General features: G+C 39.0%; 3 protein-coding genes and 1 pseudogene across 4 annotated transcripts; 1 reads left to right on the top strand and 3 right to left on the bottom strand.

Moving 5' to 3' along the window:
- The first annotated feature begins 300 nt into the window (after positions 1–300).
- Positions 301–3,168, top strand: psmg2 (proteasome (prosome, macropain) assembly chaperone 2). Its single transcript, XM_042775946.1, has 7 exons — positions 301–482; positions 577–748; positions 832–890; positions 1,871–1,989; positions 2,334–2,507; positions 2,602–2,722; positions 2,920–3,168. Exons 1-7 carry the CDS (start codon positions 426–428, stop codon positions 2,998–3,000), a joined length of 783 nt encoding a protein of 260 aa, XP_042631880.1. The 5' UTR covers positions 301–425; the 3' UTR covers positions 3,001–3,168.
- Positions 3,169–4,611: 1,443 nt separating this feature from the next.
- Positions 4,612–25,503, bottom strand: LOC109085638 (tyrosine-protein phosphatase non-receptor type 2-like). 2 transcript variants are annotated; one of them, XM_042775944.1, is made up of 10 exons: positions 25,261–25,499; positions 24,117–24,207; positions 23,918–24,018; positions 21,165–21,263; positions 19,318–19,455; positions 18,930–19,139; positions 15,672–15,833; positions 15,374–15,570; positions 14,104–14,205; positions 4,612–5,286 (listed from the first exon to the last, which is right to left on the bottom strand). In XM_042775944.1, exons 1-10 carry the CDS (start codon positions 25,315–25,317, stop codon positions 5,262–5,264), a joined length of 1,182 nt encoding a protein of 393 aa, XP_042631878.1. In that variant the 5' UTR covers positions 25,318–25,499; the 3' UTR covers positions 4,612–5,261. The 2 variants fall into 2 exon arrangements, with proteins under 2 accessions (XP_042631878.1, XP_042631879.1); XM_042775945.1 differs by lacking the exon at positions 4,612–5,286 and adding an exon at positions 8,689–8,826 and having other exon boundaries at positions 25,261–25,503.
- Positions 25,504–35,663: 10,160 nt separating this feature from the next.
- On the bottom strand, positions 35,664–36,801 carry LOC109082091 (calcium homeostasis modulator protein 4-like). The gene is made up of 2 exons (XM_019097011.2): positions 36,222–36,801; positions 35,664–36,104 (listed from the first exon to the last, which is right to left on the bottom strand). Exons 1-2 carry the CDS (start codon positions 36,672–36,674, stop codon positions 35,898–35,900), a joined length of 660 nt encoding a protein of 219 aa, XP_018952556.1. The 5' UTR covers positions 36,675–36,801; the 3' UTR covers positions 35,664–35,897.
- Positions 36,802–42,885: 6,084 nt separating this feature from the next.
- LOC109082090 lies at positions 42,886–47,607 on the bottom strand (annotated as a pseudogene).
- Between the last annotated feature and the right edge of the window lie 17,059 nt (positions 47,608–64,666).

A 64,666-nucleotide genomic window follows, 5' to 3' on the forward strand; every position in this document is an offset into this window, starting at 1 on the left:
ATTTATTATTATTATTATTATTATTATTATTATTATTATTATTATTATTATTATTATTATTATTATTATTATCATCTTTAAACGTTCTTAAATTTGCTGGCGAAAGGGCTTTTATTGTGACACCTGTCTATCGCAATTACTTACTCCTTATAACGGACAAATTAAGGTTTGATAAAGATCACGTTATCTTTAAATATGCTACTATTTTATTATTATTATTTTTTGCTTTTAAAAACTGATTAATTGCGTCACATATTAGTGGTTTTGGTTGTTTTCGGTCAGGCATTAGGGTGTCCCGGTGAGGCGTGACGCATTACCGTCAGGTCCTTCTTCCACAGCGCAGGAAATTGAAAGTAAAAATCACTACAGATCCACTGCAAATCGTCTACGTTAAGTTTGTAAATCAGTTATAAACCGCCTTAAGAATGTTCATTGCGTCGGGGGACGTTGTTCCTTCTTTTAAAGGCTTCACTCTGATAATGGTAAGTGAAATATTTGTCTCCGTTAGTATTTCAGCTTCATCATGATGACACACACACATGCTGCGCCGCGGCTGATTGTTTGTCTCGTGCGCAGCCTGCAGTCTCTGTTGGGAATGTGGGGCAGCTGGCCGTGGATCTCCTCATCTCAACACTGAACATGGCCCGAGTGGGACACTTCCACACGGACTGCCTCATCCCCATGGCCGGAAACAACCCCTACGCCACATGTGCTGAGGAAGCCGGCCAGCTCAGCACGAGCGCGGAGGGTAAGGCTCTCACCCGAACACCCGTTAGGACGAGCTTCTCATGAATGCGCTGCAGCTGATGTTGTGAATGTGTGTTTGTGCAGTGTACTGTCACAGTGACTCCAAGCTGGCTGTGCTGCAGATAAGGACCCCCATTATCCAGGTGAGAGATCTGCATGTATACAAGCAGTGTACACTTGATTAGGAGAATACAGTTTAGTGGTCGATGGAGTTTTTGACATCTTAGAGAAGATGCCATGAACCCTCAGATAGGACCATCCTAGTGCATGGGCCCCCATCCTAAAATTTAAAAGGCAGCTGTATATTTTCATGTATAAAGACTACATTAATATTGTGAAAAGTTAATATTATGAGCATGTGTAAAATATTATTTGTTAAGTATTTAGTGTCTGTTGTTACTTTTTTTTACTCACTATAATACTTTACTGTTAGATGTGTTATTAAAGTCAAATTTCAGTTGTTAATTTATTTAAATCATATCAATTTATTCAAATCAAATTCTATTTATTCATTATTTTAATCAGTTATTTGTTTGAATAAAATTTACATAATTTATTTAAATCATTTTAATTGAATTTAGTATAATCTTATTTTTTTATTGTTAATTTATTTTTGATTATTTCTAAAAAAAAATTCCCACTGACTCTTTAGCATTCCCTTGAGGCCCCTAGAAACATTTTATAACAATATAAAAGTGATAAACATCAGACAATTTAACTTAAAGATAGTAATTGACACATACTGCAATGCAATGAATTTTACATAAAATGTATTGAAATTAATATTAATTAAATTCTGAAAGTGAAATGAAACATACCTGTACTTGATAAAACAATACTTGCAATACTTTTTCCATATACTATTTACTTTATTTGCTTAATATTTCTTTCTAATACTGTGTGTGCTCAGAAATTAAAAAAAATAAAAGTCCTGCTGCTGTCAAAATAAAAGCTGCTTCTGATGCTTATCGGTCTGTGCTGATAATATATATATATATATATATATATATATATATAATATAGTATATATATATATATATATATATATATAATATAGGTGGCCCACTAATACAGTTTCTTTATTTCAGTTGCATGACTCTTTTCTGTTTACTGTTGTTCTTAGACAAAGGTCAGATCATTCCGAAAGCTGATGGTTTCTTGGATCAAGAGCAGCGGGTTCCTCAGAAGTGTGCTGCTGTCCAGCAGTCAAGCGTATCACAGAGATGACCAGCAGCTTCATGGGTAATCAAATACTGAGGACAGAGGTGATAGAATATAAAAGGAAATAAAAATGCCAGTATTTGTTATCAAAAAAATCATTTAAAAACATTAAAAGTAAATTATAAAAACCATTGGGTAGCACACTTTTCAGGTAATACGTTTACTGTAAATGTTTTAAACCGTAAAACAATGAAAATAAAATCAAAAAGTATTGTGCCACTTTCAAACCTTAGTGGATGTTGATATATTTTAGTGGATATAACTCCATTAAAAATCACCATAACACTCAATGATTTAAATATTTTTGTGTGTTGCTAGTATTCATATGTTAATGTTTCTGATTTCTGCATGGTTTGTTTGCGCAGCACTCCTCTGCGGTACCTGCTGACCCCGTCTCTGCAGAAGGAGGAGGCTCCGAGGGTGGAGGAGCTGGGCTGGAGGGAGATGGAGAGGATCAGTGCGTTTCCCGGGGTCTCCGACTCAGAGCAGCGGCTCTACATTCCCGGAGGAGGAGTGACCAAAGCCCTTTACACAGACTGGTAAACCCCGGTGTGAAATCGAACGATTCTGTCAAATCTATAATTGTGAATCTGGCCAATGTGAGTGTTTTTTTTGTTTGTTTGTCTGGTCCAGCTGCACAGAAGGCATCTCTATGGCAGTAGTGCTGATCTTCTGCTCAGAAGGAGACAACATCCCTGACGCGTTTGCTCTTGTTAACCATCTCAACGACTGGCTCCATCTGCTGGAAAAACCTGTACGTGTGAGGAAATGCGGTGAATCTGAACCATGAATTGACATTTTTAGCTATTATGAAACAAAATCTTGTTGCTATCCTGGAGAGCCATTGGATAGAATTGAGCTTCGACGCATTACCTGAATCTGTTTAGAATTTCAGAAGTGAAGGATTGAATGTTGTTGTTGTTGTCTGTTAATGGTGATGTTTTCTCTCAGGCGCAGGGTTCGGTGCAGTGGCGGGTTCCTCCCTCTTGGAGGCTGCTGTTCGGCAGCGGTATCCCTCCTCTTCTCTTCTGAAGCGTCACGCTTGCATATGGATCTTGCAGGGGTGACTGTTTTAAACACGAGCCACAGAAATCACTGATGGTTGAGCGGTCAAACTGCACAAAGCGCTGAATACACATTTTGCTTGTAAATAAGTGAAATAGTACAGAAATAATAAGCTGTAGGATTATTTTTGCCAAAGCATGTGTCCAGTGTCGTTTTTTCTTCATAACGCTAGTCATGCTGTTTAGTTTTCATCTCTCTCTCCGCCCAGCGGTGGATGACCGGATGTCTCTGGCTCTCTGCCACCTGAGTTTCCCAGCAGAGTAGCACTTCTTGTAATGTGACGCAGCTCTGAACCTGCTGGGACCAGTTGAGTGTGACATTCTTGTGGGAAGAAAGTGAAAACATTTAAAGCCCCTTCTGCATAGTTTGCCCATTTTTTCTTTGTTGGTGCACCAAAAATGACCACGTTAGCAGTGTTAAGTCATGTCCCATCATCATGGCTGTCTGAAACAACAGCACAGCGTGACGCAAACGAAATATCATGGGCTGAATCTAACAGAAACAACCACCTTTAGGTGTTAGTAAGATTTATACTTATTTATTTTTAATTAATACCCCTATTCAACAAAGACGTATTAAATTGATCAAAAGTGATAGTAATTACTTATTTCTTTCACTTTTTCTATTATAAACAAATGCTGTTTGAACTTTCCATTCATCAAAAAATCCTTAAAAAATGTATCATGGTTTGCACAAAAAATATTGAGGAACAAAAACTCTTTTCAACAATGATAATAATTAGAAATGTTTCTGTAACACTTTATTAGGGAACACTTATTCACGATTAACTGACTTTTCCCCTCAATAAATGCCTAATTTGCTTATTATTAGTTAGTAAGGTAGTTAAGTTTAGGTATTGGGTAAAGTAAGGTCATGTAGAATAAGGCATTAATATGTGCTCAACTACTATTAATAAATGGCTATTATCAAGTAATATGCATGCCAATAAGCAACTAGTTAATAGACCCTAAAATAAAGTGTTACCAATGTTTCTTGAGCAGCAAATCATCATATTATACTGATTTCTGAAGGATCATGTGACACTGAAGACTGGAGTAATGATACTGAAAATTCAGCTTTGATCACAGGAATAAATTACAGTTTAAATGATGTAAAATATGACATTTAATGTGCTTTTGATCAAATAAATGCAGCATTGCTGAGCAGAAGCAACTTCTTCTTCTACAAATCTTACCCCAAAATGTTTGAATGATAATGTATTTCACTCCTGTTTTTCGTGATAAAATCAATTTACAAAAGTATGTTTTACATAATTTCTAGGTTTTATATATATAAAAATCTGTGCATGTATTATAGTAACCATTTTTTTAAAGCACAAAGGATTTCAGGGGACGTGCTGAACTGTAATGAAAATAGTCAAAAAAGCTTAAAGCTCTCAAACATGGTCTTATTTTGTGGTGAATTATGAAGTGGACACATCTTATGAGTTTTACCCTCACTCCAAACACAAAGTCACAAACAGCAAGAGAAACTAGGAATATGGTCCAGTACAGCTACAGCAGTTAAGTCTGCAGGAAGGTGTGACTGTTTAAAAAAAGTGAATGAAACAACACATTGTTACAGAAACTAAATGATAGCAGTTTTATTCATTGATCCTACTCTTGGATAAAGAAAAGTAAGACTCTTCAACATGAGACACTGCTGGTTTGTTCTGTGTGTCGTAACCAAATGCAATGTCTGTTCATCATTTTGTACAATCAGGTTTTTTTTTTTTTTTTACACCTCATAAGGTACACTATGTACACGATGTGAGCACTCTTCAGCTTAAGACATCATTGACCAATCTCACAAACTGGATTTGAGCATACAGCCCTGTAGATATGATAGGAAATTTCAAGTAATTCCTTTATAAAAAATAGAGCATTTCATTTTGCCTCTGAAAAAAAGTTGTCTAAAAATACAATGTGTGAACAGCATTAGAAATGCATAGAGCTACTTCAGATCCTGCTGCTTTTTCCAAAAAAAAAAAAAAAAAAAAGACTAAATAGGTCCAACGAAATTAAAACCAATCCAAACCATGGCGATGCGCTGTCCTGGTGATATTACGGAGTTTCATCCACAGATATAGTGCTGGTGTGTGCTGTTGTTCGGAGTGGAGAAACGTTCATGTTCAATGAAGAGTTCATGCTGTAAACGACTTCTGAAAACACAGGGGTGGATGGGAGAGCATTATGGGATGGAGATCTCTTGCTGAAGTTGCCATGGAGTTAGGAGTCACTGGTTGTTCTCGCTCTGTCAATACAATCACAAATCACAGTCAAATATGTAATATTTCAATCACAATTTTAAAGGGTTACTTCACCCAAAAATTAAACATTCACTTGCCATGACCATAACATTTGGTTATAAACCTGCATGACTGACTTTCTTCTATGAACACAAAACAGAATTTAGCAGAAATACTCAGAAGGACTTGGGCTTCTGAGCTCCAAAAGACAAGTGGGAACTGAAGCAATTCTTACTGGTGTCTCATGAACGACTGTGTTAAATATAACTGAGGCTGAAGACATTTTTGCAGGAATCAGGACTGGGAATTAGGCTGAATATCGCCAACACCTCATGATTCAAAACTGCACAGTGCAATTCAAAAACAATTCTCTGAGAATCTCCATATTTCAGTAATGCCACTCCAAAGCTGTACTAAAATACCCGGACTCGCCAATAGTTTAATAACCCAGTATTAGAGGTAACTCTGCATTCACATTTGCATGCATGCAACTTTAAACATGTTCATTGATATTGCATCCTAGGCAAACACATTAGGAATAATAGGTAGTTAATGTCCCGCCATGCAGCAGGGACATTAAAGGTGGGGTATGTATTTTTTCAAAAACGTTTTAGAAAACTGATTCGGGCCGGGTAACAAAACAAACTTGTAGCCAATCAGCAGTAAGGGGCGTGTCTACTCATGATGTGGAGGAGAAATCACTTACCCCACCTTTAACGGTCAATAAGGACCAAGCTCTTATGACTACTGTGAAAAAATGGCATTTGTATTGGTAGACTGTTCTCTACTCCTCATTCACCCCTTTGCCTTCAAATGTTTCTGCATGTTATGAGTTTAGACCAGTGGTTCTTAACCTTTCTGATTCCAAGGTCTCACTTTTGTCTGAAAGACTTTCCTTTCTGAGCTGATATATACTTCTGTTGTAATAAAATAAAAACTGTGATTTCAGTTATGTTGTACTTTTTTGTACGTGTATGTGTTTTTAAGCATTTTAATTAAGACTATAATGATATGACTATATTTTAAACATTTTAAGAAATGCACATTTATCATGGGAGGTTGCTTTAGTTGAGAAGCACTGGTTTAGACTATGTCATCCATCTTTATCCACCTGCCTGATCTAAATACAGTGCCCTCCATAAGTATTGGAACAATAAAGACACAATTGTTCTGTTTGCTGTGGAGTCAAGAAATCTGTAAATATGATTAAAAGATGAATATGAGACAAAACTACAGAATGTCACATTTTATTATCGGGTGATTCAACACAAAGATGTTTTACCAGCTAAGAAGATCAGCACTTTTAGAGTTTCATCTCCCCATCTGATGTGAGCATAAGTATTGGAACAGTTGCCTCACAGGTCTTTCTAAGTGTTCAGCTGTGTCCTGATGCATTAATTCTTCAGTTATTAAAAGCAGGAAATGTGTCTTATCAGTTATATCCACTGCTTCTACATTCTAAGTCTTGCATTCGATGATGACACACATAAACCAGGATGAAGACGAGGAAGCCGACTCTGAAAGAAGAGCAAGCAATTTGAATGCTAAAAGAAAAGAGAAAGTCAATTAGAACTATAGGAAAAACAAAGGGCATGGAGAAAGCAAGAGTTTGGAAACTACCAGTGACATCAGCAAACAACAACGACCTGATCGGCTGAGAAAAACAACAGCAGTTGATGGCAGACAAATCATAAAAGCTGTGAAAATGAACCCTAAAATACATGTCTGTAAAATCACCAACACACTCCAGAAAGCTGAGGTGATGCTCTGACAATCTACAGTCCGCAGGAGAATCTGACACAGAATTACAGAAGCTACACAGCAAGATGCTAACCTCTGATCAGCACCAAACATAGAAAGGCAAGATTCTTCACAAATGTGAGCCAGTAGAGTTGATGGACCGATGAGACAAAGATTAACCTTTATCTAAGTGATTGGAAAGCAAAAGTGTGGAGAAAAAAGGGAACTGCAAATGATCCTAAGCATACAACCTCATCTGTAAAGCTTGCTGGAGGTGGTGTCACGGCATGGGCATGCATGGCTGTCTCTAGAACAGCACCTCTTAATTTTAATGATGACTTGATGGCAGTAGCAGATTGAATTTGCAAGGGTACGAAATCATCTTGGCTACCAATATTCAAGAAAATGCCAGCAAACTCATTAGAAAGCACTTCATATTGGATCAGGACAATGACCCAAAACACCCTGCCAGTTCAGTCAAGGGCTTTATCAGGGCAAAGAAATCTAAAGTCTTAGACTGGCCAAATCAATCTCCAGATTTAAATCCGATTGAACATTAATTTCACCAGTTGAAGAGGAGACTACAGAAAGAAACTCCCCAAAACAAGCAACAGTTGGAATTGGTTGCATTAAAGGCTGGGGAAAAGCATTTCAAAGCATAAGCCCAAGAGTCTGATGATGTCTATGGGTCACAGACTCACTGCTCTGATTGCATGCAAGGGATCTGCAACTAAATATTAGCATTTAATCTTTTACATCTGCCTTAAATTCAATTGTTCCAATACTTATGCTCACATCAAATAATGGGATGAACTCTAAAAGTGCTGTCCTTTTTATTTGGTAAAACATGTATGTGTCGAAAGACCTAATAATAAAATGTGACATTCTGTAGTTTTGTCACATATTCATCTTTTAACCATATTTGCAAATGTCTTGACTCCACAGCAGAGAAAGCAATTTTGTCTTTACTGTTCCAATACTTAAGGAGGGCACTGTATTTATCCACATATTTATTTATTCATTCAAGGATAAATATTTAGTGGGATCATTTCAAAGTTGCTGCAATTCTGATTATGTGAAAAAGAAAATACTGCAAACCCTGAGTGTTATTAAAAACGGGGCAGGAAGGTGAGTAAAGTTTTATGCTTAAAAATCTGGTTATACATGCATCATTTTTAGTCAGATTCAGAATGGCAGACTAAAACTAACATAAAGATGAAAAATAAAGAAATAAATCTATTTTAGTGACACGCAATTAACCAAACAAAACACACTCTTAGCTAAGTCTGCAGAAACATACCTGTCTGCACGCAAACCACACACACACACACACACACACACACACACACACACACACACACACACACAATTCAAGTCATGCCCTGAGGCTGTGCCAAGAACTCCGCCACGTATCTATCTAGAAACACCATGTCTAAACCCCTTAAAAAAAACCACACGGTTTTATTTATATTAGTCATTGTGAACACACTTTAAATCTCATTCAGTAGACAGAGCAAACCTAAAAAAACTTCTGAAAAAAAAAAAAAGCAAAAACATAACACCATGCTGAAGCTTAGTCTTAAAACGCCGACAGCCATGGCCATGAGAACAGCAGCAAGCTCCACACCAGCATATCACAGCACACAAGGCCCGAGTCTGACTCTCACGTACAGCCTGAGGGTTTTGAAGAGCCCGGACAAGCTTGTCTTTACAAAAATCCCGCAGATGTGCCATTGCTGCCTCACTGGGGAGGTTTCCCAACAGGGCAGCACTCGCTGTGTCACGTACAGCAAATACAGCCCAGACTGCAACCACAATACAAGACACAATTACACAAACCCTCAACACAAGGACCTGACTAATGTAACATGACCTGCATGTTTTCAAAATCACAGAAGGGTGAATCTCATAAAAACGGCTGGGTCATATTTCACCGCAAAGATCAAAAGATAAAAATAAATGACATATTAGCTAAAGACAATTAACATGATTTTATTTTTTTCATTTCTCCCCAAATTCTCATCAGTGTAATGTAAAAATAAAAATCAGTAATGACATATTTATGAAGGACATCTGTAAAGTACAGTTGTATGCATAGACTTGTTTTACTGAAATTAATTTTATTCAAAGAAATCCTTAATTAATTACAGTAATGAGCATTTAGGGGAAAATCTGCTTGTTATGAAAATGTCAAAATGTAAAAAATAGTCACCCTCAGTCAGATTACATCAGCATCCCACTAACCAACTCGATTTAGATCAGGGGGGTCCACACCTACTGACTGTTTTTTCTGAATTCTTGCCCTCTCTTTCTGTCACACGCACCAATTACTATCATTTATGATGGCGGATATTGTACATGTATACAAAATAAACAATACAATCCAAGATTAATGAATGCTGTAGAAATATTGTTCATTCTTAGTTCATGTTCCCTGAGGTAGTTAGCTAATGTTAACTAGAAATAAAGTGTTACTGAGATTTTTGTTTGCACAAGCAGTCTGACAGCAGCCAGTGCTGCACACAGAGATCTGATCTCAGCATCAACCAGTCCATCTGAGATTACATGAAGAAACTGAGACTAAATCCAGAAGAACTGTGACGACTCCAAGACACCTGAAGAAACCTTCCTGCAAAGCTACAGAACTGTGAAAGGTTTTAGGCACATGTGCAAAAATGCTGTAAACCGAGGATGCTGTCAAAAATAATGTCATAACTAGATTTTATTTACCAATTAACTTCTGTTAACTAAATCGAATCAACATTTGGTGCGTCCACACTTTGCGTTTAAAACAGCTTTTGTCCTCGGTGCACCTGTGCATAGTTTTTCAGGCAGCTTTGCAGGAAGGTTTCTTGAAGCGTCTTGGAGACGTCATCACAGTTCTTCTGGATTTAGTCTGTTTTAGTTTCTTCACGTAATCTCAGACGGAGCGATGATGGTGAGATCAGGTCTCTGTGTGCAGCACTGACTGCTGTCAGACTGCTTGTGCAAACAAAAATCTCAATGGATTAACAAAACAAAACAAAAAATTAATGGCAAAAGAAATGTTTGGAAATGTAAATAATATTAATGAAAATTCCTACTGACACACTACCCCAAAAGGTAGAAATAACTTAAAACTTAAAACCATTTTTTGCTGGTGAAAATACTAATGATCTAAGACTTCTGCACAGTAGTGTATATATAAAGTATATAGTAATATATAGTGCATATATTTAGCAAAATGCTCCTCTCTATGCAGGGCTCCAGATTAACATCTGAGAGCAGTGGCACCAGAAGCAGATTATGTAGCACTGCTGGGGTGGTGTGTGGGGGTATTAAAAATAAAATACATATTTTAATCATAAAATTACTATTGTTTTGAATTAATAAGTGCAGTTACTAATAATATTACATGTTTGTTTCTTGGTAATACACATTTGACAGTAAAGCACTGAACTTGAGTTGGGAAGCATATAAAATTTATTTTTATCAACAACAGTAACGTGCAAAATCTAAATTTGTATGGAAAATTTGTATATTCTACTCTTATTTAAATGTACCGTTATTTGTTATTCTTCTATAGTATTATACAGAACTGACCGACAACGTGATTATAAAAGAAGTGTTTGTTTACCACAACGTATTTTTTGGTCATCCCATTAAAAATATCATTTAAATTGGATAATTTTAGAGCTTTAAAGTGCTGGAAATACATTAAAGTCATTGAAAAGTGCTTGAATTTCTCTCTCAAAAGGCTGTACAAACCCTTAAATGAATAATGTCATAACATTGGACTATTTCTGCCACAACACCATGGTTATAGTTATGTTACTATTATGGCTTTCCTGAGATAAATGTAATGTTATGTGACATTGTTTACACATGGTTTTTTTGAATTCTTAGTTTTATTGAGATTTCAGTCTCTGTTAGAGATGCCAATTGAATTCAACACACAGACATTATAAAGTTGCAAGAAATTGACCCTCAAATAAAAAAAAAAATCTCTTTGTGGGCAGATGGCACATATTAAAGAATATAGCTGTACACTGATCCTCACTGGTGTAGCTGTACTGCTTCTGGAGGGGCTGTTAAATCATCTGCTATAACTGACCCACAATGCAACATGGATATGAAACACTAGTGTAGTGGTTGGACAAAATAATGTGAAAATCCATTATTATATGGCTAAACAAAATCATTTGTGCAGGCTACAGTGGAAAAAAAAACAAACGTAATTATCTTTCATTGTCTATATTCTCTAGGTTGTACATCAGTGTAATAAGTTGTGTGGAGGTGGTTAGTACAAGCTGTGGATGAAATGGATGACTTGTCAGATTTCCAAATGGGACAAACCATGGGAACCAGTTTAGCAAAAGTATCTGCAACTTTAACAGCCCAATTGTTTGGTATTTCAAGAACAACAGTCTTTATAGTTATGATGTTGCCCACAAAGCATGGCAAGACTTCATCAGCAAGAAGAACAGTAAAGTGATTGCAAACACTATTATTCACTTTGAAGACCCTGTTTCCACAAAAACTAATGACAGAGAACTTTGCTAAGACAACACATCCAGGAAAGAGCTGCAATTGATCAAACTTTAAACACAGGCACCAATGCTAAAATGTGAAAAAGATGGTGCCATGATCATAAAACTTGGTCTGTTAGAGCACAAAGATGAACTGCAACATCTGTCATGGCCAGACAAATTACCTGACAATCAGCTAACTTGAACTTTATTAAACCACTGTGGATATTTTTGTAGAATTAAAGGGATGCTCCACCCCAAAATGAAAATTTTGTCATTAATCACTTACTCCCATGTCGTTCCCAACACGTAAAAGCTCAGTTCGTCTTCAGAACACAATTTAAGATATTTTGGATGAAAACCTGGAGGCCTGAGACTGTCCCATAGACTGCCAAATAAATAACAGTGTCAAGGTCCATAAAAGGTATGAAAGTCATCTTCAGAATACTCCATCTGCCATCAGACGTGCAATCTGGGTTATACAGAGCGAAAGGAACACTTTTTGTAAGAAAACAAAAATAACGGCTTTATTCAACAATTCCTTTGTCAACAGTCTCCTCTGTGTCTCTCCATATCACCGTATGCTGCGTATGCTCTTCTGTATCATCTGCGACACAAGGATGCACTGTTTTATTTCAAATCAGAGCTAAATCAGGCATGAAAACAGGTCAGGGGTGAAAAAGGGGAGAAGGATATTACCCCTCTAGGGGGGTCCGGGGGCATGCTCCCCTGGAAGAACAATGTAAATATTCCATATTTTAAAGCATCAATCTGACACATTTTGAGATGCTTTTTTTGCCAACCTGGGGAGAGCTGGAGAAACTTAACTTCAGCCATGAGTCAAAAATTATTACTAATTATTATTACGATTACTGTAGCCTACTGTTCTTCAGTCAAACGGCGGGAGTGGAAGGGGGATCGAGCGGGAATCTTTATTGGTGTCTCTTTTTAATGATAGGCTTTACGCATCTGTCAATCACCCCCACTTGCTATTTAGGGGAAGAACTTAGAGCTATGATTGGTCGAACTCTTCTTCTTTTGCTGTTGCTTGATTTGAGGACTGCGCGTGCACAGAGGCGTCACCAGGTTTTTGCGTAGTTTAGAGTGACAAATCGTACCAGCGTACATTGAAGTCAAAATGCGTATCCACTACGCAAATTGTGTACAGGTTGGCAGGTCTACTTATTGATAGAACGGTGGACCACTTTACCTTCTGCCTTGTCAGTCCCCTCACCTCAAAATCTACCTCCTCAAAAACGGTAGCGTTAGCTAATAATTTTCCACCGGAGCTTTAGCTAGCTGGCTAACATTGCGTTCTCTCCTGCTGTGTTCAATGACTCAATTCATCAAGCTTTAGCTAACGTTAGCTAAGTCTATGTCAACAGAGCTCCTGGGTAACTTAACTTAGATATACCAGAAAATATTAAAATTATTGAAACCATCACTCACCAAATTCAGTCAGGTAAATCGCAGAGGCCAGGCATGCTTTCAGCTTCTGATGGTGGTCTGCACTGGTGATGCAAGGCCCTTCGCGTTAATATTTCCATGCACTTGCGCTCCCTTCTGGCACGCGCACCTGTTCGCAGTTAACTGAATATGAATACCCCCCCCCCCCCCAATTTTTTTTCTCATTGAATCTACACGATTGACGTAGGTCACCTATTTTGGTTTCAAAACGGCGAATTTAGCCGAAAGGTGAGGGATTTTCATGTATGCTAAATACACGTAGAAACAGCGCATCCTTGTGGTGTGGATGACACAGAAGAGCATACACAGCATACGGTGATATGGAGAGACACAGAGGAGACTGTTGACAAAGGAATTGTTATTAAAGTATTAAAGTCGTTAATTTTGTTCTCTTCGCTTACAAAAAGTGTTCCCGTCACTTCATATAACCCAGATTGCACGTCTGACTTTGATACCATTTTATGGACCTTGACACTTATTTATTTGGCAGTTTATGGGACAGTCACGGTCCTGGTTTTCATCCAAAATATCTTAAATTGTGTTCTGAAGATGAATGGAGCTTTTATGGGTTTGGAATGACATGGGGGTAAGTGATTAATGACAAGATTTTCATTTTGGGGTGGAGTATCCCTTTAAGTGAGAAGCCAATTCCCTCCTTCGACATCTCTAGAGTAACTGGAACACTTTTTTATAGACAAACATTGAAATGGAGACTATTCTGAAGTTGTATGAATCTATTCTAATAAGGCTGAAAGCTGTACTACATTCAATTGGTGGTAAAACACCTTAATAGAGAAGTATTGCCTAGTTCACAGGTGTTCACATTATTTTGTCCAACCCCTGTATGTATATCCTGGTGACATGAGTCTTCAAATGGCTTGATCTCTAAATGGCTCAAAGACTAAATAGTAACTTAGTCTAGTGAGGCATGAGCATCTGAGACACTAAACAATAAGTGAAATTATGAGAACTGAGTGGGTTGAGGCATCCGTGGTATTATATGACATTACTTATACATGAACAGACATGTTGAAATGATTCATTGTGTCAATGAGGAGTACAGCAAAATAAAACCACGCTCCATCCAGACAGACCAGACAGTTTCACCTTTTTCTTTTCTTATCAGGGTCAGTAATCCTGGGTTTTGTCTGCTTCTGAGTCTTCTGATTGGGGTTGGACATTTTCTCATCTCTTGGTCTTTTGCGAGCACTGCAGAAAGAGAAAACACAGTGAATATAACATGAAAATATTCAAAGGTCTCATTTCCAGTAAAAAAAACATTTTTCCTGTCTGTCATCCCTAAATGCAAAACTCTGTTCAAACAGAAACAAAAAATAAAACAAAGCAAGCGACAGAAACAAAAAAGATCTATTCATGACACAAATTGTGTGAATCTCATCGCAATACTTAACCCCAAAATCAAAAGGAAATGAGAAAAAATATCTCGCATAAAAAAAAATTAGGGTTGTTTTAGGACCATTTAGATGTTTTGCACGGTGACATTATTTTCTTTACAATTGAGCACATTTCTTCCTAAATTCTCATTATCATAATACCTCCACATATCATAGTTTTTATTCTGAAATTGTCTTATACATTCTTACAGTAAAATAAAATTATTGTAATACACACATAAATCAGCATATAAAGCCCATAATGTGTATGTGTGTGTGTGTATATATATATATATATATATATATATAATATATATATATATATATATATATATATATATATATATATATATATATATATATATATATATATATGTAATATAAAATTTGCATTATTGTAATGAAAATGAGCTTTTTGAAACCCAGTAAAGAAAGTTTGGTTAAAATGTGTACTGAAAAAACACTGAAAAATGCAAAAAGGTAATGGTCCTAAAATATACCTTTTTTCTTTTCTTTTCTAAATGATATTTCTTAGTCAAATTTATGGTGAAATGTGACACATTTTGAGATTCATCCTATTAAAGAAGCAAATCAGTAATCCAGCGGTTTTAAAACATTAAACAAATGGTACAAGAATCCTGTGACTGATTGCATGAACTCCTTAGACTAGTCTTACAAGTATGTCATATAATTTTTTTTCTAGAAGACCTGTTATAACTTTTTAAAGTCATTTACACAAAACGTAGACCGGCCTCATTTGAATCCGAAAAGAAAGACTGATCACCACTTGGTTAACTGCTAGTTGGTCAGACTAGCTCCTAAGACATAGTCTTAACATAGCGGCTATGTTTAAGCATCTGGCAGCTGGAATTCATTTGGCAACTAAATCCAGCATCTGAAATCATGCTTGATGAATGGCCCTTACTGGCCACATGCAAGTTTGGAAACAGCAAAATTAATGTACAGAGTGTCTTGCTACATACTTTGTTCCAGCATCTCTGTCTGATTCTTTATTGGGGGTCTCTAGGCCTGTTTTCTTTCCTGTCTTTGGATCCATCCCATCCTCCAGATGAGACAGCTTGCTGCCGTTGTAGCGTTCTGTGCATTTAGGAGGCTGTGGCGGTGGGGGAGACTCGGATAGGGGCTCTTGGTCCTCTCTGGAAAGTTCCCGCCACTGTTTCTGCACATACATAAATAACCAGCATAAACACAAACACAGTAAGTCTAGTCCAGGGTCCAGTTAATAATAAGTCTGTTCAAAATACTCTGGTGATGACATGCCTGCACAGATGAGTCTCCCATAATGTACTTGGCACCTTCCAGCACAGCCATGTATGAGAAACGCAGCTGGTCTGGGGTCTGAATCAAACCCATCCGATACTTCCTCATGTCTAGAAGAATCTTTTTGATGTCCACCTCCAACGTGTCTTTCCTTTTGTCCATCTGAACACATCAGTCATAGCGGAAAAGAGAAGTAGAGGTTAATTATCTTTAAGCCTGAGAGGGAGAAAAACAGGAAAGAAGAACAATATATGCGCTAAACCTCATGAGAACACAACATGTGTAATTCATGATGTGGCATCACTGTTGGGTATATGTAGTCTAATCATTTGAGACTCTAGTAAAGTCACTGTCTACTTCAAAAATGTTTGTCCCAACAGGTTTACATTTTGGAAAAACTCAATATTTAAATATAGCTGCAAGCAGAGATGACGGGCCCATGCCACCAGTGCAAACTCCACCCTGATGGCATCAGGAAAATGGGGCACAGCAGACACATGCTAACCCTCTGGCAGTCTGGTTTTAAGCATTAGAGCTATGAAAGAGTTACTCTAGAACAGAACAGGGGTTTTTCAAATGGGGGTCCGAGCCCCAAAGCCAGGGGCTCTGCAAAATAATTTGATATACCATATTGTCCGGACACTCCCATTTTTTTTAATCTTCTGAAATGTGACATTAATTATATTATAAAGTGACTTATATATTGCATTTATATGTCAAATAGCCTAAGTAAAACAAACACTTAAAAGTGGGCACTTAAAAAGAAAGTCAAACTCCCTTTACAATAAAATGTAAAACAACGATGTTGGATGATTTTGAAGTTGGAGGAAAAAATTGTTTTTCACCCTACTCGAACTTTTTGAACCGGAGTACACAGACGAAGAGCTAACCGCCCATGACCTTTCCAATGTGATAACATCATGCCTGAATGTGCGGACGTGCATCGCGGAGCTAGTGCAAAATGGGCATTTGTGGTTAAAAAGCATATAATTTTTTTAGAAAATGACAGATGGTTTTGCTAGATAAGACCCTTAATCCTCAGATGGGATCGTGTAGAGCTCTTTGAAGCTGCACTGAAACGGCAATTTGGACCTTCAGCCCATTGGTCCCCATTGATAACCATTATATTGAGAAAAATCCTGGAATGTTTCCTTAAAAACCTTAATTTCTTTGCGACTGAAGACACAAAAATCTTGGATGACATGGAGGTGAGTAAATTATCAGGAATTTTTTTTTCTGGAAGTGAACTAATCCTTTAAAGATATAAGAAAATTATGGTTTCCTTTTTTACTGTTACTTTAATAAACTGCCATGGCAACACCATTCAAGATATTCAAAATCTGTTCGCATTTTAACATCTTCAGTATCTTCACATCATGTTGTCAAAGTTTGGCGTGGATTGACTAATTCCTAGGAGGAGTATGCATTAATTCATAGCCTGATTTTTCCAAAAATCCATATTCAAACCAAAATAGCCGACTTTTTTTTTTTGTTGGTCGTAGCTAATGACTGTAAATTAGAAAGTTGTCAGGTTTGTTGAGAACAATATATGTACCGAGTTTGGTGACTGTAGGAAAAACTAACCCCCTCACTTTTGTCAAAAGGTTCAGTTTTTTCACCATCAATTCATCACCCCACCACGGCCAAACGGTTCGAGATATCAAAAATCCCTTTGCGATTTTGCCTCCCCAGTGTCTTGAGATCATGCTGACCGAGTTTGGTGGCCACTTGTATATGTGCATTTTTCATAAAACCCAGAATAGCTGACTTCCTGTTGGGCAGAGCTAATGACATGCTGGGCGAAAGTTGTTTGTCCCGATGAGCTCTCTATGTGTATTAGAGGCCTGCAAGCCCGTTGGAGTTGGAGCATGAGGAGTTATTAAAAATTCACAATGCTTCGGGAAAAGCTGCATTTTGAAAGAGTTTTGATTTGATTAACACAGCAAACAACGAGCCAATTGGCATTGTGCAGTGCTCACCATCTCCTCATTAGACGCGCCTTTAAGAAATGCATCTATACGGATTATGATTATAATGAAAGAGTTTTTGTTTTAGATATGTTTTATTTCATTAAATACTAATTTAAAGCTTTCTATACATATATTTATCATTCTCTGAGTTTCGGTTCATTTTTGTAAAGCGCTCCTGTTCAAGACGAGACGGCAGAAAGCACATTATGTTTGTTTTCTTTATTTTATAAAAGCACAACGTTTTGTTGATATTATGAGTGAACAAAATTAAAAGTAGACCCTTTACAGTTACGAATGATGAATTACTCTTACCTTATGAGCAAAAATGACGGCATATCCACGGAAAACATGCAAGTGATCGCTGGTGCCTCCATGTCCTGCAAAGCGCACTTTAGCTACCACTCTATGCACAAACTATTGGATATAGCGCACATTTATCTGGGTTTAACGTTTAAACATTGTTATATGTTTGAACTGTTTTAGTATATCTATAGATTTTATTTTAGGCAAGTCGTGATGATTTGAGAAGGCTAAATTGATCCAACATATATGATCAGCTTACTGTCTGCCGCTGGCCACTTGGTCATTACTTTAAAAAACAAAAACTTATATTTAACGAACAAAAAATGCTCCAAACATTTTTAGAAATTAACTTAATAAAAAAACTAAACAAAATATAATCACTTTGCCATTGCATACAAAACTGAATTATTTTTAATAGCTGAAACAGTAGTTTAAGCTGTTTTGGGAGAAGGGGGAAAAAAGGCAGGCTTGGGTCGGGCTCAGGCCCGTAATTCTGATAAGCTGTTGGACACGGGCCGGGCAAGGGCCTAAGCGTCAACCCCCGGTGACCCCCCCCATGTGAAACACTGTCTGGCCACAGATTTCAATGAGTGTGCCAAGTTTCCAGAGTTTTTGTGCATGCTAAGGGAAAAAGCCTCCGAAATAATAATAGTAATAATAATAATCCTGCGCCCCTAGTGGCTTGTGCCCTAATAATATTACCATCATAACTTTGAACACACTTGACTGGATTTGACTGGATGTTGATATAAAAGCTAAAATGCTTAAAATCAGACATTACAAAAAGCTTAAGAAGTATATAGTCTTATTTGTTCTCATATAACTAAGAATCAGACTTTCAGTGACCTTCAGTCCACAGCAAAACTGAAAATTGCTCTGATAGAAGAAAAATTCCTGAGTACAGGGTTTGCCATTAAGAAATAATAATAATAAAATTCTAAAAAAAAAAATACTGTAGGCTCCTAGTTTTAGAAATCCAACTCACCAAGACGAGACAAGTGTCGACAAGAGAGAACGTTCCCGATCGGCCGATTCCTGCACTGCAGTGGACAACTGCTGGGCCGTGATCCGTCCCGAGTGAGCCAGATTCCCGCACCTTAAACAGGAAATTCAGGAAGCTGGCTGGGGATTCTGGGACGCCAAAGTCAGGCCATGTGGTATAATGAAAGTGATAGATCTCTCTCGTCTCCCCCGTCTAAGTGGATAAATTAACAGTAATAATAATAAAAAACAAAAAACAGAATAGACAAGAACCGTACAGAATATCAGTATCGCTGAAGCACAGAGTTGCAATTTAAATCTGCATGAGAAGACATCAGATAGCACTATGTGAGCAAGAATGTGATTTTCAGTGGTCAATGTGTGAAACTTACATTTGCATTCTGGAGTTCCAGCACTCTGGTGGTATAATATGACTTTACGTCCTCTGACACTAGTGTTACCACAAATCGAGTATCACGGAACGACATCTCTCGTTCTTCTTGTGTCGGCCAATATTGTGCACACTTTTCCTGCATTAAGGAATGTGTAGAAATAATGAAAAGTTAAATAAAATATATTTATTTGTTTAAAACTCAGCAGTAAAAGCCAACAACTTCCTGATATGAAAATTTAGTTTTAAAACCAAAAGGCTGGTAAACAATTTAGATACAACAGTCTGCATTGACTGCTGAGGTGTAAATGTAAAATGTAAAAATGTAAAAAATGAGGTCAGTGCACAATTAACTCTTTCCCCGCCATTGACGAGTTATCTCATCTTTCAGAAGACAGCGCTTCTAAATCTTCAAAGACAAGTTTTTACGGCTTTTCGTGTTTTCACTGTTATACACTCGGGGGCGCTATTACACATCTTCTGAACGAGTACAAAATCTCCCGAACAAAAACACACGTGAACAGGACGGAGAAATGAGCGATCTCTTATGTAAACAGATGCATAATAAAAAATAATGTGATAATCAGCAATAAACAGCATATAAATGAAAACTGCATAATGTTACGGAGTAAAATGTTGATCCAGGAAGTGATATATGTCTGTGCAAGCTTTGGAGGTGTTGATGGAAGCGATTTACTGGATTTATGCTTTGATAATCATACTGAATATTATCCAGATGTAGTTTCTGATAAAAATGTGACTTTCTCACCTTTTTGCTCAAAATTATACATTTTTATGAAGCCTACCTATATTCAAGTGTTGATAAAAAAAAGAATGCTTTAAGCTAGAATAAAACAGATTTTTTTTTTTAAAAGTAGAGACTCTCATCTTTATTTTGGTGTATTGCATATTTAAATATTCATTCAGTAAAATATACAAATTTTAGCGTACAATTTTTTTTAGTAAAATTGCTGGCAGTGGCTGACTTTTTTCAAAAATGCTGGCGGGGAAAGAGTTAATGTGGAAAACTTGATGTGGCCCTCCCTGGTCTACAATGTCTCCAGTCCACAAACATTTGATGGTTATTTTAATTTAACTGTCCAAAATGTATTTTTACCAACACAGTTTCAGTTACACCCACTAATGGCATTTATCTCCCAACACGAAGTGATATTAAGTGGTTTAATGACAAATAAAGATGATCTGAGATAAAGAAAGATAATCTTAGAAACATGATCTTTGCATTCATTTCAAAAAGGTTTTCTAATTTATTTTAAAAAGGGAAAAAACCCTTGACAAATATCATACATTTATGAATTTTAAATTCAATCATTAAATCTTGTTCATCATAAAATGTATAAACTGCATTATGTATTTGTTTTCATTAATTATTTGAATGAGCTTTTATTTTTAGATTTTCTTTTCTTCACACCAGTTCACAAAGTGCTTTATTTTAAGTTTTTGTTTTTAAATATTTCTATTAAGCTTTATTTTAGCTTCAGTTTTAGTAATTTTAGCACTTTAAGTTGTATTTTCAAGTAGTTATTTTAGTAATTATATGTTTATTACTATGGAAGTTTTTCCATCTAATATTTAAATGTATTTTCATTTTTATTTCAATTAAATTAACTATTTTAATAGTTATCAAGAACGACACTGCACTTCTTACACATATATGAGTTCTTTAAGGATATGCCACTTACGTACACTCCCTAAGGCTCTGCTGAGCTGTGTAATATGAACTAAGAGACAGACTTTACATTTCATTGTCGTATGAATGAGTGTGGAGGCTGAACGCTCTTAGAGTGGTGCTTTTAAAGAGAAAAGGTTTGGATTAATTACACTTACAGAGCCTTTCTCTATTACTCTGTTGAGCATGATAACAGCTTTGGTCTCCTGCTCCCAGATCATCAGCCAAAAGTGACCACAGGTGTTTCTCAGAGGACCCTGACAATAGAGAAACACACACACACACACACACACACACACACACACACACACACACACACACACACACACAAAAGTGAACAATTAGTAGGAATGGGCCACAATGATCACAAGAATGTGTTACATGTCTTAAGTAATATAAGAAATTTGAACCCAACTCCAGACTATTTTTTCAAAACTTTCTTAAGACAAATGAATTGACTAGTCATTGATGAGTAAACACTAGCTGATTATCAGAACATGTCATGCACATCTTCAGTAGTTACCTATGCAACGATAATGTAATGCCAAAAAGTCTGGCACACCTACACATTTGTTAAAAAATATCAAACCAAAACTGCATTTCAAATGGCTGACTAACGTATTTGAAAGAGTGTGACCTTCGAAAAGCAACCCACACAGCTTGGCTATAACAGACATTTGTAAAACCTACCACCTGCCTACATCATCCTGTAGTAACATCTCTGTAAAGTAACTGCCAGAGATGGAGTAAAGGTAACTTAATGGTGTTGATAAAAGTTTAACTAAAAGCTGATAAGTTGTTTACAATCCTGTTCTGTGTGCCTGTCTATAAGGGGACAGTCCCTGAAATTAGGCCACTGAAAATAACATCAGGCAAAAAAGGCCTGCTTAAGGCATATTAGTCACACGTCAAAACAAAGCCTCTCTTGCATTGAAAATAATTGAAAATATTTACGGAAGTCCTATGACTGATTCTTTCCCTGATTCCTCATATTCATATGAGCGCTAGTGTCATATTGTTGGTGTCAAGCTGTTGGTCACACATTCTCATAAACAGCATGAAATACACTGCTCCAGGTTTTATGCAGTTTTTAAAATCAGATTTTAGACTTTTTAAAACCTATTTTAAGACCTGCACAAATTAAATGAATACCATAGAGAACAAACCCATATAATCCCAGAATAAGTCATGCATATCAGATTCTTTCACCTAAATTACATGCTTTACACAACATACGTACTGAAATATTTTATGTATTACTATATCAATACATCAATACATGGAAGTTAGAAGGCGATCGATACTGGATTTTGCTGATGCAATGATAATGTGTTTAAAGAAAGGCTATAAACAGTTTATTGTGCTAGTAAAATCTATACACTGAATGTGCTAAAAATGTTTTTAGTCTTTCCTTTATGTGATGGGAAGAGAAAAGCTACAAGAGTTGACTTTGAATTAAATGTTGAATACAGTTTATTGTGTAAACAAAATAGCAACAATATCCAAAAAAAAAAAAAAAGTATAAAAAAAAAAAAAAAGTATGCATATCGCAGAACTTTAAATTAAAAACAAGCCTTAATTTTTAAAGGTAAAATATGGGCTTAATCAAAAAGATTTTTATAGATATCTTCAAGTATGACTTTATATTGATTGTAATATCAAACCAGTATTAGAAAGTGCAGAAACAGGAATATTAAAGGTGTTCTTAACAGTAAGTTTGAATCGTGTAGTAAGATTATTTCCAAATTATATGAAGGATTTCTCCAAGCAGTGCCTGATAATACACTGGAGGGAAATCTGAATATCTCGGATGATGATTGTGGAAAAATCTGTAAGATACAATGAAACTCTACAAGCTCAGCAATGTGGAGAGAATTTTGTTGGAAGAATGTTATTAGGTTTTTTATTATGCCAACACAGAAATCTGTTGGAGATTATGTGGGCATAGGGAAGATTACCTTATTTTTGGCAAGGTCAGAAATTAACAGAGTTTTGGCAAGGGATTAAAAGAAATTTGGAAGCTGTTTTTGAGGTGATGGATTGACATATTTCACAATATATATATATATATATATATATATATATATATAATATATATATATATATATATATATATATATATATGATGGAAAAGCTTTTTGTTCAATATGGAAAAAATGGACTGATTATATAAAACCAATTAGCTTAAGACTTTTCTTGAAACATAAACAGTCTGTAAGGTAAGACTTTTAAGAATTACGAGTAGCCTCCCTTGTTCTTGTACACAGTACAATGAGGAAAATACAAAGCATCTGTATAAGCCTGAGTATTTCATTTCCATGATCATTGGCAGACATGATGGGAGGTAATGCTGTCTTTGCATTGATGTATGTTTTTCGATTTATTGTAAGGAGACATGTCTGCCTCGATAAATGCATGTATTTTCCTTCTGAATTGGAATTAAAAAGAAAATAATAATAACAATTAAAAACAAGCCTGAAATACACAAGAGTCTTATTTTGAAATGTCTCTACTGTACTACTTCCAGCCGCTCATTTAAAAAGATAAGGGAGATTAAATCTGCACTATTATAAACATCTACAACATATTACAATATAAACACCATAAAGTAAACACTGTCATGATTCACCAACAGTAGATAATTAGCAATCACTTGGCAGAAATGTGCATTATTCATTGACTGTAAACACCTCCGCAGGCCTGTGATTGTGCAACAGCCCCACATTTTTACTTTGCACATGCAATGCTCCCATTCACTTAATTCAATCACATCCTTATGAATTTTAATAAACATATTAGGCCATGTTGTGATTACTATTTTTAAATTCCTAAATTTAAGACCGCTTCAAATGACTATTTTATTGAAATGGGAAACAATGACTTTTAAGACTATGGGGTGGTGTTCTCTCACCTGGGTAAGTATGTATCTTCTCTGGGCTTCTTCCATCACCACCAGGCTGGCATTGATGTAGTCATTTTCTGTGTTTTCTAATTTCACCCGACTGTGGTCAACTGATATGTTTGGAAAAAGTTAAACCATGTCCAACGCAACATTACAGAGCAGTTGCATTACAATGACAAGAGATGAATCCTAATCTGATATTACTTACAGGGGCTCACGTCTCTGTATCGGTTCCGATTGCGATTCTCTGGATACTTGGCCACCTTGAAAGCACATTCGTGTGATTGGTTGCGTATTTCCTGGAAAAGAAACACATTCAGACACTGAGCATTTCATGGAAAAGGGCTTCAGAATAACAGTTAGATCAGGTCACTACTGATTCATTAAGTTTCATTTCAGTTAAATGCCTAAGTCTTGCAAACACAGGACAGGAAAAGCACATTTAAACGAAATTAGCTGATCATGTCAATTGCGACGGAACTGCTTCCAGAAGTAGTAACGTAATATTACTGGAAACAAATCCAGGAAGCTACATGTCATTTGTTTAGTTACAGACAAACTCATCCAGCACGCAATAAAACAATTAAATGAGGTCTATAAACATATGTTTGTTTATTTATTACTGTAAGAGTAAAATCTGAAATCCTTTTAATGGACCTTAATACTTAATTGTTTCAGTGTGTGTAAAATACTAAATGTAAAGAAGACTACATGGAAGTTATATTTAAAAGGCTTTCAGTGGTTAGGACATTTAAACAGTGATAACAGGAAAACGTAACAGTTGCTGTTTACAGTAAATAAATATGTATAAATCAGAAATAGCAAACAGCTGTTATTCATATAAACGGAGGAAATGTGTTTCACTGTCGTCATAAGATGTCTGTGTCTAAAAACCTTGTGTGCTGCCTACAAAGTAGGCATTTTGACCATTAATATCAAGTTAAAATGTTGTATATTGTAGGCAGTTAAAATACATTACGATTTCAATCTTGTTGTCCACTGTTTAAATGTCCTAACCACGGTGCTTACTGTTGTTCTGACAAAACAATTAATATAATGATTAAAAGGAAATACTTAAACCGTCTACAGTGTTCAAACATGTTGTCTATGAAGCTGGTTCACTAGATTCTGAGGTTTCACTCACAAGTTTACAATAGAAGAACAACCATAACATCCCGGCTTCACAGCTTCACTTTCATTTCATCCAGTTTCATTAACAGTCAAAAGGAGAACAGTGACAGAACAGGGAATTAAAGTTTGTGAAGACACAAGGAGATAAAAAGACATTTCTCTCACGGCTAAATGTAGATTGCGTGGCTCATTAGCATGCTAGCTGTTTTAGCTTTACTTACTAAATAAAGGTTCTGCCAGCGGCCCTCTGAGTCTATGTCCTCAAACTCCTGCTCCATGTCTCCGTCAGTTCCTTCCGCTTTAAGCTCGTATCTTTTATTGAGAATGAACGTCACAGCTGTAGAAATCACTCATTTCTCGTCCTCGCACTGAACCGCTGAGAGAGTCTGTCGGTGTTTGTCCGTGTCGCTGACATTTGCGACGAGAAGCTCAGTCTCCGCGCATGCGCAGTGAGGAGAGCAGCGCTGGTTTGCCCATGCGCAGTGAAAGAGCGCCTCCAAGAAGTCAGAGAATGTCAAACATCTCAATGATTTGCACTTTGTTGGACACGGTTCTCATATATATATATATATATATATATATATATATATATATATATATATATATATATATATATATATATATATATATATATATATAATTTTATATAAGCTATAAATTATGGCATTCTAAACCTGATTAAAAATTAGAAATAAATAGATACACAAATAAATATACAAAGAAATGTAAAAAAAGCAAAAAATAAATATATGAATAAATATACAAAGAAAATAAATGAATAAATAAATTACTACTTATACTTTGTCCTTATTTATGTATATTTTTATTTTTTCCACATTTATTTATTTTTCTTCTTTTATTTATTTATTTATTTATTTATTTATTTATTTATTTACGTATTTATTTCTATATCTAGTTATTTCCAAATTTATTATTTCTACATTTATGTATTTACGTATGTATTTTCACATTTATGTGAAAATGTATTATGTATTATGTATTATGTATATTATGTATTTTCACTACCACCATCATTCCAGTCCTGAAGAAGCCATCTCCATCCTGCTTCAATGACTACCATCCTGTTGCACTTACTCCCGTCCTCATGAAGTGCTTTGAACGGTTAGTCATGCACCATAACAAGTCTGCCCTCCACCCCTCCCTGGACCCATACCAGTTTGCATATTGGTCCAACCGCTCGACCGATGATTCCATCACTACTGCCATCCACTCAGCACTCACGCATCTAGACAAAAAGGACTCATACGTCAGAATGCTGTTCATAGACTTCAGTTCAGCATTCAACACAATCATCCCTCAACAGCTCATTCACAAACTGGTCGAGCTGGGGCTCAACACTTCGCTGTGCAACTGGCTGTTGGACTTTCTGACTGGAAGACCTCAGGCAGTACGGGTCAGCAGCAACACATCCAGCACCATCACACTAAACACTGGGGCCCCCCAAGAATGTGTGCTGAGCCCCCTCCTCTTCACTCTGCTGACCCACGACTGCACATGTCACACAATTCCAACCTCTTCATTAAGTTTGCGGATGACACGACTGTGGTGGGTCTCATTAGTAACAGAGATGACACAAACTACAGGAGCGAGGTGAGCCGCCTGGCCGGGTGGTGCAGTGACAGCAATCTCTCTCTGAACGTGGAGAAGAAGAAGGAGATTGTTGTGGACTTCAGGAGAGTGCACACTCAGCATTTTCCTCTGACCATCAATGGTGCGACTGTGGAGAGAGTGAGCAGCACCAAGTTCCTGGGTGTGCACATCACAGAGGACCTTTCTTGGACCGACAACACTGCAGCACTGGCCAAGAAATCACAACAGCGTCTCTACTTCCTCCGCAAACTGAGGAGAGCCAGAGCACCACCCCCATCATGTACAACTTCTACAGAGGCACCATCGAGAGCATCCTGACCAGCTGCATCACTGTGTGGTATGGCGCCTCCAACGCGTCCTGCCAGAAGACTCTGCAACGCATAGTGAGAGCAGCTGAGAAGATCATTGGTGTCTCTCTCCCCTCCCTCCAGGAAATTTACGGAATCCGTCTCACTCGAAAAGCCCTCTGCATCGCAGGTGACCCCACCCACCCGTCACACAGCTTCTTCAGTCTGCGGCCATCAGGGAGGAGACTGCGGAGTCTCCAAGCCACGACCAGCAGACTGAAGGACAGCTTCATCCATCAGGCTGTCAGGAAGCTGAACTCACTCCCGAACTTGCCCCCCCCCCCGGTCCCTCTTCTGCCCCAGGCACCACTGAGCTATGAACCCCCCCCCCCCCAGATCCCACATCCCCAGGTCCCCACCCTCCACTAACATACGATGACATGCACCAGTCACTTTGTGCAGCATTGGTCTGCTCATTACCTCATTCACCATGGAACTTTCATCATTCTACCACCTCATCAGTCAATTTAAAAAAAATAACTGCTCTTGAGCCCTTTTGTCACTTTAATCAGACTGAATAAGCTTTTTTTTGCACTAAAAATCTTTTTATCTGCACTGTTTGTTTGCACACTATCTGCCATGTGCCTTGCGTTGCTTTATTTAACTTTATTTTAATTTTTTTATTATATGTCTTTTTTACATTCCCTTATTGTATATTTATATCTTATATTTTATATTGATCTAGATTTTTAAGTCACCACTATTAATTTTATCTCTAAGAATAACGCAACTTAGATTAACCCAATTTACATTGTCAGTAAAAATTAACTGTACATGTGGAAGAATTGACAATAAAGCAGACTTGACTTGACTTGACATTTATTAATTTCTATATTTTCACATTTATTTATTTCTACCTTTCTTTGTCAGTAATCGAGCCAGAGTAGGCAAGTTGTATGCTTTGAAGCCACAGTGACACCCTGTGGTGCCCAAATCAAATACAGGACAGGGCCTAAATCAGTTCAGCTGTTCTGAACCCAAAAACTCAAGAGTTTCCCATCTCAGGGTATAAGTCAACTCATAGTTCAAGTTTCAACTCAAGAGTTGGTTGAACCTACTTATTGAAACGGGTCCCTGATATCCAAATAAAACTTAATTCTACATGTAAGTAGTGTTCTAATTCTAAATGTTTCAGTAGTTCAGTTCTGTCAGTAAAGATAAAGATTTGATATTTACATGCAGTACCACAGATAGCCTAACTATTTTAATCTATAAAGTAAACACAATAATAACAAACTAAACTCATAATAAAGGTGTCAGAAAAAAATAGTTAATTATATATTACATTTTTGCATCGACTTGGTACATATTTATTAAGTTTATAGGCTAATTTTGACTTACTGTGAAGTAGGCCTAATGGTGGTGCTGATACGAAAATGTCTATAAATGCATTTATAATGCTCGATAATCTATTTTATGCCAATTATTGCAAAAAGAATTACATTTGAGAAGTGAATATTTATTATGGGATTCCAAACGTGACAAAATCATTTAATATCAGCCCGTATTTATACTGTATGTACAGGTGCATCTCAATAAATTAGAATGTTGTGGAAAAGTTCATTTATTTCAGTAATTCAACTCAAATTGTGAAACTCGTGTATTAAATAAATTCAGTGCACACAGGCTGAAGTAGTTTAAGTCTTTGTTTTTTTTAATTGTGATGATTTTGGCTCACATTTAACAAAAACCCACCAATTCACTATCTCAACAAATTAGAATACTTCATAAGACCAATAAAAAAAAAATAAAAAAAAAAAACAAAATTACTTAAGCTTGCATCCTCTGGAAAGTATGTTCATTTACTGTACATACTCAATACTTGGTAGGAACTCCTTTTGCTTTAATTACTGCCTCAATCTGGCATGGCATGAAGGTGATCAGTTTGTGGCACTGCTGAGGTGGTATGGAAGCCCAGGTTTCTTTGACAGTGGCCTTCAGCTCATCTGCATTTTTTGGTCTATTGGTTCTCACTTTCCTCTTGACAATACTCCATAGATTCTCTCTGGGGTTCAGGTCTGGTGAGTTTGCTGGCCAGTCAAGCACACCAACACCATGGTCATTTAACCCAACTTTTTTGGTGCTTTTTGGCAGTGTGGGGCAGGTGCCAAATCCTGCTGGAAAATGAAATCAGCATCTTCACAAAGCTGGACAGCAGAAGGAAGCATGAAGTGCTCCAAAATTTCTTGGTAAACGGGTGCAGTGACTTTGGTTTTCAAAAAAAACAAAAAAAACACAATGGACCAACACCAGCAGATGACATTGCACCCCAAATCATCACAGACTGTGGAAACTTAACACTGGACTTCAAGCAACTTGGGCTATGAGCTTCTCCACCCTTCCTCAGACTTGGTTTCCAAATGAAATACAAAACTTGCTCTCATCTGAAAAGAGGACTTTGGGCCACTGGGCAACAGTCCAGTTCTTCTTCTCCCTTAGCCCAGGTAAGACGCCTCTGACGTTGTCTGTGGTTCAGGAGTGGCTTAACAAGAGGAATACAACAACTGTAGCCAAATTCCTTGACACGTCTGTGTGTGGTGGCTCTTGATGGCTTGACCCCAGCCTCTGTCCATTCCTTGTGAAGTTCACTCAAATTCTTGAATTGATTTTGCTTGACAATCCTCATAAGGCTGCGATTCTCTCGGTTGGTTGTGCATCTTTTTCTTCCACACTTTTTCCTTCAACTCAACTTACTGTTAGCATGCTTGGATACAGCACTCTGTAAACAGCCAGCTTCTTTGGCAATGAATGTTTGTGGCTTACCCTCCTTGTGAAGGGTGTCAATGATTGTCAGATCAGCAGTCTTCACCATCATTGTGTAGTCTAGTGAACCAAACTGAGAGACCATTTTGAAGGCTCAGGAAACCTTTGCAGGTGTTTTGAGTTGATTAGCTGATTGGCATGTCACCATATTCTAATTTGTTGAGATAGTGAATTGGTGGGTTTTTGTTAAATGTCAGCCAAAATCATCACAATTAAAAGAACCAAAGACTTAAACTACTTCAGTCTGTGTGCATTTAATTTATTTAATACACGAGTTTCACAATTTGAGTTGAATTACTGAAATAAAAGAACTTTTCCACGACATTATAATTTATTGAGATGCACCTGTATACTGTACTACAGAACCCCTAAAGAGACATGTTGGTGGAAAAACATATGGGGTGGGAGGAAAAAATATTTTTTAAATCTTTTGTGTTCCCCCCTAGAAACTTTGCGTTAGGGTGATATTACACGACGTAACCTTTATTTAGATTAAGGTTAACCCCATTAAATATTGTTGTGGACAAAGTATTAAGATCCTTTACCTAATAATGTATAAAGCACAATACCAGACTGTAAAAATACTCTGATGCAAGTAAAAGTCCTGCATTGAAAATGTTACTTAAGTAAGTATAATCAGGTATAAACATTACTTATTGTAAGTATAATCAGGAAAATTTATTTAAAGGTTTAAAAGTAAACTGGGACTATTGTACTATTATTTATTATACCATTAGATTATTATTCCTATAATGTTACTGCACATCAGCAACTCACCAGGAACACAAACAATCTCAGACACATTGGTCCACGCAACAATTTTTGTATTTATGTCCCTGTACGCAACAAGGACACGTCATAGATTATTGCAAAGCCGTCACAGCAATAATCAATCTCTCCTCCATTTTGCTTGGGAACTAATGTGGTCGGAACCAAAGTTTACAGGGCTGCTTTCTCTGGAATCCTCTCAAGCGGTGGACTTCTACGTTCCGATTGGTTGCCGTCCAACCATGTCATAGCTCATTACCATAAAGTTGCCCTGATTTCAACTCTCCTTGACGCTCTCAACGTCCAGCGGTGTGTTCCAAATGGGATATATCGCACTCAAAAGGGCACTTCGGAGTGAAAACAATCATGGCTGCCATATTGAAGGGTCGTTCCAAACCGAAGTGCTCAAAACTGTCCATTTCAAAGGGCCCTTCGGAATGAAGGATTTTGAAGGGAACAACTGATGGACACTTCGGGCTCCCATGATCCTTTGCGCAGATTGTTTGCATGATGACGGCAACTCCGTGTGGGCACGTGATGATGACGCAGAAGGGCACTTCAAGAAACAGTTGTTTGGTCCCCTACACCCTTCAACCCTTTGAAGCTCTCACTCCAGAGGGTAAACCCTTTGAAAGGATTAGGGCATAGGGATGAGCCTTTCCGAATGGAATGCAGGGCAAGTTGCCGCTGCTCGACACCGGCTCACATTGATAATGAAGGATTTCCGGCCACATTGATGCTCTTGACAGTGGCGGTGTGAATGCACGGTAACTGTTTCGTATAACTGTTTGGAGCTCCCTTGCCGAAGGGAATTACTGACCAAAAGTGTTACCTTGACAACGCTGTGCCTGTGGCGTGCTTGCAGCATGCAGCACTCCATCAGTTGTTGCAAATAAATAATTTATTTATTCAAATATTGTCTAATTGTGTCTTATTTACTGTTAAACTTTTTCAAAATAAACTTGCTTGCACTACCATCTTGTATAATTTTTCTATCACTGACGATAAATATTCTGTCATATTAAAATAGACAAATTTAATTAGCCTATTCTATTTACTTTGTATGTGAAATCAACTCGAAAATCAACTTTGCTTAAAAGAGCATCACAAGATCTACTAACTGCAGATCACATGATCAAAAATGGAGATCACTTCCGTGAAGTGACCATCGCATATTACCTTCACTAACTGACTTCTGAAAGGTTCTTTGTGAAGGGATTCAGTTGTCCACTTTCGTTCGGAATGTCCCTACAAATGGCGTCCCCTTCCCAAAGTGCCCTTTAAGGGTGCAAAAAAGCCATTTGGAATTCACCCTATATCGCCACCTGTTGACTTGGCATGCTTTGGCATGACTCTGAGTTTAGCGCGTGTGTAAACAGTTGGGAAGAGAAATATTCATTTTATTGTATTTTTTGTGATGAACTTCCCAAAACTATTTTTTTGGGGCTAAAAGACAATTGTTATGTATTAAATACCTACACAGATCATCCAACAATAATTTTTGTAAGAGCATAGACAGTAAAAAAAATGGACACAGCGACCCCATTGGAACTCAATTGAGACAAGTGAAGCCCGTTTAGAGTTGCGTCAGCCTCAAGTGAGCCCCGCGCGATTTTTAGGCACGCTGACGCGAGGCAAGTCGCTAAAGTTCAGCAACCTCATCTTCCAGTTTCTATAGCTGTGTGATGCCATCGTTAATCTTGCAGAGACGGCGAGCGTGGTGAATGTTTTTTTTGCCTGATCAAGTGTACCATTAAGTATTTTTCAGGATTTTAAATAAATAGTAGGTAATTTGAAGCAGTCCCTGCTGTCCTCCTGATGTGAATTATCTTATGTGCAGATCAGGAAAATGCTACACGTGCTGGCTGCTTTGTGTTCAGAATGTTACCGAAGGTAATGGAAACAGTTATATTTCGTGTATCTTTAGAAATAAAAATGGCAAATCCACCTCAGATGCTGGCAGAGAATGAATGAGCATTTTCAGTAAGGCTGTTGTTTTGTTCATGGCGGCACGTTCAGAAACAATGTCGAAAATCGACCCAGGTTTTTGCACCCTGTGCGTCACACACAGAGCTTTAAATGTGAATTGTTGTTTTACCAATTTACAATATGATAATATAAGTATAACAAAAAAAAAAAAATAAAAACAAAGTGCATATCGTAATTGTTGTTTTAGCAATGTGCGATTTGATATTATGAGTATCTCGCGAAAAGCAAACACAAAACATACCTACAGAGTGCACGCTTACATTAGGTGATGAAGTCTAGTAGGTTAGACTAGTGCGCGTGCGTGAGCATTTAAAGTGTGTTCTTTCACTGCGTGAATCAGTCTATTAAAATGGCTTTAGAATTATCACATAATTTATGATATGAGGCAGTAAATTTCATATAGTAAATATCACACGAAGAGTGACGTTTTTTTTCTCCAAAAGCAAGCATGGTTACAAATGTGATATTGATTATATAGAACAGTGAACAATAAACAAGTAATTAATATTAAAGACTTACGTTTAAGACACCATATTTCCTGTTTTTGCTCTATTTCTCCAACAAAAATCACTTCACAGCCACAGCGCTGTTTTGCGTCTCTGAGCAACAGGACGTTGTTTTGTTCCTGAATGAATCACCCGTTTAAATGATTCATTTCATACATTATTAAACATTATTTATGCATTTGTAACTGCAGGTAAAAGTATTAAATGTCTCTTGGAGCTGCATTAAATGTGTAAATGCATCTAAATGGCACTTCAGATGCAGCGTCTGTGTTTCCTCTGCATTGCAAAGATACATTTTATTGATACTGATTTAATTTGCTTGGTAACCACCGAATGCAAGAATTTGACTCAAAAGATGGTTCACACGGAAAAAAAATGGCTTAAAAGGTAAAAGGTAAAATTGCCCATAAAACTTGTTGAAAATGAATAATTTCTATTACTGCTGTGAACTGACCACGATACAGAATGTCAGCTCTCAGCTCTCCACGGAGCTCTCCACGGTCACGGTAGTCAGATATCAGCACAATAACACACTCAGCAAAATATTGTCTAATTATCGTTAATCCCAGAATATCATCGAGATATAATTTTTTTGTCAATATAGCACACCCCTAATTTTTTTATTTTTATTTAATTGATATAATAATTTATTGATAATAGTTTTAATTAGTACATAATAATTAATACTTATGAGTCATCCATTTTCTTAAAAATGGTTTAAAGGCTGAAATATAAAGTTTATCATTTTATAAAACTTTTTTTTTGTGAAAACTTGTATCTGAACTGTAAATTTAGTTTTTTACAGTAATTTTACAGTTTAATATGATAATATAGGCATTGTCCTACCCTGGTCATATGGTATTAATTAACAGCTAAACATTAAAAAACGTAATTCAATCAAGCTTTAAACATAAAATGTTCATGAGTGTAGGCTATATATGACTTAACAAGCATTTGATATATTAAATAAATATCATTCAGTGTATATTTCAGTGCACAGCAGCTTTTTCCATACAGTTTAATGCTCTTTTCATATAATTAAATGTTCTCTTATCCAAACTGTTGCATTTCTTAATTAGACTAATGAAATTAAAAATGTATTACTTCTCAGCCAACAGCAAGAAGGAAAAATAATGAACAGATGAAGAGGAGATGACCACAATAGCAAGTATTGGAAGAATGTTAAAATCCAACAGGAGAAAGAACAACTGTTGTTTTTGTATTTGTAGAAAACATAGATGACCAGCTTCATTTCCTATGGGTTTGTGATCAAGAAACTACACAAATATTATAAGAAAGAGCGTGAGAGCGAGACACACTTTCCTTGTCGCTCTGTGGCCTTACTAATGTGCTCTCCTTCCCTGATTTTATAGAAAACTACTGTTTAAAAATACCACTCAAATAAATATGCATGCGGATATGGCAAAAAAAATCTATATAATCCGATGTAAATGTAACTCCCTATGAATTAATGTAGCCTCCTCATCTACATGATTCAGTATAAGAGGACATGCCGTTTTTGTCACTTTCACAGCAATGTCTATATGATGAAAATATGCACAATGAATTAATGTACCAGCACTGCAAAAAATGCTTTTCTTATTTAGTATTTTCTTATTTTGTAAATTATCTGCCAATGGGTTAAGAAAATTCTACACATGAAAAATGACATAAGGTATTTAGTCTTTTAAGTGTTTTTTCTTATTTTGTAAATTATCTGCCAATGGGTTAAGAAAAACAAGCTTGTTTCCATTTGCAATAATGTAATTTTTCTTGTTTTAAGTAAAATGCACTAAATTAAGATTCCAAAATACTTACTAAGAAACGCATGTTTGCAGCGTGAATGAATGAATGAGGTATTTAAGCATCGCTTGTGCTTTAAAAAGGGGGATGATACCGAAAGAAACTCTGGGTTTAACAAAGAAAACCTGCTCCTGACCAGGTTAGGTTCACAGAGTAAGTTACCATAGTAAATGATAAAAAAGTTTCAGAAACGGGCTTGACCTGGTTTCAGAGTTTCCTCCTTTCTCTGAAATGGGCCACAGGTGTCCCAGAGCTTCCCTCAAGAAAATGCAGTTTTGTCAGAATCATACTCAAGCTCCTCCTTTCTCTGAAATGGGCCACAGGTGTCCTTTTGGAGTCTCATTGGAGATATATATTTAGCTTTAAAAATCATTCAGAAAATGCAGTTTTGTCAGAATCATACTCAAGCTTAAACCAGAACTTAAGAAAACATTTTTCTTTATTTCAAATATGTTTGTCAAACCTCTCAAATCCTAGTTGTGATATTTCTTTTCTTGAAAGTATTTCAGACAAAAAAAGGTACTCACTTTGTCTAGTCTAACTTCTCCTAAACTATCCCCAAACAAAACCTACCAAAAATTCACACACTATGGTAAGTCTGACTCTTTGTAGGGTTGCAGGTTAAGTGGTTATGATACATCTTTTTTCTGTTACTTGCCTGAAGATCACATGTATGTCTGTCTGCAGCTAAAATCAGTAGATCAATGTACACTTAATGCTTCATTTTCACCCAATAACCTCACATACCTTAAAGTATAGCAACAAGTGACAGTAATCAGTTGCAAAGTGTATTTTTAATTTTTTTATTTTACAAACTTCAAAGTAAGTATACCATGCCAAAAGTGTAAAAAAAAAAAAAAAAAAAAAAAAAAAAACACGTCAGCAAACTTGAGCACCATGTTACTTAACACAGTGCACTAAATTACAGGATGTGGTTTCTTTCAATGATGCCAAGACGTCTGAGAAACAAAGGCACTTTGCGGTACAGCTGGATGAGCATGTGCTACAAATGCCGTTGTTTTGTGAACATTAAGTGATGCTTTGCAAGACCTCTGTTCAAAGCTTCTGTATTTACAGTTGTTCAGAAGATGCACTTCGTTCATCCTCGTTCATTAATGAAGATCTTTCACGAGGGGAAGCTGAACTTTGACCAGGATCCTCCATTTCCACTTGTTCAGCTTCAGGTTCTTTGGTTCCTGCTGTTTGGTGGCGACACCTCATACATCCAATTACAAATAGGGGCACAGAGCTCAGAGCCAGCATGGTCAGTGCCACTATCTGAAGTGAAAAAGTGTGTTATATCATATATAAAGCATATAAAAAAATCTTTGGTACATTTAATTTGATGAATCTCTTCTTCATCCACATCAAACACGATTAAATTGATTCACTAACCTGAGAAGTATTTCGAAAGCCAAAAAATGCCATTTGCTTTTCAGTGATGTTGTTAGAATTGATAAAAGGCTGACACCACGTTGTTGAAGCAGATATATCCGTGTGAACCGTTAGTCCTTCCCAGGAGGTTTTCGCACAGGCAAAGTATTGTCCATCAAAGAACAGCAGCATGATCCAAACAACAGCTGGAATGATGCAGGTTACCGTGGAGAGCAGACACTTTGTTTTGCATTGTGGGCTTTGAATGTAAAACATCAGTGCACTGGAGAACAGAGCAGGAACCACAAAATATGCTGCAGAAAACAGCAGGTTCATCGCAGGTTTACAAGGACATGCAAAGTCCATCTCCACGAGTTTCTCAAGTCCCACCATTAAAAAGCCAAGAATTGCATTTGAATAAAAAGGACTCTTCTTCAGCTGCTTTTTCAAGCATGCTATCCATTCCTTGCTCATTGTCGGTGTTGTTAAGGTCGAGAAGTGTGCGGACTAAAACTGAAAGTGATTGTGAGCTGACTTTTGTGTCAGCATTCACACCTTTCACAACTTCACACATCTCTGAGATTCTTCCTGAGAAGCTCTGTGTTTATGGAGAGACTTTCTGAAACTGTTTCAAGGCTGTGCGCTAGTCACTTTAATGGCACTATGTAAATGAGTGGCTTAATAATACAATTTGAGTGACTAAAGACTCTGTCATGGAAACCGTAACATGCTAAGTGTTACATATAAAGCCCTGTTAAAGTCAATATCAAATACTTCTATTGATTGTTGATTAAAAGACTTTTAAACATGAGATTTAAGTTTTTTAACAGATTTTGAATTATGAATAGTTGGAGGGATTATGAAAATGAAAATTATGTTGTCATTTACTCACCGTAATGCCATCCTAAACCTGCATGACATTTTTCCTCTACTGAACACAAAAGAAGATATTTTGAGGAAAAACGTGTTTTTTTTCACTGGACTAAATATCATCTTTGTGTGTTCTGCAAAAGAAAGAAAGTCATGCAGCTTTGTAACAGCACAAGGTTGTGTAAATTATCACAGAATTTTCCTTTTTGGGGCTATATCCCCTTGAAATCATTATAACAAAGCAGGATCCAATGCTTCACATGATTTTCTTTGTTTAAAGCAGTTTTACTCATTAATAAACAAAAACATATATTTTAACATAAAAAGAAAACGTGTAAGTAGAATCAAACCCCAAGCCTCTGCTATATTCTTTTTTGACATGTTCTACCTGTAATGATCGGTCAGAAGCATGTGGATCCATTTGCAGCGTTTTATTGAATAAATCAAGGTCAAAAACAGGCAATGGTCAATCAACAGTGGCAGGAATGTCAGAGGCAAGATGGGAACAGAAATTATACCGGGCAGGAGTCAGGGCAACCAGCAAACAATCAGAGTTCCAGAAGGCAAGATCACAAGGGCAGGCAGCAGAGAATCAGAGTAGTCAAACTGCCCAGGGTCATACACGGGAATAAACTAAGAATGGCAGGGAAAATGCTCAGAAATGTCAGCCGGGGCAAAACAAGATGACTTCTTAAAATTTGCGGCAGGCTAGATGCATCACCAGTGTATTACTGCCCTCCTCAGATCATCTGGATACTCCGCTTAACCTTTAAATCCTTGCGTAAACTCCAGTCATGTGCAAAAAATTGATAACGACTTTCATAGACTCATAATCCTTTGTGCTAAGGATAGATTTTACAGAAACATTTGTGACTCCACATTCAAATAACTTTGAAAACATGTGACGTCTTGCTGCATGATGAATGGAACACTCCATTATTACATGTCTCACAGTTTCTTCTTGTCCACATCTACATCTGCCATCTGGTTGTTTTCCAATTCTTGCTAACCCAAAGTTCAACGCACAATGGCCCAACCTTAATCTAGTTAAAACGACACCATCTTTTCTTCCTAACCTTCTAATCATAGAATGCTATACTATTGGCTGAACAGAATAGTAATGTCAGCCTTTATATCCTTCATTCCATTATTTTTGCTACAATTTTATTGTTCTTTCTTGGATAATACTTTTACACTCAACCCTACCGTACATTATCTCCAACTCTACTTCACTTCTATTTCATTTCCCTGAACACCTATGAGAGCTGGCACCCAAAGAAATCCAACTATATTCCTGATTTTATTAACTCGATTAAGTGTTACTAATAATTCTACCATTAAGTCTGACCTGGCTTCACTTTTCCTTCCCTTTAATGCCATTAAAGCTGCAGTTGAGTCTGAACAAATGACTCTTTTCCCGGTCCATTTTCCTCCACCCACTCCAAGGCCAATAAAATAGCCACCAGCTCTGCAGTAATGACTGACATATTATCTGCTAATTGTTTTCCATTCATTAAATTCAACTGAGGAATATTTATTCCTATTGCTGTTTTCCTACTTCTTAAATTCATTGAACCATCCGTAAATATCTGAACATAATCTGACCAGATTCTCTTTAAATGATTATAAACCATAACCACAGGATTACCTTCATCTTTCTTTATTTGATTTTAAAATACTATGGTCCACTTTAGGAACTGGCAGTAACCATGGAGGTACTGGAGGCCTAATAATTACTGGTGCAATCATAATATTATTCACTCCTATTTCCTGAGCTCTCTTACCTACTGACGTCTTCCTACACTATCTTTTATTTCCATCCCTTCTCTGGAATTTCCAGTGTTCCTCTTATAAAATCCTAGCAGGGTTAGAACAATTATGACTTTTTGTAACTTAGTCCAATAAAACAGAAATAATTTGTTCCATCGGAGCTCTAATGTGGTCTCCATTTCATTTCACAAAGCATTAAGGGAAGTAGTACTTATTGCTCCTCCACATATTCTCAATGCTTTTGCTTGAACTACTTCCAGTTTCTTTAAAACAGATTCTGATGCTAATCTATATACCATGCCACCGTAATCAATATTAGCTCTAATAATTCCCCTATAAATCATCATTAAACACTTTCTACTTGCACCCCAATCCGTTCCAACTAAACACCTTAAGGTATTAATAACCCTCTCACACTTTTTCACTGTTTTATTCATGTGTTCTTTCCAAGTCATTCTTTCCTCAAACCAAACTCCTAAAAACTTAAATTATTTAACTCTTTCTATAGGACTATTATAAACACTTAAACTCTTATCTAAAAGTTTTTTCTTTAAACCAAACACAACATATTTTGATTTTGAGACTGAAATTCTAAAACCCCATTCCTCTGCCCATGCCTCTACTTTATTAATTGCTTGTTGTAATCGCAAAACAAGACTTCACAGTGAGTGTGAGTGTGAACGCTGGTTAAATAGGCCAGTGATGAGCAACACCTGTGCAGGTAACCAGTCCAGTATGGGGTTATGGGAAATGGAGTCCTACCTTTTCTAAATGACACTACCTTTAAATAGCATGTTTCATTTTCTCCAAAACAGTTAAACATTACTGTGACAATGTTTTTTGTACGTATCATGACAGTTCAGAAATGAATTCAGTGACGCTAAAAAGTTAATGTTTTGTAATCAGAATTTGTATGAACAAAAGTTGTTAGTGTCTTACTGCCTCATTTCACTGCACTTATCCTGAAAGAATAACACTGACAACTTTTATTCACACAAATTATGATTACAGGGGCAGATGTTCAATGAATAATCAGTGTCTTACTGCAGTTTGCAGGTGTTCATTTCACCTGCAGTGAAATGTGTGTATACATATTTTGCAGTTTTGCAGACAAAGCCATGTATTTCCAAGTTTGTGTTAGTGTTTTCTTCTTTTTTCTTTAGGCTGATCCTCACAGACAGTTTTTTTTCAGTCCTTTTCAGAGCAATGTGAAAAGTAGGGCTGTGAATCTTTGGGTAGATAGCGAATCGATTCGATTCACGATTCATAGGTTTTTGATTTTATTCAAGAACGATTTTTACAAATTCAGAAAAATGCAATTCGATTCACAATTAAATTTGGTTCGATTCGATTGCAGGATTATTTAAATGCTACCCCTTAATTCTTTAAATACTTAGTCGGGACAAATTACACAGCAGCCTTTATGGTTAGAGAACCATAGGTTAGAGAGAAAAACAAAACAAACAAAACACTTTTGTCCATTGTTAGATGCTAGTTTACTGATGTTATGGCATTACATGGCATATGTAGAAATTTATGTAGATTTAAAAAAAGAGCTTTAAAAGAATTATGCATATGCTAACATTTTGTCACACCAGGGGCGTAGCCATCATTTCAGAAGTGACAGCAATGTCAAATACAATAATTTTATTTATGTATGTATTATTATAATAATTATTCTTCTTATTATTTTTCTTACAAGGAATTCTTTTGTTATCTATTACTTTGAATTTGCTATAAGAAATCAAATACACTGCTGGACAATAATCAATCATTTGTAATCTATAATTTTTTCCTAATGGCAATTTTATGATTGTTTTATATAATACAAACAATCAAATTTCTGCACAGAATAAGGTAGAAAATAGACTTTATAGTCTCTATACTGTAATAAATGGTATGTCAGTAAGCACTGCATCATTCATAAATTAGATTTATTTATTGTGTTTATTGTCTTAGCGTTTCATCAGTTCATTCTGCTTTTTATTCAGATTAGCTGCAGATATAGCCTGGCACGTCTTAAGTTCAATGAGCGCAAGATCACTTCTCTTTCAGTGTGAAAACTTTATCTCATTTTCCTAAAATAAAATGCTATAGTATTAAACTTTTCCTCTCCATCTGCGAATGATGATTCTTAAAGAAAACGCGCCCGATGTCTGTTTGCTCTAGAACTCCCACTTCAGGTCCTGAGAGATGGTGGTGCGCAGGAATCTGAATGACTCCACTGTTGTGTGCTGTTCATGATGGAGAGTGCAGGAGGGTTCCTCCTGAAGTCCACGATCATCTCCACTGGTTTGATTGTGTTGAGCTCCAGGTTGTTATAACTGCACCAGACAGCCAGCTCTTTAACCTCCTGTCTGTAAGCAAACTTCCTGACTATGAAGGTCAGCTATTGATGATTATTAAGAATACCATTATGATGTTGTTTACAAGATAGCATAGCTAGCTAATTAGATTCTGATAGCTTAAAACAGTTACAATAGTGTTTAGTTGTCAGTCATCATTTAAAAGTACAATTACATGTCTAGGTACTCTCCTGAGATTAGGCTTGGCATATAAATAGCATTGACATTTCAGTGCAAACAGCCTTGTAGTTAATGTGCCGACATACAGCACAAGTGTGCTCACGGTGACTCAAGTTCGATTCCCGCTCCCCTCTCTCCACCCCCAATGCTTTCCTGTCATCTCTATGCTGTCCTGTCTCAATGATAAAAGGCATAAAGGGCCCATAAATATAACTTAAAAGAAAATGACATTTAGCAGACACTTTTAACCAAAGCGACTTATAAGGAAAAAATAAGCAAACCAGCCAAAAAAAGAGCAATAATAAGTAAGTGCTGTGACGAGTCCCAGTTACTCTAACGCAGTACACATATAGCAAGATATTATAAAAAACTAAAAAACAAAACAAGTACATAGAATAGAAAATGAAACAATGAATTAATTACATAACATGAAACTGTAAGTTAATGCCGCTATCATTATTTATAGTGTTACAATTATTTTGTTTCTCAGTTTCTGAACAGAACGCGGAAGGAGAGGTTTCTGTGAGGGTCTCAAGAGTCTCTTCCGAGATACACCACAACATTAAATGAGCTTCACAGTAAGTTTACGAGCTGGTTTATCTTAATGCGGAAGCTCTAAAGAATGCTCTGGGCATTTAGTCAATTGGATGACTCTACACTCTTAACTAAATGCTCATCAAAAAATGACTTTACTGACATAAATCCTATCAACATATATTTTCTCAAAATGAATCCAAACACACAGGGAAATAAAACCGCTTAACTTTTTGCAAATTTGCAACATCCATACGTAGATCCATCCATCCTATTTCTAAACCCGATGTATTATGTAGGGTTGTAGGGTTGCAATATTGGCACCGATTCCAGCGTCTTGGGCCCAAGGCAGAGAAATACCTGGATAGAAGGCCAGTCCATCGCAAGGCTAATTTGGAAACAATTATACGTTAAATTAAATAATACAAATACTTATTATGGATTTCTTCTTATTTTACTGATTTACTGATATTTTGTGGCTGGTATATCCATGATTAAATTACATCATGCAAGAGACTTTAATTTAGTTAAACATCACTTCAGTGTTTTATTCAAGCTTCAAACCCAAATGATCAGTCAATCAGGGCCCAGTTTTACTAGAAAGCAATATAAAATACAACAAGCTATTTTCATATTTATCAGAAATTGCTGTGTACACACTGATGTCAGGGGTATGTTTTGTTCAATGTGTTTGGTTCTGTTCCCCCTGTGCTTGTCATTTGACTAATTTTCTCAGTGTGTCTGATTATTGTTTCCAGTCACCTGTCCTGTTAATTATCTCATTGGAACCTTACCCCTTATACTCAAACCTTTATTCTGGTGTCGTATGTACTTTGTGAATGTTACCCCTGTTATTCAAACCTGTATTCTGTGGATTATCTTAGCCTGTTTCTCTGAATTCCTTGTCTTCATGCAGTTAGTATAGCAAAAAAAAAAAATATAGTAAATTTAATAATAAAACAATAGGTTCACCAGTGTAAAGTAAATGTAAGCTTATCTGGCTTTCAAACCACATGCATTTTGCACTTTTTTCAAAAGTAAAATTTGTTGCTAATCAAACAATAGGTTCACCAGTGTAAAAATGCATATGGTGCCTGTATTTGTTTTCCTTTCAGCCCAACACTGTTTCCTGCTGTCATATTCTGGGGTGATTTGAGTGCATCTCACTGTGGAAACCAACAGACATATTCTGTGTAAATTAACTGAATATATCAATTTAACAACAATTATTAAAGCACTGTATTTTATGTCATTTTTCATGGTGTGTCAATTTTTCTGAAGAGTAAATGAGTCTCCAGTACTGTACCTCTGACATATTTTTTCTCTTAAAATCTTCTTGTTGCCGACTCCGTTCTCTAAGCTGCAATAAATTAAATAAACATTTTAAAGCATTGAATTTTTATTTCATGGTGTGTTAATTTATTTTCCAGAGTACATTAGTCTCCAGTACTTTACTTACTTGTTCTGTGGCGACCTCCAACTGTCTCAGAAGCGTTAATCTCTGGATCGCTCTCTCCTGTGCTTCAACTATATAAATAATTATATTATAAAATGATATACAGTTATATACAATATAAACACACAGTAGCACAGCATAGTGACTTTATAGTAATTCCATGATGAGTTTATTAAACATTATAAAACACATTAAACATAAATTTCATAAAAACAGAAAAATGCATCTTAAAAATAAATACATTAAGAAGTGTTGCTTAATTTTTTTTTGCAGAAATGAGTACACCCTATATTACATACATATATTACATATTACAAGCGTGTACTATGTTAGTACTTAAAGAACAAGAAAGAAACTAGAAGTGTGTATTGTGTGTTGGGAATGCATCTCCCATGAACCTCTGATGTCTAAAAGACTGAACAACCCCTATTTCGTTCAGAAAATGCACAGTTAAACTTCCTTTAACTTGGAGCAGAATTTTTATTTGTATTTTGCAACTTTCAAGAAGATGCACTCATTATTGCAACACAACATTTGATCACTTTGATAAAAAAAAAAAAATAATAATAATAAAAAAAGTTCTCCAGTCTCTACCTCTTTGATTTGTCAGTCCTTTGAACTTCATTTTCTGCTTCAAATCCAATCCTGGATTTTCTGTCTCAGGCCTCTCTGCTGCAATTGAAATGAATTTAGTAATAATAATTTATATAATTAATTATTCAGCAATAATTTAAGCACTCTTAGGGCTCTATGATTTCCGCGATGTGGAAAACGCGGACGGAATCGCGGAATCCAGTCATTAAAATGGAATTTACTGTTTAACGCTGAACTTTGTCAAAGTTTGGGAGAATTAATCAAAAGTAGGTCATTACACTTAAATCAAATCGCGATACGGACTAGCATCTGTAAACATTAACCAACAAAAATACTATTTAAATATGAATCCTGCATGTTCTGCGTGTCTCTGGGCCCTATTTTAACGATCTAAGCGCATGGTCTAAAATGCACAGCGCAATTGCGCTTAGGGTGTGTCCGAATCCACTTTTGCTAGTTTAAGGATAGGAAAAAAGGTCAGCGCGCCCAGTGCATGGTCTAAAAGGCAAAAAAACAACAAAAAAATTTTGGGCATAACATGCAAAAAAACAATCAAAGTCTCATCTCCTATTATCTACATACAGCATGTTTTACTATATCAAAGGGGACATAACACACACAAATTTTCTGCCAATCTCATGTTAATCTTGAGTAACTATAGAGTAGTGTTGCATCTTTCATATCTCAGAAAAGGTCTTTAGTTTTATCAGATTTATGAAAGATACAGATGTGCCACTTCTCTATGAAAACAGTTGAGCTCCTGGAGTTGTGCCGTGGGTGGAGCTAAAGAGTCACGAGCATTCGCAGCTTTGCATAGCGATCATCTGCAAGCTGTGACATCGACATAAATAAAGCAGGGACAAAAGCTTTATTGACTTAAATGAGCTATGGCTAATGAATTAACACGTTGACGGGCTGCTCTCGCTCTGATTGATTTGTGCGAGTGCTTTTCCGGGAAAAGTGCCCATACAAGGAATTCTGCCCTTTATGATGAGTTTTACCTTTACCAGATATCTTTTCAATCTCCTGTCTGCAAAAATCCTCCAATTTTTGTCTCAGCTTAGAGACTGATTGTTCTACATCATCATAGGAACTGAAAGTTATGCTGGGAACATCTGGAGATCCAGGAGGCTCAGAGAGAGATGGAAAACTCTACACAGACACAAAGACAAACAACCAGAGAATAAATGTGGGATAGAAGAAATGAAACACTGTTAACTAAAATAAGAATAAGCTTTCTGTAATGAAATGACTACAGGTCATGGCGCTACCCAGTGGTCGAACTGTAAGAAAATTTCATAGGGGATGGTGGTCAAGTATTTCTTTGTTTGGTGCGGGAGGTCCTGTAGCTAACTTTACACAATGATTACAAAATTTGTCTATTTTTAAACAAAAAATTTTTCTGTTCAGAAACACATTTTTTACAAAAAACTTTAAACAACTAAAAAAAATAAAATGTTTTACTTCTTTGGCGAGGCCAAACAACACAAATAATGTCGTCGGACCAAACAAATTTACTGTCTTTGTGGGGGCCAAACAACCTAAATAATGCCTTCTGAGGGCATTGAAATAAAAATAACCCAATAAATTCCTTCAAAGACTCATAAACAAAACTTAAAAACTCATCCTTGATTATTCATGGTTGAGTTAAATTACTCAAGAAACACATAATTGTGACCTCATTACATCAGTATTACTGCGCCATTACTCGTAAGCCATACTGAAAAAAAAAATCTAAATGTCTTTGGTGATTTTTGTTGATAACGACAACTTAATATTTTGACGACTATGTTTTTGTGCTGGTACAGGCCTGTCATGGATAAATAAATGACATTAAAACCACCAGTAGGTGGCAGCAAGTAAACCACTCAATCAATTAATCATTAAATCATTCATTCAATTGATTTGTTTAAAACGGCTAAATCATTTACAAACAAAGCAAGTGACTGGGCTTGTCCAAATACCCACACTTGGGGTCTTTGCACTTGACCACTTTTCTACTTACAAGACATATTTCCTGTATTTGGCCCAAGTGTTCAAGTGGGCATGAAAACCAAAAGTGTGTGTGGAACTGTTCATTAAAACTGCAAGTGCTTACAGAGCTTTACTTTGATTTTCAATACTTTGCATTTTAAAACTTCTAAATGTCCTTTCATTAACAAAAAAAACATAAAACACAAAAAGTATTATATGTAAAGAATTTTAATATTTATTATTATTTTTAAGGGACTTATAACAATTATTAAAAAAAAAAAAAAATTATAAAAAGTATTATATGTAAAGAATTTTAATATTTCATTTGCATAAAAAGTTTTACATAATACACAACAATTAATCTAAAGGAGATGGCAAGGGGGGTGATGGTTTTACAGTGGGGATGCTTTTTGTCGTTTTTTTTTTTTAATGAGGGGGATGCAATCCCACCTCAAATTGAGCCCTGGTGCTACCTGAAGGAAATGGATGTGATCACGTGTCTGTGAAAGCTGCGCCAGCTCAGCGATTCTCTTCCTCAGAACATCAGTCTCCTGCTCCAGTCGCTCCATGAGTCCTTCAGCTCGACTCACTACAGTCTTTTCTCGGTGACCTCACATTTTCTCAATGGAGCTGCGTCTTTTCTCAATGGAGCTGATGAGTTCAGTAAAGATCCTCTCACTGCTCTCCACTGCTGTCTGTGCAGAGCACTGTAGGACACACATTACAATCAGCTCTTACTGCTGCTCACACAGTCTGCTGAAAATCACCCTCAATAACCAACTGAAGAAGAGTCTGGAACCAGTGCTGCTCCTTCTTCTCAAAACTCACCTTGTGAGTCTCCACAGCCTCTTTCAGCTCCTGAAGCTTCTTCTCTCGCTCCTGGATTTGCTGCTGGAATTCTCTCCATGTTTCATCTAACTGTCTCTGTGTAGGACCAAACAACAGTACATCACATAAATATGAGTGAAACTGAAACTGCACAAAATGTTTCTGATTGACTCTTGCCTTTTTGTTTTCATTTCAGAGAACTGGATAATCTTGTCAGTGTCTCTCAGTCTGTACCTGTTTCTCTGTCCTCTCTGCTGCAGTTGATACAGTCTCATGATTTTTGTGTTCATCCACCATACAGAGCAGACATATACACCTCTGGTCAGTACGACAGTAAATTTCCAGCAGTTTCTCATGTTTACAGCAGATCATCTCCTGAAGTCGTCCAGTGGCGTCCATTAGATCATGTCTCTTTCCTTTGAAGAGATTCTCATGTTGTTCAAGGTGATTTTGACAGAAAGAGTTCAGACACACCAGACAGGACTTGACAGCTTTGTGTTTTCTCACAGTACAGACGTCACACTCCACATCTCCAGGTCCAGCGGGAACAGCAGTTTGGAGTTCAGTCTTCTTCAGTTGCTCCACCACTTCAGCCAGCATGGTGCTTTTATTTAAAGCAGGTCTTAGACTGAAGGTCTGTCGACACTGAGGACAGCTGTAGACTCTCTTCTGATCCTCTTGGTTCCAGCAGTCTGTAATGCAGCTCATACAGTAACTGTGTCCACAGGGAATAGTCACTGGATCCTTCAGTAGATCCAGACACACTGGACAGCTGAATTTATCCTGAGAAAACGTGGCTTCAGCCATTTCACTGCCTGCACACACGGAGACACAATACAGCTGAACAGCACTTAAGTTTCGTTTTCCTTTTAGTGGAGAGTTGATGTAATTTCCTGGATCTATTTTTGAGAGACGTGAGCAAAACAGGTGTGTCTGTAAAGTGAATTGAACTTCAACACACAGAACCTTGAACTGTCCATTCATTTTAATGTAGACTACTTACTACGGAGCCCCGCACATGACATACAGAAAAAATAAATAAATTGTGCGCACGATTTACTAATTCGTTCCCTCAATGTATTAAAACGTGCACATGATTACTATTTCGTTCCCTCGCGATTTACTAAATCGTGTGCACAATTAACTAAATCGTGTGCAGAATTAACTAATTCGTTCTCTCGATTTATAAATCGAGGGAACAAAATAGTAAATCGTGCACACGATTTAGCCTACTATATTTTTTTTTTTTTCCTGCATGCCATGAGCGGGGCTCCGTAACTTACATTATAGACCAGGGGTTTTCAAACTTTTTTGTCAGCTGAACCCCTTTGACTTAAATTATGTACTTGAAGTAAATATTAAATATTTAAATTATTTAATGGCACATTTGCATGTTTAACTTTAAAAAAACATTTATTTATTTATTTCATACAGGGCTGTAATGGATTTTAAAGCAAAAAGAGCATATAAAGAAAAATAGATTTAGATTTAAGATTCAAGATTTACATATAATACATAATATATCAAAACATGCTTGTTTAGTTAAATCTGGTATAATCTAATATTTTATGGGATTTTTTTTTTTACTGTACTGCTGTATCTTATTTATTGTAAAGAACGTTATAACTTTGTTTTTGAAAGGTCACTTTTTAAAAATATTTACAGATGGTTAATACCTTGAATATTTTCACTTTTTAAAAATATTTACAGATGGTTAAAGACCCAGTAACTGGACGAGCAGCTGCAGCTATGTATATCCCTCTTATTAATTAAAAAATGTCTAAAATAATCCATAATTAAAAATATCAAAATAATACAGAGGTGGTGGCTATTTGACCAACTTAAATATGTAATTACATTTTAATATGTGGTGCATCCTTGGGAATAATATAAATACAATATAATATTAAACACAACCATGCTAAAAATAACGTTGTATCACATCCAATAGATCCAATAAATATGGCTTTAAAAAAAAACAAAAAAAAAAAAAAAAAAAAAAAAACTTTGGTTTGGATAATGGAATGAATATACACAATAAATTAAACAGAACTAGGCTAAAAGTAACGTTGTATCACATCCAATAGATCCAATAAATGAAATTCAAACTCGTAAACAAACCATATCAATATATATCCTGAGATGGAAACTTTGGCAGGCAAGGTTGACGCTTTGAACTTGCAGAAGCCTCAGCGCCATTTATAAATAAAAATAGAATATAGGAGAAACTGAAATCTTGTTAGTTTCAAAAAATTGAGGCGAGAGGACAGCGGGTGTCATTTGCTCCTGCTTAATGTGTTATACTTGTGCAGCAAAGTATATAATATGAAATTAGAGCAAAGGTCATGTATCTCTCACTTTGCATTGAAAAGGTGTTAGAGATGCCACCAGAATGTATATATATCTGCTGCTTAGCAATAAAAGCTTGGTACAGAATGCTGGAAAGGAAAGTAGGGTGCTGAGCTTGACTTATATGTACAAATAAGGAAACTTTTTTGTAACCCATACAGACCTCGTGGGGGAGACTTCTCGCTTTTTACGTTGATTTTATTCCGAATTTGTTTCCTAAAGCGAAGACATTTTATGTGGTGTTGCATTAATCATCTACAAACAAGTCTCAAGGTAAATTTTTTCCTCATTACCATATTATCTGATCCTGAACATTAATCCCATCAAGCGTCAAGGGCATCCAGACCTGGCTGAGTTTGGCACGGACTCCCCCTCGAATTTCTAACCAACGGGCAGCGCTCTCAGTCTGAAGGTGAGCACAAATCTTTTGATTTGGAAATGGATTTTTGGATGGTGGAGATGTGTGTTGGAGTACTTAGTTATTTAGGAGGAATATAAATACAACAGTACTCTACATCCCACTTGTAAATGTTGCAGGGAAATACAATTTCATAAAAACTTCAAAGGCCAATTTAAATAAGCATGGCCTATTTAAAAAATTCAGAACAAATTTCAAAACAAAGTAAAACCCCATGGAATAAAAATAAGAATTAAGCATAATGTAGAATTGCAGTAAAATAATACTTCATAATCATAAGAAGGGGTGAGCCACTGGCTCAACTTACCCCAGGAAATTTGGCTCAAATTACCCCACTCCTATACCATTTTAACAACTGTATCATCCAGCAGTTTAGAGCTAACATCATGCATGCTAACATTATAGCCTCATATCATAACCTCCTAAAGCACAAACACATGCATGATTTTTTTTTTTTTCAGATTTGTCTGTAATCTAGTGATGGGAATTCCGGCTCTTTTTTAGGGATCTGGATAATTGGCTCAGCAAAAAGAACCGGCTCTTTCAGCTACCAAACAGCTCTTTATTTACTTCCACTTCTGGCTTGTATTGTTACTTTGCCAAATTTGTCAGTGTTTTTACCTATATGACTTATGTTTGCACAAATATAATGAAATTATTCAAAGTAATTCAACTAAACCATTAAAAAAAAACATAAAATGCCCTGTAATATTCAGTTTTGTTAAATTACACTGTAATTCAGATTTACACAATTCAAATTGTTTTGTCATAGCCTATTTCTGGCTCCAGAAGCCTATCTGAAATACCATAATTTTACATTATTTTTGGTATAAATATCAAAAACATAATTTAAGTAAAAACTACTCAAAATGTTACATGGTGTGCCATATAACAGGTAAAACTAAATTACAGTTTGCAAAACAGAAGCATCCAACACAGTTGTATCATGTGTGTTGAATCTGTTGATGTGTTTGTGCGAGCGAGAATCATCACATAGCCTACACGTCAAAGCAACAAAAGACAGTGCATGAAGTGCGCATGGATAACAAACAGTGTGGCAAAAATCATCCCAATATTTTCTTTTGTATTGAGAAAGTAAAAAATAAAAGCTGAGAGCCATCTTAGAAAAAGACCCATCACAGAAAACTACTCAAACCCGACTCCTACTCGAACGACAAATACACATCACTAGTGTCATTGTTCAGACACAAGAAGCATGAGTCCTTGAACACAAAAAAATCACTTTGAACAGAAAAAATAAATAAATAAATAAATAAAAATCCCTCATAGGGTGAGTAAAATGGATGTACGCTTCACATATTTGTTGTCACATCACCAATTTTGTTCAAGGGGTGGCTAAACTTCCCACAGGCTCAAATCATGCCTCACACTCCATCCCAGGAGGTGGAATAATCTGCAACTAAAGCTGGCTTGCAACGCCATTAAACACAGAAGCAGCGAGCAAAGATTTCAGTAAAGAAACATGACAGTGGTGGATGTCACAAAACACTCACAGATTCTATGAAAGATCCAAGTACAGCATTTAATAGAGTAATCCACAGTCGTAATCCACATGAAACAAGAGCAAAAAGCATCACAAGGAGAAAACAGACTGGTCACCAGCAAGCACAGAGCTATTCCTCCACAATCCAAAGCTTAGTCAGCCTAGTATATATACACAGGTGAGCTAAATGGTAAATCACACACAGCTGGAGGCAATGAAACTTAATAGTTCAGGCAAAGGGTGATGGGAGTTGGAGTCCAATGCAAATAAACAATAGTTCTGAATAGTGCCCTCTGGTGGCTATCAATACCATAACATAACTTAACGAACTCATACCACAAATAAAAACAAAAAAACAATGGAAATACTCGAAATAGACGAAGATCAGGGGGAGAGATGTAAAGATGTCAGTCCAGGCCCATGTAGTGGAAGAGGACACGGAGACAGTGGCAGAGCAGGAGGCCAGGGCGGGGCCGGCAAGACAAACCAGCAAGGCTTCGGCCAAACATGAACCCTGACGAATAGCCAGGGTGGGACCGGAGGGACAGACTAGCGAGGCTCCGGCCAAACAGCAACCCTGGCAGGCGACCAGGGCGGAACCAGGAGTATGGCAGGCAGCAAAGGCGGAGCTGACGACCACCTCAGCGGAGCTGACAAGGCAGATAAACCCCCTAGTGGCTCAGACAGGACTGCAACGAAGAGCACAGAGAGGTTAGTAACAGCCTTGATGGCCGTAACATGGCAGACAGAGAGTTCAGCAATGATTTTCTTGATCCTAACAGGGCAGACAGACAGTTCACCAACTGTCTCCTTGACCATAACATGGCAGACTGAGAGCTCTGGAGTGGGCAACACCACCCAGAGAGGAGTCTCTGGAAGTTCCGCAGCAGAAGCCACAACCCCAGGAGGAACTGGAGCATTCTCAGGAGCAAACTCATGGACTGGAACGAGCTCTGGAGTGAACTCGTAAACTTCAGTGGGCTCATAGACTGAAGAGAACTCTGGAATGAACTCGTAGACCTGAGTGGGCTCTGGAGCAGACTCATAGACTGGTGCGGGCTCAGGAGTGAACTCGTAGACTGGAGCAGGCTCTGGAGGGAACTCCCGGACTGGACTGGACTCTGGAGTTTAGACTCTCTGGAGGGTTCCTGGTGCGGACTGGACTGAACTCTGGAGTGGAGCTCTGGGGGCTCCTGGACTGGAGCGGACTCATAAGTGGACTCTGGGGGCTCCCGGACTGGAGCAGGCTCTGGAGAGGACTCTGAATGACTCCCTATTGACTCTGAGTAGCAGTTCATGAGTGGACTCTGGGGGCTCCCGGACTGGAGCGGGTCATAAGTGGACTCTAAGGGCTCCCGGGCTGGAGCAGGCTCTGGAGTGGACTATGAGAGCTCCCAGACTGGAGTGGGTTCATGAGTGGACTCTGAGGGCTCCCGAGGGCTCCCCGGACTGGAGCGTGAAAGGCAAAGACGACCTTCTTGGTTATGGCAGCAGCAGTGAAGACTGGAGCAGGCTCTGGAGAGGACTCTGAGGCGGCCCATGCACGCAGAACAGCACTGAGGTGAAAGGCAAAGACGACCTTCTTGGTTATGGCAGCAGCAGTGAAATCAGCTGGCTCTGTGGCGACATCTGAGACCACCAGAGTCTGGTCCTCCAGGACAACCAGACTTGAGACCACCAGAGTCAGGTCCTCCAGGACCACCAGAATAGGGACTACCGGAGTCGACTGGCCCTCCTCCAGGCAGGACTGAGATTGAGACTTAAGACCACCAGAGGCTCGGGCCTCTCCAGCGCTCAGACCGACATGATATACCAGAATAACAGAGATAATTAATGAAATCCCAAAAGTTGAGAGTCTTAAGCCCCCCATCGAGGCAAGGGGTTATGGCAATCATTAAACCATCTTTAAATCCTTACAAAGTTCTCCCTACCGCATATAAGCCAGAGGAAGAATTTAGATGCCCAAAGATCACAAAATTGTGCCTTTCTCTCTTTTTTATAAGCCAGAGGAAGAATTTAGATGCCCAAAGATCACAGATGAAAGAATCAGACCTTCAACACAAATCATATCACAAAGTAAAGTGTCACACAGTAGAGGCAGTGTCCATAAACCCACAGACAGCACTAAATCCTCTGACACACAAATACCATCTGTGAGGGCTGGTCAGAAATTTTGAGACAACCTGAGGCTTTAATGGGCAGACCTTTTTATAAGTAGAAAGCTGTTGCTGTGCATTAGTTTGTGAATCTCGTCCAGCTACAGTTCATACTTCAGGCAGCCTTCAAGTGCGGTGCTGCATGAAATTCAGCTATTTGTAGTGTTTTGAGTTTTGAAGAATTAATGACGTCTTGTGGTTCTTAAGCTCATGTTCCTGATTGTTCCCTTTTTTAATGGCTTTTTTTCTTTTCTAAACTAGGTCTGGGACAAACGGGACGATGAAGAATGGCATTGTACTGCTAGCTGGAAGGTATGAGTTATTTCTGTTATGTTCTTTAGTTGTAAATCTCCATTTAACCCTAAAATGCATTTCTTTAAAATTCAAAATGTGGGGTACAATAGGTAGGTGCCTATTTTCATTTAGGCAATTTTATAATAATAATAATATTTTATTTTAATATAATTATATTAAGATGGGACTAATATATATATATATATATATATATATATATATATATGTTTCATAAGTGTATTAACTACTTTACACTGTAGATGTTTTAATATCTTCACTTGCACTTAAGTTTACAAAGCTCTGCACATAACATGTGGTAAAAAAGTATATATTGTAATTTGTTCCCACTAATTAAGAATTTGTTTCCCACTTATTATTTTGTTCACTTATTTTAGTTTTAAATGTGACCAAAAATTAAGAATTTGCTTGTCTTAGTAAATTGTGGCCATGCTGTACTAATTTATTGCCTTGTTTTAGTAAGCTGTGGAGGGAGTGAATTAATATGAAGGAACAATTCTTAATTTGTGGCCATGTACTAAAATGAAAGAACAAATTAATAAAAGCAGTGAATGGATTCTTAATTCATAGCTGCCATTTAACCAAAACAAGGGAACGAATAGTAAATCATGGCCATAGTTAACTAAAATGAAGTAACAAATTAAAAACAAAAACAAAACAAGGGAAAACTGCAGGGAAAACAAACACAGCTGGTATCAGTGTATTGATACTGTGGAAAATGAGTATTAAAACTACTTCAGTATTGATATGTAATGAAAAATCATTAGAATGTCACTGTGTTTTACGGAAGGAAATAAAAACCAAATGTATGTGCAAGGCAGATGCAGTGTCATTTGTACCACTGAAATTGGTTGTGCCTGTACAGATCAAGAGAACCACACTGGTGGACAGTCGTACGTCAGTGACTGATGTGAAGTTTACGCTGAAGCACATGGGCCTGATGCTGACACCTGCTCTGCAGATGGCGTGCTGTGCATCTTTGAGGCCCCTGAAGTGATAAAGCTCAGCCAGTGGTCACTGCAGCACGAGATCTCCTGCAAGCTCTCCTGCTCCTGCATCTGCTGGAATCGCTGTCTACACAATCACATTTGAAAATGAAAGAAGTACTTCTGATCGTCACAACTGTTTGTTCTGCCATTTAGTTCTCGAGCTCATCCTCCAGTGATTGCCGTGGGCAGTGACGACAGCAACGTCACATACAATGGCAAAGTGCAGATCTATGAGTGTAATGAAAATACAAGGTATGGACTTCACTCCATGCATCAGTTCCTATTTTGCCTGTTATCGATTATAAGCATGTTTTTAAAGGGTTTATGCTGACCTACAGGAAGTATAACCAAAGCAGAGAGGCTGATGACTGTGACTGACCCAGTACACAACATCACCTTTGCTCCTAATCTGGAGAGATCCTTCCATGTGCTGGCGATAGCGACCAAAGACGTCCGCATTTTCAAAACTCATACCTTTGAGGTAAGTAGTATATTAAATGTGTTATTTCAGCCAGAAATCAAAAATAAACTCTGAAATACAACTGTAGATCCCACATTTTTTTCATGCCACAGTTGCTTGATTATGTACAATGCTTGCATGCTATTTGTCAGACGATTTTCTGGTTATTACCCTCAGCAAGTATGAAAACAAAGCCAAAACCTGAACATTTTAGAAATCCTGACCAGGATGTGTCAAAGAAAAGGAGGACATATGGTCACCCTACAGGGATGGGCAACTGGAGGGCCACTGTCCTGCAGAGTTCAGCTCCTAATCAAACACACCTGCCTGTAGCTTTCTGGTTATCTTGAAGACATTGATTAGCTGGTTCAGGTGAGTTTGATTAGGGCTGGAGCTAAACTCTCTGCAGGACAGTGGCCCTCCAGGACCGAAGTTGCCTACATATTAAAAAAAAAAACAAAAACAAAAAAACGTACATATAAATAAAAAACAAAAACAAAAACACGTACATATTGAAGGAAGGATCCAAGCCATTTCTAGGTACTTGGAACCTAGTAAGAAGTAGGGCTGCATGATCAATTTTGTGATGAGAAATGATTTTCAAATGGTGAAGGCTGTGATTTATTTAAATGAATGCACTGCCATTTCAGAGTGAAACATGGCACTGTGTTCATTTACATGCCGGCAGCTCATGATTGGGTGCTTGTTTTCATGCAGCTTTGTTCATTTACAATGAATTGAGCCTCTGAAACTCTGTATTAAAGCTGCACGTGTATAATTGAACACAGTGCCACGGCTCATTCTCAACAAAATTACACGGTCAAATTTATCTTTAAAATTAAAAACAAATTTATTTATTTGTTTTAGCTGGCAAACCACCTAAATAAAAGCTTGCTTTATATTTGAATATAAAGAAGTTATTAATTTTACAGTACTAAGTCTATAGAATAAATTATATTGATTAAATATATATTAAAATAAAGTTTTTGAAAAATGCAAAGAAAAAAAGATTTACAGTAAACTAGGTAGCATGTATAAAATATGAAGGTATTGTACAATTATGATTGAATTTAGAATGATACAGTTTACAGCACCTTCATAAACTGAATAAAAACATAACTAAACCGATGCACATTTTTTATTAATCATTTTGTAGTAAATCTTAAATAAACTTCTCCGGAGGATTTCAATGCAGTATATGACCCGCAGTATAGTTGTTTTTGAGCTTACACTTTAGAATAGGGAACACTATTCATTATTAACTAGTTGCTCGTTATCGTGCATATTGGCTGTTTCTAGTATTTATAAAGCACATATTAATGCATGACCATATTCTAGATCACTTAACCTACCCAATACCTAAACATAACTACAACTACCTTATTTACTGACATGTATTTTCAGGTTAGTGGTTTATACATAAATATGCCTTAATTTTAACAGAAAAAAAGCTCAGCAGATGCCAGGCTAACAGCATAATGTGCTAATTGGCTGTTTGCTGCATGCACATGCACAGGATTGGACAGAGACCTCACGGACCCTCCCCTGCACGGTGTGACACCTGAACACTCATCTATCTACTTATCTGACAGAAGTGTGTGTGTGTGTGTGTGTGTTGTGTTCAGTGGTACTTATCTGACAATGAGCATTTTTTTGTATTATTGAACAATTACACTAAACTTGATTCCCATCAATCCTGACATACTTATTAATTGTTGTGATATTATGCAGTATTACTTATTTATTTAAATACATTTAGGTAATTTTTCATGAGTTTCAGCATTTTGTATCGACCATGTCAAAAATCTGTTGTAGTTGCATTTAAAGGAACAGTGCACCAAAAATCTAAATGTTATTGTTTACTCACCTTCAAGAGTTCCAGAACTTGTTTCTTCTGTGAAGCACAAAATGACTCTCATTTATTAAAAATCTATGTTTCTGGGTGAACTATTCCTTTAACTCCGGTTTCCAGAGAACACTTGACATGTTTGTGCTGTTGTTTTGAAGCTGCTGGCATGTGTTGTGTGATGTGGACAGTAGAGGGAGACAGTGTATCATTCAGACAGGTTATGTTCAAATTGCTTTGTCTCCAAATATCCCACATTACATTTAATTACTGAATTACCAGATTTCAGTAACTCGTCGATGATGTAGACACAGATTATTTTAGTAAAAGCAGCCTTTTGGTTTGCTAAATCCTAGTAGTCAATAATGAAACATTTGACATGCCAAACAATATCTTTCTGGGCTAATAAACTTTCACCAAAAGTTAGTGTCAAAATTCAGGATTTTGGTGCATGAATAATGGACCCTAAATCAAAGGCTGGAACCTGATCATTAATGCCACCTTCATGACAGGAACTTCTTTTAAGTGGTCCTATCTGTCGGTCACTACGAGTTATGTCGAACGACATATGGGGTCTCACTTGGGAGGCCAATCATCTCTGAGTTTAAGAGAAAAACGCCAATGAAAATTGGCTAGTGGATTTAACATACCTGAGCCACTCCCCGTGCCTACGGGTATAAATAGGCGACAGGTGCATCCACTCATTCAGATTTTTGCTTCGGAGCCGAGTAGTTGATGGGATATCACTACAAAGCCGTTTCATCTTTGTGTTGTGGAGAGCTGTTCCTGGTCGGCGTGACGGCGCACTACAGCGGTGTCCCTGCAGCAGTGATTCCCCTGGGCGCTTCGGCTAAGAGAGCAGTTCCTAAAAGAGCAAATCACGGACGATTCGCGTCTTTTTCAAGATGCCGTTTCGTCCGTGTCCTTCTGGATGCGATCGTTTCCTGTCCGCGGTTGACGGTCACGAGCGTTGTCTGCAGTGCCTGGGCGTCCAACACGCTGAGGCAGCGCTCGTGGATGACTCATGCGTCTATTGTGGGCGTATGAGCATGGCATCGCTGCGATCGCGTCTCTCACTCCTCAAGGGGAGTGCAGCAGACCCCTCTGTCGCCACCCGTCCCGGTTTTCTCTGGCTCGAGCAGAGGACCGCCGGCTGGCGCTCTGGGAGATCTGAGGGTGACAGTGAGAGCTTCTCCGCCGGGCCACGCCCCACGGACCTCTCACTCCTCCCGCAGCGCATGTCCCGTGCGGCTGCCGATTGATTCTGCTGAGCCGTCTCACGGCGGCCCCAGCGTGTCTTTCGGTGCACCGCCCGAGGATCAGATGTCGATTGCAGCATCGGGGGATGGGCTATCGGCTTCTGAGGATGAGGATTCGGCGGGGGGTGCCCCCCCTCGGGTGTTGTCGCCACTGCCGAATCTGACTTAGAGTTGTCAGCCATGCTTGCCCGGGCAGCCGTGAGCATCGGGCTGGAGGTGACTACACCGCCCAACCCTGAGCGCTCGCGGCTGGATGATTGGTTTCTCGGCGCGGAGCGCGGCTCACAACCGCATTCTGCTCCGGTTCCTTTCTTCCCGGAGGTGCATGAAGAGGTGACGAAGTCGTAGACGGCCCCTTTTACAGCCAGAAGTCGCTCGTCTCCCTTTTTTTTATCCTCACCACCCTCGATGGCGGGGCAACCAGGGGGTATGTGGACATTCCCCAGGTGGAGAGAATGGTTGCGGTGCACCTGTGCCCACAAAACGCCGCCACTTGGAGGAATCGTCCGCGTCTCCCGTCCAAGGCCTGTAAGCTGTCGGCGGCTCTGGCTGCCAAGGCTTACAGTGCTGCAGGCCAGGCTGCCTCTGCCCTGCATGCCATGGCTATCCTGCAGGTACATCAAGCCAAGGCGCTAAAAGCAATGCACGAGGGTGGTACCGACCCGAGGTTGATGCAGGAGCTGCGCACGGCGACTGACTTCGCCTTACGGGCGACGAAAGTCACGGCGCGTTCCCTCGGGAAGGCGATGTCCACGTTAGTGGTCCAGGAGCGCCATCTCTGGCTAAACCTGGCCGAGATGAGAGACGTTGACAAAGCTCGCTTTCTTGATGCTCCCATCTCCCAGGCAGGCCTGTTCGGCGACACTGTCGAGGACTTTGCCCAGCAGTTCTCAGCAGTGCAAAAGCAGACTGAGGCCATCCAACACATCTTGCCCCGACGTGATCCTCCGGTTGCCACCATTCCGTCGCGGGCAGCGCCTCAGCCTGCTCGTCGCCGTGGGCGCCCCCCTGCGTCCTCCACACCAGCTCCGCCCCGTGCTGAGAGTTCTTCGAGGCCGGCGCGTCGAGCCCCGCGCAGGAGAGCGGCGCCCCCCGTGTCACTCCCGGCTGCGAAGTCCTCGAGGAAGACGACTAAGCGGCCCTGACACGGGCAACTCGGAGATGTGGGAGACTGCTCTTCAGGAGTTGGCGGAAACAGCGCCACTCCTTCCCCCGGAGGAGGGCCGGGTGGAGAATCTTCAGTTTACGTTTCTTTCTGTTCCGCCGCTGGTCCAACGGCCGGCGGCACCCACTTTTTCAATAAAAGAGCAATTTCCCTTTCCTCCGAGTTGCAAGGCTCGTGGGTTGACGATGAGCGACGCACTGCCTCCTCATTCTCACCCACGACGCCCCCCCTTCGCCAGCGGTCAAGAGGTCGCGGTTCGGAGACGCAACGCCTCTCCACGCGTCTCTGGCCAGTTCCTCCGGGAACACGGGGAGTGTGGCTGTGATGATTCGGAACGCGATGCTTTCTGTCGCTGCACCACTGGCTCCCCATCGCTGCACCCACTGCGGGTATGTCGACTGTCCCTTTGGTGCCACTTGTACGGAGTTTGGGAGCGTGGCTTGCGCTGCCCAACCCGTCACGCTGGCTCATTCGGACGGTCCGACTCGGTTACGCGATTCAGTTCGCCCGGCGACCTCCCAAGTTCAATGGCGTGCTCGAGACTTCGGTGGCAGTCCGGGACGCCTCTGTCTTGCGCGAGGAGATTGCTGTCCTCCTGGCGAAGGATGCAATCGAGCCGGTCCCTCCAGCCGAGATGAGGACGGGGTTTTACAGCCCTTACTTCATCGTACCCAAGAAAAGCGGTGGCCTTCGACCTATCCTGGATCTGCGAGTCTTGAATCGGGCCCTGCACAAGCTCCCGTTCAAGATGTTGACGCAGAAACGCATTATCAAATGCGTTCAGCCCCAGGACTGGTTTGCAGCGATCGACCTGAAAGACGCGTACTTTCATGTCTCGATCCTCCCTCGTCACAGACCGTTTCTGCGGTTTGCATTCGAGGGTCAGGCATGGCAGTACAAGGTCCTCCCCTTCGGGCTCTCCCTGTCTCCCCGTGTCTTCACGAAGGTCGCGGAGGGCGCCCTTGCCCCACTTTGGGAAGTGGGCATCAGGATCCTCAACTATCTCGACGACTGGCTCATTATGGCCCGGTCCCGAGAGGAGTTGTGCGATCACAGGGACTTCGTGCTCCGGCACCTCAGTCAGTTGGGGCTTCAGGTCAACCGAGAGAAGAGCAAGCTCTCCCCTGCGCAGAGAATCTCTTATCTCGGTATGGAGTTAGACTCGGTGAGTATGACGGCACGTCTCACCAGCGAGCGTGCCCAGTCAGTGCTGAACTGCCTGAGTTCCTTCAGAGGCAGGACAGTGGTACCACTGAAACACTTTCAGAGGCTCCTGGGGCATATGGCATCCGCAGCCGCAGTCACGCCGCTCGGGTTGCTTCATATGAGGCCACTTCAGCACTGGTTGCACTCCCGAGTCCCGAGATGGGCATGGCGCCGCGGTACACATCGTGTCACCATCACACCGATGTGTCGCCGCCAATTCAGCCCCTGGTCAGACCTTGCCTTTCTACGGGCCGGCGTGCCCTTAGAACAAGTGTCCCGGCATGTTGTTGTCACAACAGATGCCTCCAAAACGGGCTGGGGCGCGACATGCAACGGGCAGGCAGCTTCAGGGTCCTGGACAGGACCTCGACTGCTTTGGCACATCAACTGTCTGGAGTTGCTGGCAGTGCATCTAGCTTTACGGCGGTTTCGGCCGCTGTTGCTGGACAAGCACGTGTTGGTCCGCACGGACAACACTGCGGCTGTTTCGTACATCAACCCGACAGGGCGGTCTACGATCACGTCGCATGTCTCAACTCGCCCGCCATCTCCTCCTCTGGAGTCAGACACGGCTCAAGTCGCTGCGCGCTATCCACATCCCAGGGGAGCTCAATCGTGCAGCCGATGCGCTCTCACGACAGCTCACTTTCCCTGGGGAATGGCGACTCCATCCCCAGACGGTCCAGCTGATCTGGAGTCGATTCGGGGAAGCCCAGGTAGATCTGTTTGCTTCCCACGAGTCCTCCCACTGCCAGCTGTACTATTCCCTGTCCCAGGCCCCCCTGGGCAAGGATGCACTGGCACACAGCTGGCCTCGGGCTCTACGCAAGTATGCGTTTCCCCCAGTGAGCCTGCTCGCACAGACACTGTGCAAGGTGAGGGAGGACGAGGAACAGGTCCTGTTGGTTGCGCCTTACTGGCCCACCCGGACCTGGTTTTCGGAACTCATGCTCCTCGTGACAGCCCCTCCCTGGCGCATCCCCCTGAGGAGGGACCTCCTCTCTCAGGGGCTGGGCACCATTTGGCACCCGCGTCCAAGATCTCTGGAACCTCCACGTGTGGCTTCTGGATGGGACGCGGCAGACCTAAGTGATCTGCCACCGGCGGTGGTAGACACTATCACTCAGGCTAGAGCCCCCTCTACGAGGCAGGCCTATGCTCTGAAGTGGAGTCTGTTCACGAATTGGTGTTCTTCTCACCGAGAAGACCCCCGGAGATGCTCGGTCAGAGTCGTGCTTTCTTTCCTGCAAGGAAGGTTGGAGCGTAGGCTGTCACCCTCCACCTTGAAAGTGTATGTGGCTGCCATTGCAGCCCATCACGATGCAGTGGACGGCCGGTCCCTGGGGAGGCATAACCTGATCGTTAGGTTCCTGAGGAGTGCCAGAAGGTTAAATCCTCCTAGGACACCCCTGATTCCCTCCTGGGACCTCTCTATTGTTCTGGCTGGACTTCAGGGGGGTCCCTTTGAGCCGCTGGATTCAGTCGAGCTTAAGTTCCTGTCTCTCAAGACAGCGCTCCTGGTCGCGCTCACTTCCATCAAGAGGGTCGGGGACCTCCAAGCATTTTCGGTAAGTGAAGAGTGCCTTGTGTTCGGGCCGGACTAATCTCACGTTGACCTGAGACCCCGGCCTGGATACGTGCCCAAGGTTCCCACCACTCCCTTCCGAGACCAGGTGGTGAACCTGCAAGCGCTGCCCCTGGAGGAGGCAGATCCAGCCTTGGCGTTGCTGTGTCCCGTAAAAGCGCTTCGCATATACGTGGACCGCACCCAGAGCTTCAGAAGCTCTGAGCAGCTCCTGGTCTGCTTTGGAGGTCAGCAGAAGGGGAAGGCTGTCTCCAAGCAGAGGTTGGCCCACTGGATAGTGGATGCCATCGCCTTGGCGTACCATTCCCAAGGCGAGCCGTGCCCCCCTGGGGGTGAGGGCCCACTCCACACGGAGTGTGGCCTCCTCCTATGCGCTGGCGCACGGCGCCTCTCTGGCAGACATCTGTCGAGCTGCGGGCTGGGCGACACCTAACACCTTTGTGAGGTTTTACAACCTTCGTGTAGACCCAGTTTCTTCCCGTGTGTTGGGTAACAGGTAATTGGCGGGAAGGACTGGCTCGGTGTCACGCTTGCTGCGCCATTCCCCCTAACACGGGGATGCGAGCGCCTTTCTTCTCCCAGTAGAGTTCCCCGGTTGGTGTACCCTGGTCGAGCATCCTCCAGCACCCTCGGCGGTCAGACTTGGCGGAGCAGTCTGGCGCCAGGCCCAGTACTGGTGTTAGCATGCCCGGAGTTCCGGTCAGCCCCTGTACTGGGCTAGGTGTCCATATGGCTTGATTCCCCACGGGTAATCCCATATGTGTATTCTTCCACGGTAAGGTTTCCCTCTTGGTAAACCCGTGTCTTCCCTTGACAGACCCGCTCTGTCAGTCTCTTCTGGCAGCTGTTCCATCCCTACTCCAAGGTAGGACCTGCCTCAGAGACCCATTCCATATGTAGTACTGCCCCCTGGGTCAGTCCATATCAGTATCTCCACATGTCACCTCCCTACGGGTAGGATGTGGTCTCCGTAGCGACCTTTTCCCCTAAGGCTCGCTTCCCCATCGTTCTGCCAAGCTGAAAGAACAAATAGGGAAGATTTGAAGCAATCTTTCACTGAAGGTTGAAATCCCTTCCAAAAACTTTTTGTGGACGGAACAGCAGCATGGCCTTCTCCAGCAGCGATGTACTCACCCTTTTGGTACCCTTCGGTACCAAGGTCAGTGAATTTGCGCTGGGGCTTTGGGAAGGTCACGACCTTAAGCGTAGCTTTTGTGACACGCTGCGGCTTGTCGACAATTGCAGCGCCACAGGGTTGTGACGGTGTTCAGGTTGTGGCGTTTTCCATAGGACCCCATATGTCGTTCGACATAACTCGTAGTGACCGACAGATAGGGAACGTCTCGGTTACGTACGTAACCCTCGTTCCCTGATGGAGGGAACGGAGACGTTATGTCCCCATGCCACAACCTTGAACCATTCGCTGTTGCCGGGACACGTTCTCGGCTCCTCAGCGTAAAACCTGAATGAGTGGATGCACCTGTCGCCTATTTATACCCGTAGGCACGGGGAGTGGCTCAGGTATGTTAAATCCACTAGCCAATTTTCATTGGCGTTTTCTCTCTAAAACTCAGAGATGATTGGCCTCCCACATGAGACCCCATATGTCGTTCGACATAACGTCTCCGTTCCCTCCATCAGGGAACCAGCATAAATGAATAATCTTAAAAAATCCCCTTCATGACAGGAACTTCTTTTAAGTGGTGCCACTTAAAATGGGAATTCAAAAGGGGAAAATTTAAGCAGATCTAGAAATGAATGCAACTTTCATGAGTGTATTTTTTTCTAAAATAAAGTTTGTTTTTCAGTTCTGAGTTATGTAATAAAAACCTCACAACTGAGGTTTGTCTGAATTCTGTTTGTCCTCAAATTAAGGAGACCTTGCAAGAGGAACATCTTGGTCTGAAAAGACATTAAAAATAAATAAATAAAATAAAATCTTAGCGATTTTGTAATATTACTGTGAACAAAATCCTGACTCAGTCCCACTCAGATCTTGACTGCTGTAAATTATAAAGGACAAACTAATTGTGCAAAAAAATGTAACACAAATCATAGTGGTGACTCTAGACTAAAACATTCAATGCTGCAGGTTTTTAATTAAAAGTTATCAAAGAGTTTTTTCTTTATTTTCTGTGTAATAAACGTTTATCAGCCACTAAAAAACATTTATTCCAAAATTAGCTAGTCCTTATACTGACAGCCAACTTAATTAACCTAACTAAAATTGTTTTAATTTCATCAGTTTGGTCTTAATGTTTAGTGGTGGAAAATACAAAGGCTAACTACAAATTTTGGTAGATATTATGGGTAACACTTTAGATTAGGAAATGCCATTCCCTATTAATTAGTTGCTTATTAGCATGCATCATTGTCTGTTTACTAGTAAGTATAAAGCACATATTAATGTCTTATTCTGCTTGACCATAAGTATAGACAATGTATGGATTGGCCCTAAGCCAGAGCGATGTTCCGTCATGAACATTGTTGTCCTTGCTGTCCGACTTATTCAACAATTATTGAGCATTTTGATAATGCATGTTATACAAAGAAATACAAAATCCACAAAAAGACAAATCAACACATTTCAAATTAAAACAATAATTACATAAGAAATAACATGAAGATGTGCACTTTAATGTGTTAGAAAGACAAAAGCCTTCCAA

Source organism: Cyprinus carpio, chromosome A19 (assembly GCF_018340385.1).
Source record: "Cyprinus carpio isolate SPL01 chromosome A19, ASM1834038v1, whole genome shotgun sequence".
Classification (NCBI taxonomy): domain Eukaryota; kingdom Metazoa; phylum Chordata; class Actinopteri; order Cypriniformes; family Cyprinidae; genus Cyprinus; species Cyprinus carpio.

Excerpts from the sequence above, each read along its gene's own strand:
- psmg2 (XM_042775946.1), top strand. The coding sequence starts at position 426 with ATGTTCATTGCGTCGGGGGACGTTGTTCCTTCTTTTAAAGGCTTCACT. Across the intron at positions 1,990-2,333 it reads GATGACCAGCAGCTTCATGG|CACTCCTCTGCGGTACCTGC; the intron begins GTAATCAAATAC and ends TTGTTTGCGCAG. Across the intron at positions 2,508-2,601 it reads AAAGCCCTTTACACAGACTG|CTGCACAGAAGGCATCTCTA; the intron begins GTAAACCCCGGT and ends TGTCTGGTCCAG.
- LOC109085638 (XM_042775944.1), bottom strand. The coding sequence starts at position 25,317 with ATGGAGCAGGAGTTTGAGGACATAGACTCAGAGGGCCGCTGGCAGAAC. Across the intron at positions 24,019-24,116 it reads ATACAGAGACGTGAGCCCCT|TTGACCACAGTCGGGTGAAA; the intron begins GTAAGTAATATC and ends CAAACATATCAG. Across the intron at positions 14,206-15,373 it reads GACAGAGATGCTGGAACAAA|TGCTCGCAAAAGACCAAGAG; the intron begins GTATGTAGCAAG and ends CTCTTTCTGCAG.
- LOC109082091 (XM_019097011.2), bottom strand. The coding sequence starts at position 36,674 with ATGAGCAAGGAATGGATAGCATGCTTGAAAAAGCAGCTGAAGAAGAGT. Across the intron at positions 36,105-36,221 it reads GCTTTCGAAATACTTCTCAG|ATAGTGGCACTGACCATGCT; the intron begins GTTAGTGAATCA and ends TTTTCACTTCAG.